The sequence below is a fragment of the Idiotropiscis lumnitzeri genome, chromosome 13 (genome assembly GCF_059441095.1).
Source record: "Idiotropiscis lumnitzeri isolate Australia: NSW breed Sydney's pygmy pipehorse chromosome 13, RoL_Ilum_1.0, whole genome shotgun sequence".
Classification (NCBI taxonomy): Eukaryota; Metazoa; Chordata; class Actinopteri; order Syngnathiformes; family Syngnathidae; genus Idiotropiscis; species Idiotropiscis lumnitzeri.
In genome coordinates this window covers 10,299,120-10,371,208 of record NC_142403.1, presented here as the reverse complement: position 1 = coordinate 10,371,208, position 72,089 = coordinate 10,299,120, and the positions used below count along the sequence as shown (strand labels likewise).

At 39.6% G+C, this 72,089-nt stretch overlaps 1 protein-coding gene across 1 annotated transcript; it reads right to left on the bottom strand.

The window, feature by feature from the left end:
* Positions 1 to 11,870: 11,870 nt before the first annotated feature.
* brinp3a.1 (BMP/retinoic acid inducible neural specific 3a, tandem duplicate 1) lies at positions 11,871 to 48,009 on the bottom strand. Its single transcript, XM_088313675.1, has 8 exons — positions 47,457 to 48,009; positions 46,674 to 46,981; positions 33,690 to 33,880; positions 30,821 to 31,005; positions 22,486 to 22,591; positions 21,828 to 22,064; positions 18,258 to 18,480; positions 11,871 to 13,699 (listed from the first exon to the last, which is right to left on the bottom strand). Exons 2-8 carry the CDS (start codon positions 46,925 to 46,927, stop codon positions 12,583 to 12,585), a joined length of 2,313 nt encoding a protein of 770 aa, XP_088169801.1. The 5' UTR covers positions 46,928 to 46,981; positions 47,457 to 48,009; the 3' UTR covers positions 11,871 to 12,582.
* Positions 48,010 to 72,089: the final 24,080 nt, after the last annotated feature.

Genomic DNA, 72,089 nt, shown 5'->3' with positions numbered 1-72,089 from the left:
ACGCCAGTGTCGATTTATTTTTTTTTTTTGCTGATTTATGGTGATGATTATGATAGACTAAATAAATGCTGCATATGCAAAGCACGAACCTTCATTGCAACTACTCCCATGTGACACGACTCATCAAATCATGTCCTCCCATTCATTTTGCAAGTCAGTGTGTTCAGCGGGCAAGCGGCTAGAGCCACATTCAGGGTTAGGAGATAATGTTGTGCTTTAAAACATTAAAAAAAAAGCTTTAAAAAAAACGTAGAAAGCTGTTTTTGATATTTATATAATCAGATCTAAAATATTTTTGCAAATGGAATACTTCCAAACCTTTTCTATTTTTTTCCATAATATTAAAATTCAACACAAATTGCAATATTTCATTCACGTTTGAGGTTGGCATTGAATGAAATTTCCTAAATTGGACCACTTTAACTTTTAATTTCAGAATTAAAATCGGAGTGAACATATTTGTCCAAACTGACACAGAAATGCATTGGTAATAGTATACAAAAAAAAAAAAAAACTTCGCAAGGTCGTGTTTTTCTGTTTGGGAAACTACTGAAAGGCTGATGTTCGCGTGAGTATGAGCCCAAACCAACATAGCACGAGACATTTAAGGCCCTGATAAATGAGCAGACGGTTAACAGTGCCAACATGTCAACATGACCCAGCATATGTGCTGCAGGGGACGTATTGAGGGTACTGCGGCTGTGTTTTGGAAGCAGACTAATGGGATACGATTTAGGCTTTGCCCAACATATAATTACAGTCCCCACCTCTCCCACTCAATGAGGCCAGGGGCCCCATGGGAAAAAGCTATTTCAGTCAGGTAATGGAGAGCCCCTGCCCAGGAGTGTGGGATCAAATTGTCTGCACCATTTTCCCCCCCTCCTGATTATCCCCAAAGACATAAAGAGCTGACCCAAGTATTTTTACCTCTCTATTAAAGACAAACTATCCAGCTGGCAAAATAATGGATTGGTCATGTTGACTCATGTGTGTGTGTTTTGTGGATCTATGGTTGTTTTGCAAGTTGTGAAAATGGTCGCCAAACATCATTGTAATATATGTGTTGTCGTATAACACATGCATGAATGCATGAAGTTGCTATGGAACACGATGAATATATACATATTCAATGCAACGTGGACAATGATAGATGATGGGTAGAAAGGGGATGGCCAAAAGGCATAGCATAACTAGCAAATTATAAACATCCGTTTAACCAATTTGGGAAAACATAAAATCGGACGGTACTTTTTGGATGCAGTAAATGTAATCGATGCATGCTGCAATATTGCTTTTGCATCCCTCAATTGTCCGCGCAAGTTCTTTTCTGTAGGGTGTTTTGAGGTTATCAACTGTGAGTGAGTGGCATCTTACACCCCAGACCAGAGGTGGGCAAACTTTTTGCTTGGCGGGCCACAATGGGTTCTAAAATTTGACAGAGGGGCCGAACCAGAACCAGATATATGAAGTGTTTTGGTAACCTCACCTTATCGGAGAAAAAAACATATGTTTAATTTTAAATTAAGGTGAACAAAAGCATTACAACATTATATATGTCTTATTATTATTAAGTATTTGGAAAATAAAACAATAACAAGGTATATTCATTTAATTTTTTTCAAGTTCGGGGGCCGGATTAAAACGTTTAACGGGCCGCTTGTGGCCCGCGGGCCATAGTTTGCCCACACCTGACCTATCAGGTCCTCCTTCAATCCCTTCTCCATTCTCCTCCATCTTGCCGGCCGTAGCTGTAAGCCTTTCTAGCTGGGCCGTTGCTGCCGCACTGCATGATTTCCACCGACACTTCCACTGCAGCATGCTCTATATAAGCCTAAACATCTCATTCACTCACCACCAATTTGTCCCATATACCACAGTTGGAAATTTGTGTCTGGCAGATTTAAAGAACTTGTTTCCTAATGTGCGCCATCTCCAAGCTCCTTTGGGAGGGCCTCCACATTCAAAATACACCAAAGGTAGAGCATTGTAGCGCTATATACATATACATATATCGCACAAAGTAATCTCAGTTCATGTGGGGAGTGTATTACCACAGGAATATATAACAGCTCAGATTCTATACCCGTGTGCACTATTCTTAAAATAATTTCAATTTAGAGTGTTCACTTAACCGACCGGTGATGTTTTTGGAGTATGGCAGGAAACCGGAATACCGGGACAAAACCCACCCTGGGAGATCATGTGAAGTGCACACAGAAAGGCTGGAGCCTGGATTTGAACCCCGGACCTCTGCACTGTGAGGTGCTTACCAGTCGTCCACCGTGCCGCCCGGCACATAAACACTAATCTCGAAATCTTTTCTTTGTAAATCTGTTGAAATGTCAATGTATGTTCATTTCGTAATTTTAATAAGTTTGAATTTCTTCAAGGCAGCTTTCAGTAGTGTGAAGCACATTGATTTGTCTTGTAAATAAAATGTGAAGAAAAAATAAATTAATTATTAAATATTGAGATCCCGCATGTTGTTGACATGGAGCTTCGTACTTCCTCGGAAGTCAGACATTTTCAACAAAATTACATCACTTTTACAAGAAAGCTGTGCTCCGACATTGCTTTTTGTTTTGCAACTTGGATCCTTGTGAGTTCTCTCTGAAATATTCAAAGGAAACTGTAAATATGTAATCAAGGCAAGGTGTCTTTCAAAACCTGACTTTGATGCTCAGAGGTGCAACTTCCCGCCTTATGTGAATGTGGGCCATCATCATAAAAGTGAATTTGACTGTTTCCCAACAAAAACATCCTCGGATGGAGAATTGAAGAGTGCGGACCATACTGAGCACAGCATCTGCCAGGATGAGTAATTTCAATCAGAAAAATGAGGATCTTTTTTTTTTCCCCACAGAGCAATTTGATGCCCCTCTAAGCAACATTTCAACATCCTCAACGGATTAGACAGAAAGCCTTTGACGCTCTGCTAAAACCAGTGTAAACATTTTTTTTTTGCTTTACCACTTTTTAAGTATGTGTAAAACGATTTCTTCCTCACAAGTTGCAATTTGTAATATAATCGGAACAATTGCCTGTATTTGTGTGAGTATTTTTATTTTTTTTTTTTACTTTCAGAAACCCTAAAATGCCACAAGATTGCAGCACCACTCCGACTCAATGGTCAAGTAGCACAGTACTTGGAGCAAGGAATGAGTGAAATCCTCAAACAAAATGAATAATGAATTTGTCAGTTTTTTTCTCTGTTCACGGCAGGCTTTGACCCCCAACCCCCCGCGAATAACAGGGGATTACTATAAATTCTACTTGTAGATGGTGTTAACTGATCATTGGCGATGTCGGCTACCGTTTATCAATATCTTATATCGTGATCCACCTTCGTCTGGTACCCAACAATCCCCCAGACCTTTCTGTTGTGTCCTTCAACAACTGGCCTCACATGATGAGTGATTTGTGATGTGGAGTGAGATTGTCTCCAGTCCCCATGGAAATTAATCTTACATTTGCTTCCTTCATTTGCTTTACTGGCCTTTTAATGAACCGATAAATGAAAGGCAATCTCACATAAATTGTTAATGCCGTTACATGGGGTTATCCTTGCAATCTTTTATTTTGGCATTGTGGTTGTGGAAGTGGGCCATCTGAGATATGAGGTCATGGCCGTAGAGCCAACTAAGAGGAGTTGTAATTGCTGTGCTGGTAAAACCACAACCACGAGTGCAGCAATGTCAGACATTTGGATTCTAGTGCTATTTAATTAATTATTAGTTACTAAGTCTCTCCAATAGTGTCCTGCTGAAAGACATGCAGGTATTTTTTTCTGTAGGCAGCACAAGTTCAATTTCCAACCAGTCTCCCAAAAACCCTTTCATTGCAGCCCTGCAGTGCAAATTCTTCAAGATAATCGTGAAAATGACATCATAATGGGTACCCTGCTGTTGGAAAGTGAACTGAAAATGAACTACAATCGTGTTAAGGTGAACTCCCACCTGGAGCGTCTGATACCTTGACCTTGAAAATTCACTCTGTCCACAGCCGTCAATTTGAAAAGTACAATGTTGGTTGCATAACATTGCTAATGTGAGTGTCGATCACTCCTTTACATTTTTACAATTGAAATACACCTAGGTGTGTAAATACAGAAATTCTAGTTTGTGACCTCTAGCTATCCTTACTGCGTATTTGAGTGGCTGCCATATTGGAAAAGTAGTGGCCCACTAAAAGCATTTCATCATAATCATATACCCTGTCCCGTGGGAACAGGCCTCACTTCTTCATGTGCCTTTGACACCTGAGGTTAGTGAGAGGTGAATGTCTCTTTATCTTCAACATATAGAAGAAGAGAGCCGCTTGTTTCCTTTCTAGCCCTAAGCGCTATCCATTTCAGGCATCTATACTGTGAAAATGTTCCATATCCTGGGTCCCCTTTCATTCATCATCGCCCTTATAATGTCTGGAAGAAATATGCTGCCGTGAGTGTCATCATTCATGGCTGACGCAGGATGAGCCTCACTGTTGCTGCACGGGCCAGAGTTCTTGGAATTTTGGCCTGCATGTACACATTAAGTTTACATATTTCAAGTTGATTTCAGAGAATTATTTTTGTTGAAACAACATGACGTGAAAGAGGATGGGGTTATGAACCCAACCATACTAGCCTACCTGTGATGTCAGGGCTTGGGCTTGTATGGCTCCTCCTGGGTCAACTTTATTTTTAACATTTATTGATATTACACCGAATGGAGCCAACAAATTGAACTTAGAAATCTATAGACACATTTAGACACCACGCAGCACCAAACTACCACAACAAAGTTTTCGGGAGCCCTGAAACGGAAGGTTTCGCACGGGCAAAGTCAATCAGCAGACCCAAAGTCTACCATGAATGGGAGGTAGCTTTCCCCTTTTCTGTGACCGTTCTAGTCTAGTCTAGTCTTTGTTGCAACCTGCTAATGACATGTTGTGGCACTCGTTAAGCTCAGTGTTAACTGCTTTCATGGTTTACTTTTGTGGCTAGCGCAATGTCTTTTATTTTACCTGCCGTGGGCTTTGCAATGGCATCAAAATTATGATACACAGTAAATATTTGCGCAAGGGCCAAAAACACTGCTTCGTGTTTGCAGTGTTGATTTTTTTTTATCTAGTTTTATCTTAAGTTAACATTTACTGTCTATGTTATAGTTTTTTTTAAAAAAAAACTTTGACATAGTGGTTCTCTTTTGAGTATTTGTTTTAATTATAATTAATAATTTAGGTGAATTACTGTATGTGGCCAGATATTTGTCAAGTTCAGAAACTGAAAAGTTATTTGCGCGACAAAGGAGGTGACTCTTATATTCAAGGTGAACCAAATGATCCTGACTGCCGGAGAGCGATAAAAAAAGAAGGAAGACCCATCTGTTCAATTACAACTACATCAATAACCGGCTATTGACGTAATTTATTTCTGCTGTTGTGAAGTATATAAGAAAACCGAGTGTAATCATTCTAATACAAATATCATAACTGAAGTAGACTTATTGTAATAAACGTCCTTCCTAGTAGCCTGGAAACCAACAAAATTGTGCATTGCGCATGTTATTTGTTAACGGTCAGATGCTGCGGTGCGGTGCCTATCATTTTGAGCAGCAATGAAGTGGATGTCCTTGATAAAATATGAAAGACTAATAACAAAAATAAATTACTTCATTTTCAGACCTGTCTTCATAAGAAGCTAAACACAACAAACAAGCAGACAATCACAAGTTTCATTTTTCTGTCATTTATGGCCGCCTTCCAGGAGCACTGGCGAAGCGTCGCCAATTAATGACTTGTTGGTCATTTCTGAGGCTCTGCCAAATGCATACAGCTCTGGGAATTCCAGATTGTTTCCTGTGTCTTTGCCTATTGCAAGTTATATGATACAATAAAAAGAAATATTATTAGTGACAGTGAGGTGAAGATTATATGTCACATATAATTTACATTTTGCTTGACGGTTGTTATGAGCTTCAGCCCTGGAGTCATTACTGCAAACACTTGTGTATATACACGCATATATATATATATATATATATATATATATATATATATATATATATATATATATATATATATATATATGTATATATACAAAAGCTGTTTCAAAAGCTATGATATCATTTTGATGTTGCCATTATGTTTTAAATCATCAGTTAGCCTGTCCCGTAAGATGCCGTGGAAGCCAAAGCTCACTCATTATCCTTTGTCTCATCAGCGCATTAAACTTAATCTTGACGTGAACAGAAGTGACATAACAGCATTAACAATTCTCGCCGACTCCACCAAGCTGTCTTCTGTTCTAATGGGTTTTACTGAATTTGAACACATTGGAACTTTTTAAAGCTGGCTTTTTTTGCCATGCGACTGGTTGTCGCCATTTCCGGGAAACTGGCCAAGCTGCAGGAATGTGTGTCATGCCCATGCCAGAAGTTAGTAAAAAGCAACCTTTGGTCGTCATTCGAGAAGTGCAGAAAAATTGTTGAATATTTTGGATACTCTAAATGCATGGCAATGAAGAGAAGTAAAAAGTCACTTTTCATTATTTGGTTTGGTCAAACGCAATAAAACCTGCATTGTTCATCTTATGTCTCGCAGGTATCATTTAACATCAAACAGAACTATTTTTAATCTCGAGCTAAAATGAACACAGTGGACTCACGGTTACAATACTTTTAGAGGAAGGGTGTACAACCAGTATGGCATGCTTTAGAGGTAAAAATGTTTAGAACAGGTTTTCATATGTGTGAAGAAAATTGCTGGGCTCCTCTTTCCATTACAAATCATCATATCAAACCCCGTCCTTATTTTGCAATACTTTAGTTATGACACAACACAAGTTTGCCAGGTGTTTTCAAATGAAAAAAAATATACTGCCATGTTCACAATTCACTTTTAGTGGCTAATCACTGGGGAAAACCCACGCAAGAATCAATGGAAACACAATCTAAATAAAAAGCAAAGAACAAAGCCCTCCAAACAAAAAACACAAAAACATCCCTAGGGAAACCTGACAGTTGTGTGGCATAGACTGAGATCAAATTCCAAGACAGGGTCATATCAAATTTGCAGTCAATTCCAGCTATTTTCTTTTCTGCATATGTGCTCTGATGTTGAGCTGAATTGATCTGCTGTAGTTTGTGCATGGGGTGTATGCGAAGCATGACAAACTCAAGAACACTCGCAATTCTGTATACGGATGAGGGTGCATCCCAACGCGCTACGGTGGAAAATGTCAGGTTTGCCCTGTGAATGCAAGCAAGATATGATATATTTGCTGTCCACCATGTCGAGTCAATAACCCCCCGGGGTAAATCAAAACCATAGCAAAGCATTGGCCAATTAAAAAGAAAAAAATAGACAGGATGCCCATTTTTATTTTATATATTTTTTTTTAAAAAGGACTGACAAACCAAGGACAGAAGTGGGCTTTTGGATATTTTATATCATTTTTTTTTTTCATCATTTATTAAGTCTAAACAAGTACAATAAGTGCCAATGTTCAAATAAAAAAGAAAAACTCCCTCCTTGAGACCACATTTTGTCCTGTCTTGAGGAAATCAAAGCTTGTCACTTCATTTCTTGAATTTCATTGAAAAGAAGACATAAATTAGGGTGTTCAGTCCCTGTGGCCATTCTTCGTTCAATCCTGTTGACCTTACCCCCCTTGGAATCTTATCTAAAGACTTGAATTTGGGCTTCAAATTGGACAATGATTTTTTTAAATTAGATCGGCAAATCAGTGCTGTTGTTCGATCCGATCCAGCTTCTTTCATCTTAGGCAGCAGCACTTAGAAACAGTCGTCCATGCCTTCCTTCCATCTAGGCTAGATGAAATGCACTTTATTTTGGAGTCAGCCAGTCCTCCTACAAATGTCTCCATTTGCTCCAAAAGGCTGCTGCTTGCCCGGTAACTGGAGCTTGGAAGAAGACGCTCATAACAGCAATTCAATGACCTTCCATTGAATGTGAGGCAAGCCCCCTCTCTGTCCACTTTTAAAACTCATTTGAAGACACTTTTTTATTCTTTAGCTTTTGACTCAACATGAGACTGTCGCTGTTCTGCTGTTCTTCTGACATCTAATGTAAATGTGTTTGAATTTGTGTTCTAATTTACTGCTAATTAATATTACACCATATGTAAAGTGCTTTGTTACAGCTCCAGCTGTAGTGAAATGCGCAATATAAATTAAGTTGTATTATATTGTATTGTATAGACCATTAGTAAACTTATTGGATTATCAATCAGCCCATTATAACATATAGTTATTATTTACTTCTGTGTTGTGTCAAGTGTGGGGCTAAGTAAATTCTTGTGAAGGGTAAAAAAAAAAAAAAATAAAGAATAAAGATATAGCCATGAAATCAGAATTGAAGACCTGCCGACATTTTCGGGTATGAAAGACTTGCGCATGCTCCTTTGTCTCAAATGGCCTATTCGCATTTGTATGAGACCATTCGTTTTGCTGCGCCCCTCTCATTACAGTGTTATCTCAGCTGAGACTCCCATCTCCAATCCTCCATTGCGTCCACCGTGATGTGCTCACTTCATGTTTCAATTTTCTTCTGCCTGGGAGTCGCCATTATCCATTTCTTTACTGCCACTGACATTGTCTTCATCGACGGTGTATAGTGTACTGTAGGTCGTCTTTGCTTTGCCCTCATAGTCTCTTTCACAGCATTTGACCTTTTTCGACCATCTTCATTTTTTTCATCCCAATTATAACATCACCACTGCATTGTGTGTATTTGTTCGCATCTCTATCATATCTTTGTCTCAATCTCTCCTTTCTTACTTTTCTCAGCAACCAACCCTCTTTTGTCCTCTGCCTCACTAACCAGAGCCCCGGCTATACTTCCCCACCTCTATCAGGGACTGCTCGACTGTCACCCCCAAGCTCTATTTAATCACTCAGGCAACCAGACAGTCCAGTAGCTGGCTGTCAAGTTCCTTAGCACGAAAAGAAAGAGCAATATACAAAAGGAGAGAAGAGGGTGGAGGAAGTGCGGAGGGGGCGTGTTCATTAGAAATCCGGGTACTTAAGGGAATGTAATGAAATTTTAGAGGTGGGGCAACCATCCCATTTATATTGCGCCACAAACTATTTTGAAAATGTTCAGACAGACAATATTTATTTTAACAAGCTCAAATTAATATAATACAGCATAATAAATGATATTTTGTTGCCTTGAACATATTCCGCCTACTGTGCTCTTAAAATCTGTTAATTTATTATCAGCAGGATATGTGATAGTTCTTCTACTAAAACAAAACAAAAGCATCTGTTGTTCGTGAGGGTGTGTACTTGTCAGCGTTGACATGGCTGCAATTTTCTTGGAGCATACTCAGGTGCAGTAGCTGGCAGTCTCTGGTGTTTACAAGAGAGCATCATTAGCTCGGCCATCTCGCAGCCTTGAAATTTCATAAATCCACAGTAATGAACTGAATCCCCAAACTTGCCTGCTGCGGCACCCACATTAATCCAAACACTCAAACTCTGCTACCAGAGTCCCTCCACTCATTAACCATGGCAGATATCAAGATAGGAATAATGAGGAAGCGCCCGCAAGTCAGGACATATATTAAAGTAGAAATAACAGGAGAGAAGGCAGGCAGAGAGAGAGAGAGAGAGAGAGTGCACGAGAGTTACCTGGACTCAAATGACTGCCACGTATATTATTCTGTATTTTGTATTGAGACGAACACTGGTGCTCCTCGAAACATAAATACAAAATGTGCTGTATAACTAATGTGCGTCCAGAGGGGGAACCAAAACAGTTTTATGCAGAGGAAGGTACTTAAAAAGATTGCTGTGAATGCTTTTGAATTTCCCGCTGTGGTTGTTGCGGCAGAAAATGCGTATTTGATCAAAAACAGTATTTCAATTCATGGTAATTATTCCCCTCAAAGATATTCTAACAGAAAGGCCAAATCCTTCAAAAATGGCTGCGGACTGAAAACATTTGGTTCGACTTGTCAAGAAAAGGCAAAACAAAAGTATTTCTACAGATTCACTTCAAAATGGACTCAAGTGAAACATTTGAAAAGCAATATTTAATTGCAAATTCTTTACTTGCATTGACAACATTCTGGCAAGATTTTGCAATGCTTTCACCGCTTCCACTTGTTTTTTTTTTTTGGTTTGTTTTTTTGGGCATTACTGGTGGCATAATTCATGTATGCAAAGTGATTAAGTCTGAAGATTGTCTTGGCACATCTAAAGTGCCTCCACTTTGTTCCCTTCCAAAATGGCATGGTTGCTTTGCCAGTGTTTGGTTTGGTGTTCACATTTTGCTGTTTGATGAATCTCTCAGATCTTCAAGGCAGTTTGTTTGCATCTTTCTTCTAATTGCCAGACCAAATGTATCTGTAGGCTTGTCAGTTCATTTTGCTGCCGCCAAGACAAGTTTCGAAATGTGCGGCTTACCCTGGCGAGTGCCACTCTCATCAATTTCGCAACAAGTCTTCCTTTTCTTTGTTTTTATGTCTGCCATCCGCAAAGTCGTACCATCGCAAAATGTTGTATCAAATAGGATGCGGACAATAATCAAGCGGAGATGGACAAAAGTGAAGGATTTAAATCCATGAATCTGATGATTTGGGTAAAGGAAGTTTTACTTTGCATGACACGCCCCAGCAGAACTTGGCAGAGTTGATTGAGCGACGCATTTGCATTTGGCCGGCCAAATCATTATTTTTATAGACCCTCTTTGCAAGTACGCATTCCCCCATGCTAATGGAACTTTCAGATGAAATTTGTTCTTTATGTGCGCTGATGCTCGTAGTCCATTAATTTCCTTTTTATGGCGGCCAAATTAGATCCGCTGACTCCTCCTGGTTAAGGATATTATGTGCTTTTGTTGTCAAAATATTCTGTTGAAGTACAACAGGAAGGCCAAGGGTGACTCTTTAGCCTGAGCTGGCCAGAAATCTCCTAAATTATTACATGCTTTTGATTTCAATATCGTGACCGTCCTGTGAAAAAAAATGAAAAATTTTCCAATTTTGTCATTTTTAAAACCCCATTCATGTAAAAATAAAAATAAATCCACATGACAGCGACGATATGTGCCCTTTGACCAATTCAGACGGGAGCAAAGATTCCATATATGGATTTCAATCGCTGTGAATTTTGTTGGTTAGAGTACAGTACACGTTGTCAAAATACAATTGTGCCAGTTTATCGTACAAAAATATTTTTCTCTGTCTTTTTCCTGCAAGAAAGAAGGCATATTATGGCAGGCAAAAGATTATAAATGCAATTTTCCCCTACCCTATTGTTCGGAGAGATATTGCCTTTAAGGTTTAATTGAATTTATTTTATATATGTATATATATATATATATATATATATATATATATATATATATATATATATATATATATATATATTCATAATAATTGAAGGAAATAATCTTCAAACAGGAGAACACCATTTGGTTGTTCGCTACAATATATGAAGGCTGTTTAAATGTGAGCTTGTGTCTTCTTGTGACGGAAAGCAACAATTGCTGTGCTCTAATACGATTCAAATTTTCCAGCTATTTAAGACCGCGCATGTCAGCCTCAAACAAACTGTCGAAAAATATGGTCAGACAAATGCACATGATTTTGTTCCTGTATTCTACCCCATGGATGAAATTGGATTACTATTCAGAATAATTATCTGAATCCAGGACATCATTTTGGTATTCAGTGTGTGATTTTTGTGAAGCCGAAAGGCATTAGCACATGTAAATTTCAGAGGTTAATCATTGCTGCACAGTCCCCACTCGCTTAATGAAAGAACAGATGTTCTATAAACTAACCCGAACCCTCATTTGGGAAAGGAATATTCTGAAAGACTATCAGTGTCCCCCCAACAAAATGCACAATCTACAGATCACACGTAGAAAGCTTTTTATTTTGTGTATTAACAAATTTTATATAATACCATTTTATACATAACATTTTCCCCCACAAACCACAATATTATAAAAAATAAACACACATGTAACATATTGTGATCATGGTGTATTTTGAACAATTCTAGTGGCGTATATGTTATTTCTCATATATATTCTGTTCATACAAATACAAGTAGGACTCGTCCCCATTTTTTAAATTATCATCACAGGAAACTCTGAAAACAGGGAGCTGCCAATAAAGTCACACGTTAAAATAAAAGGTCAGGATATATTGGCAACAAATATCGTTTGTCTTAACCGCAAAATACAGGCCGCAAAACAATACTACAAACTATAAAATATGCGGGTGTAAAAATATAGGTCAGAGCATTACACTGTTTGAACTTTTCTTTATGACTTATTGAAATTTGTGCACTTGTGTTGTGAACTTAGCCTCGATCACAAAGTTTGATGAGAATGTACGTAAGTATAAGTGCCAGTTCATGAAAAATATGAAAGAAAAACTGAATGAGGTACTGATGAAATTCTGGTGTGGTATATGACAGCTGAAAGTGCACTCTTGAGATTCATGATGACATTGAGAATGTCCCTCAAACATCCTTTGCACTGCTCCAGAAATGCTCTTAACCGTCATCAGGAGTGTGTGCGATAACCGTTTTCCATCTGTGCACCTGGCCTCCTGCCCACTTATTAGCTACATAATTTGGTTGTTTCGTATTCCATCGAGTTGGGCTGCTTGGCGCTGAACGTCTGCAGTGCAGCCTGGATCCTGGCAACGTCTGTGGTGGACAGTTTGAGCCGATGCCGCAGCAAACAAGAGAAGAGATCCAGAGGCTGAGCTCCGGGCGGGGAAAGCCTGTTTACCCGATCGCGGACCTCCAGCAGCTGCAGCAGGGCCGAGTCTTGAGATCCCTGAGTGTATGGGTAGTCCAGCTGCAAAATTAAGTCCTGGATGGCGTCTGGGTCAAAGTGCATGCTGTAGCCATACACATGTATGTTGTTTATTTTCATGTAGCCGAGATTTTGACCGGGCTCCAAGTACTCCAACGGTTCATAATATACAGTTCCATTTCCATGGCTTGAAGGGCCCTTGATCCGACTCCGTAAGTAAAAGTGAATTGTCTCAAAAAAGGTTTTCCACTTGTTGCCCAAAGTCAACGTCCAGTTGTAACAGTCATGGGGAAGATCTAATTTAGTCCTCTCCCAGTTAGGGTAGTTGTTTTGCTCAGTTGGCATGATCCAGCTCTCTGAGTGGCTTCCCCCAAATGGATTTATGTAGACAGACAGTATCGGGTCCAATGTGATGTTCTTGGTAAGGCAAATCTGAAGCGAAATCCCCAAAAGCATGTGAACATGGTTTGACTTGTATTTGTTGCTTTTCAGAGTCAGCAGCATCCTCTTTCTCCATGATGGGTCAAACCAGTTATTGAGCCTGACATCATTGCTGACGAAGATCCCGTGGATGCTGATGCGGTTGTCCCGTTTTTGCAGAAGATAGCGCAACTCCAAGTCCTGCAGGTCCGTCTCGAAACCAATGTAATGGTCAATGGAGTCCGGAACCTCTTTGCGACATGTGCCCTGACTAAGCATGTAACCCTGGTTGCACGTGGCACAGCGGGAGCGGTTCTCATAGGAACAGGAGCCGCAGGAGGTGCCTTCGCCCACCGTGCAGGGAATCACACTCTGACATCGCGGGTGCTCATAGGGGCACGAGCAACTGCGGGTCTCCTCCAAGTATGAGCCAATGTGATTGTTTTCACTGCAGTACATTATGGAGAGGATGTAGTTCAACCAGTAGGTCACCGGTCTGCAACAGAGACATATGAGAGGTGTTTCATTTTTTAGAAAGACAGACAAAATTAACTGACATTCATAATGCAGTAATGAATACTGTGACGCAATTTTCAAAAGGTGTGCGTAAGGAAACATCGTAAGGGAGCCAAGGAAGGATTGCACTAAAAAAAAGTATTTATTCTCAAAAGACCTAAGAGAAAAGTAATCGTCCACATTCGATAAAAAGAAAAAAAAAATACAAACTCAACTAAGTCCAAAATCCAGAATCAAAGTCAATACAACCTGACTTGATCTATGAATGTGACAACTGACAGCAAATCTAAACAGATGCAACGATCCAACAAAGAATGAACAGAAGCAGGGAACTTCATACAAGCAAACTAATGAGACGAAGAAACGAGGAACACCTGGACAACATAAAAGTGGCGAGGGAGTTGATTGGACAACACAAGGGTTTGACAAGAACAGGTGGACACAATAACCTAACGAGCTACATGAAAAAAAAAAATAAACAAGAAACAAGACAGTAAGAAACTAAACCAAATACACGGATAAAAAAACAAAACAAATAACAACAATTTCAATTTGACTGCTCAGGCCAGATAACAAAAAACAAATCACGCAATACAAATGCAATGTCTAATATTGTTTGATGACATATCTCACCTGGCCCTTTTAGTCAAGGAAGCTGACTCACAGGCAGATCATTCGCTTTTCATATGGTCAAATTTAATATACGGGGCCCAAAAAAAACCCCGCAATACCCGAAATCAAACATCAACTGATTTTAGATCCAATGCTTTCAGTCTCTTTCTTTACAATTGGTCTCCTATCTTTTTTCCGCCGCGGCCCGGTGCACACAAGCCCATAACTTTTGGGGACCGGCAAGCGCACAGCCGGGTAGGGGGCGTGGTTGTTGCCTGACTAATGAAACGCTGCAGCAATATTTCTATTTTTATGTCCCGTAATATGGTCACTATGTAAACGGAACAGACACCACAGAAAAAGCTATAACAAGCATGAACGTGCAACACAAAAACTCGAGCATTTTGTGGTTATTACAATAAACGTGAATTCGCATTTTTATGTTATTATGTTACAAGGCACTGTCCACATGAAATGTGCCAACATAAAGCACAACAGAAGAAGTGTATGAACATAAATAATTCACCGTAATGCTTTTGAACCGCTCGCCGCATATTGTGCAGAGCAGGCTTCATATATTGTCTATTTTTCACGCATTTTGCTCCCTTGTGGGTTTAATATTAGCATAATGCAAACGAGACAATTAGCATTTTGACATAACTCAAAAGTCCATCATGGATGTAACAGAGAGAAGCTGTCACTTTAAAATATTTTTCAACCTCAAATGACGAATAAATCGGAAATACTTTTTTTTTTTCCTTTCATCTGTCCCGGTCAAAACTGGCCCACGGAGCAGTACCAGGCCGCAACCCGGTGGTTGGGAACCACTGTTCACTGCATTCACTGCAGTTGCTCAGCACTCTGTTCTGAGTGCAAACGACAAGAGTGTAACAGAGATGCAACACCAGAAGCCCGACCAGAGTGTGAAGTTTAACGCCCGAGGCTTACTGTCGACGCCTTTTGTGTGTTTGTCTCGGTCGTCACACATGACCAGAGGTGGGCATTCGTCAGTGCTTTAGCCAGTTTGGGAGTTCTTGTCAGTATTTCAGGCCCACCTAGTTGCTCCGTGTCAAGCAAACAGCATTGACAACGGATTTATCGGTACCAAGTCACACGCAGGTGCCTCATGCCTGACATGCAGCCGAAATTTAAAAAAATAAAACAGTGAATATACACGTTTCTCTTCTGTGTGCGTGTGTCTGTGTGTGTGTGTCTTTTTTTTTTACTTTATATCTTTATTTGGCTGCGTGTCTGCTTCTGCGGTACGTTCATGTGACGTGGAACTGATCTCGAAGCCAAATGGCTGTCAACGGCAAGGAACGGATCATTGCATCGACCATAGCAATACAACTATTTGGAATATCCAAAAATATATGAAAAACAAAAACTGGTGCACTATGTAACAGATGTTGCACAAGCAAATAAAAGATTTGCAACTAAAGTCTTATTCACTTCAGCCTATTTTAAGTGTATTCCGATAAATTCCATATAGTTATACTCAGTGTGACAAAAAAAAACAAGGACGTGACGCTAATGTGTTCTAATTGTCCCTCACTGGGTTTTTTTTCTAGGATTTTCTGCAACACATCGCTGTCACGCTTGTCACTTAACTGAAGTTGGCACAAACATGGAGCAAAGACTCAGTTTGAAATTCTTGGTTAAGTTGGTGACGGTCCCAAGACGCTGTATCTTTCCAAGTCTCCACTCTTCTTGCGCAAGTCTAAATTTATCTACAGTTGATGCACTATGATGGTGTGCACCGACTACCAATTTGAGCTGAACTCCTCAAACCATCATCCCCGCCGTCAATCTGTCGTCATTCCGCCACCCAGCGAGTTGACTCTTTCAATGTTCTCTGCTGGGATTATCGTAAAAGCCCGTTCTGACTTGGAGTCATCCTCCACCTCCACTCAGCCACTCTTGCAGACATTTGAAAGTTTGAAAGTCTCAATTGGGCCCTTCCCCAACTTCAAGGCATTTCAAATTGAACGTAAGTAAGTTCTATGCTCATTCCACCAATAGTTGCGGGATAAAGTGTGAAAGCGTGAAAAAGTTGAACTGAGTAGGAAGTTAATATTGTAAACTAGTGGTGCAACACTGTAAAAACACAGCGACTACCCTGGGAAATGGGCAGCGCGTCATTAGCATGGCTGACATAGTCTGTATCTTAACACACTGTAAATTGTACTGGATCATTACTACTGTAGTGCAGGGATGCCCACACACTTTTTCAGAGTGCGAGCAACTTATAAAATTATTTCACTTCGAAGCAACGATTTGTTGAATCCATTATTATATATATATATATATTATATATATATATATATATATTAATGATTAATCCAAATCTTTTCAACTCAGTTAAATATTTTAACTCAGTTACTTCAAAAATAATTTGCAAACTGCAAATATTGTGCCATATTAGCTGTACATCTTTAGCACGTCTCAGAACAAAACACCGTGTTCAAGTTACCACTGGGCCTTGCAAACCAACACTGCTGGAGTGTGGCGGTTGTGGGCGGTTTTGAAAAATGTTTCGAAGAAAAATGGCTGTACAGATGCCTCCATTTAGACCGTATTCAAGAATCAAAGGAAGCTATTAAAACAGTCTTTGAATTCAATATAGATCATATTAAATATCTGTACAAGCTTCATAAAAAAATAGTAGTTGAAAAATGTGGTTAATCGCAATTAATCATGGAATTTTTGTGATTAATTAATTTTAAAAAATTAATCACTTCACATCGTCTTGCTTTATATTTGTCAAACAAAAAAATATATTCCAATTAATCTGATTATGTTGTCAGTCAGTGTCAGTGGGCGCAATGTTTTGATGTTTCTGATTTCCTATGAAAGTCATCTGCTTGTCATGCACATCTCATTGCAGTGGAGGCTGCGCACAGCAGGTGGGAGGAAGCTGTTCTGTCATCCGGATGCACACCGTGTCAGCGGGACATGTAAACTGCCATGGAGACACAGTTTGAACGACAGGCAGAGGAGAAACTGGCTTTTCATGATGCTATCTACTCCTCTTCCTCTAATAGTTCTTTTTACATTGATTTGATCACTGCTACGATTGAATTTCATGGAACACAATTATGAGTATAAATATGTTTTAATCTATTTAATTCAATTTGTCTTCCCGCCTAGCCCCCCAGGCAATAATGTAAAACAATGTAATTGAGAAATTAATGAGAGAAGTCACTTCAACAACAATGTTGGAGATTCTTGGCAAGAAAAGTGGAGGAACATATACGTAATATATGGTATAATAAAACATTAATTTCATCAGATACACAAAAATAAATGGTGGGTTATTTCATCTACCCAAGTATGGTGAGGACATATTCTATTCAAATGATGGAGATGAGTAAAAAAATAAAAAGCCTGAGGAAGCAACTGTACCTGTTAAAAATAACAGTGAATGATTATTTGGTTTCTCACAATGAATAAAAATGTGAAAAAAAAAACTAATGATGCAGAACATTTGCCTTTGTTAATTCATGTCTTTCCACTGGTATGTACTTTATTGCTTAAAATATCGCAGAATTTGATTGCAAAAGTACAGTCTTAATTTCCTTCAAGTCAGGCCGATATTCTAAAACTGCAGCCACATCATCAGATGTGAGACGATAGCCATCAGTGGCACCTTGAATATCAAAAGCCCAATAGATTGCGTGTCGGATTAGCATAATGCCGAGTTCAGGCCATTGCAAAAGTGCTGCGCGTAGAGCAGTCAGAAGAAAAGAAATGAGCTGTGCCATTTTCACACTGCTTGAAAGGACATGTGATGTGTGGCTGGAGGCTTGATAATTTGTGCTTATTTCTTCATACAGTGGTGCATGCTGGCACACGCACACACCCACACGCACGTCAAAAGCAAGGTCAGCAGGAATACTTCAACATTAGATAGCAGAGTTTCTCACCTCTCCCTCAGCATAATGATTTTGGGCTTGGTGTGGCACCTCGTGCTGAGGGTGAAGAGCTTGTTGATGATTCGCCCGGATTTGCTCTGAAGCTGCTGGGTGGCGAGCTCCAGCTGTTTGTAGCGTTGATGAATTGCCGGCTCCGTTTTCCAGAAGTACTCGATGGCAGATGTGTTCAAAGCATACAATGTGGGAAGCCTTCGAACAAAGTTCTGGAACTCGTCTGCAAGGCAGGGAAATAAATGTGACCGCTCTTCTTTTTTTATTATTTTCACCCACACACAAGCCCTCTCTGCTTTGCTCTAACTATATTTGGCTAATTTAATCAGACTAAATGAGAGAATCCCTTCACGCAGGCCACACGGGCAGCTCCCAGGCTAACTGGAAGTGAAATTGTTTGATGCGTATGATAATGAAAAACGGCAGAGCTAAATAAGGGCTTGGGGTATTTCTTTTTTTCCTTTTATGAACAGCCAAAAGCTTTTGCAGAGCTTATTTCTTTTTGGAGAGAAAATGGGTTTGACATAGAGCACAAGGGAGAGGAATTTACAGACTATCTAAGTTGCAGGGGACGTTAACGCCGACATTTTCTTTACAATAATTTGTTCTATGCAAGCCAACTTGTTGAAACATGGCATTATGATTTATATTATTATGTGGAATATTAGTTAAGCAGTGAAATTCACCCATTTTTAGCTATCTCAGGGGGTGGCCATTTTGTCGCTGATGCGACAACCAATCACGGCTCAGCTTCAGAAAACAGGTGAGCCGTAATTGGTCGTTACCTGAGCTCGAAGCAACTGTGATGTAATTTTCAAAATGGCCGCCCCCTGATATGGCTAAAAATGGATGGATTTCGCTGCTTAACCCACAAACACAATATTAATCAGAATGCCGTGTTTAGACTAATGAAGGTGCACAGAACATATACCAAAAAATGTTTTTGGAGGTTGACTTCCTCTTTAAAATGCACATATTACTTCCCATGGTAGTCATCAACTATTTATTTATTCTCACTGATGTGAAAGTCAGATGATAAAATGACTGCTTTGGAGCCCATCAATCAAACTAGTTTAAAGAGGCAAAATTTTATTAATAATTTAATAAAAATGCCTTCCCAAGTGGTCAATCCAGTTTAATATCACTGTAGATTTACTGTACAATTTAAAGACAAGGCATCTTTACATATATATTGCACAGTTCATACACAAGGTAACTCTTTGTTCTTAGCCACTATAAATAGGTTGAACTTCATAAGTTCCAATTTACATTACAAATAAACTAATGTTGTTTTCATTCAAATTAGTCAGGCTTGTTAACGATACTCTTCTCTGTGTCAAGTTTGAAGAGGAGTTTTGGTCCCTTTAAAGAGTCTTTAAGGTTTCACTTTTTCCCCGTGACAGCTAACAGTTGAAGTGTTCGCAATACCAACCGACTGCGCTTGACTTCTCTCTGTGCATTTGGGTCATTGCTATTCCACTGAATTCCTGTGGGTGACGACAGTGTTTCAAACAGTTACTGACTGTCAAAACTAATAAAGAAGAAGAAGGCCCGTGCAAGAAGCAACACTTCGGGAGCTGGAAATCACTTCCCGTACCTCCGGTATTCACTGCACCAGCGGATGACATTTAAGATTTGCCCCGATTTAAAAGTGACTTTGGAACCAGTGAACCTGTGAACCGCAATGTGTTGCCCAGATTCAGGCACATGCCACAATGTACATCCAGTACATTTTCAATGAAGCCTAAAAGCTTAAAATATTACAGTGAGGCTAGAAATATTGCCGGTTTAGTTACTTTAACGGGATTTGTTGACAAAAGGAATACACACAGAATGATTAGACATGTCCCTTGGAGTTTCATTGAAGAAATGCCTCACGAGGTGTTGCCTCAGCGGTCTAAGAACCATGCTTGACTGGATTTAAATTCAGCCAGGGACCTCTGTGCCATGTCGTTTTCCTCACATTTTATTTGACTTTTTACTTGCTCCAGTATTATCTTCCACACACATACCAGGATTATACTGAAATTTGCTGAAAAAGACACATTTTCCTTTGTGTCAATCACTCTGTGTTTTGTTGACAGAAATCTGCAAACAAGAGCTCTCACCAAAATAACGTTCGAAAGAGACCAAAGCCTAACAAAGTTTTTTGTGAACGAAAAAACAAAACAAGCCTTCTGTGTATTGTAATTAAATTCGGTATGTTTTGACCATTATAAAAAAAATGAGCTTGTTTATTGGTAATTTTCAAGTCTTCTACCATTGGCTCATTTCTTGCTTGGTGTTATAATCCCTAGCGCCTCTATCCATCCATTTTATCCCGCTTATCCTTGTGTTACGGGTGAGCAAACGTGAGATGCAGAGTAAACATTGGATTGGTTGCCAGTCAATTACAGGACAACTGCACTTCCAGGGGGACTATTTATTCCCATTGTCATCAGTCTGGGTTTGCCTGTTCATTGTTTTTGTTGTTACTCACGTTACAAAAGTACACAATATTCCCTATCAGCTCTTTTCACCAAAAGATTAAAAAAAAAAAACAATGCTGAGAACAAGCTCTAGCGTCTTCCATTGAACACTTCAGACTGAGCCAATAAATTGTTTCTACAGCACATTGGTGTTTTATGTGGCAGCCAACTCACTACTGTCATTCGAAATGAGACAATTTCATTTTTAAAAGTCCTCCAGAAAAAAAATGGTCTAAGTGTTTAATCATTTTTAATCACCGTTGTATTATGTTAATCCACAACGCTACAGGACAGCGTTAAGTAATGTATTGCCGCCTCCCGTTATTTATTTTAATTTTTCTCCACAAGGTATTTGACATGGTAGGTTTTCATTTTGTTGAAATTCTAAAAGCTATAACGATACACAACCCTTCAATTCATAGTTATGGGATGCCCTCGTCTATTGTTTTCAAGCCATTTTGCGTGCAAGGGTTGAGTCTCCAGCCAGTGGCAAAATTATTGGGTTCTAATTAGTGTTCAGGGACGAGTTCCAAATTCAGCCCGGTAATTTGAGATGGAGTGGGCCCTTGTTTGTGTGACTGATGGCCAAATATTTTTTTGTGTCTCCTGCTATGCGGTGAAGCCCCACTTGAGAAAATGACAGTGATTTGAGTTTTTTTGTGGTAGAATACAAAGAGTCTAATGATGATGTCGACCATCAAGACACTTTAGGATGTCATGTTGACACCTGCTCTTCTTAAACTTGGTACAAATATGACCATTGCACGCTCACTGAATCAGAACAAGACCTAGCCTAGCAGAAAGACATGCTCCAGCCTGCATCCTGTATGTGTTGTGCATGAGACAGACTCAGGCAAGTCACTCAGCCAGACGTGCGCCGCAGCACCGTGGCCGCTTGTTGTGGTTTTGACATTATACAGCCCAGGATGTCCTGTAGTGGAAGATAAGTTAACTTTGTTGTATACTAAGATGTATATACGGCTGACAGATTGGCCTGGAATAGACTGGCCATTCGGGAGTTCTCCGGAATTCCCCAACGGCCACCCTGTCCTGATGTGAGCAAAAGGTCACAGACACCGAATGTCAAGTTGAAAACACTGACCTGATTCCTCAAAGTCTTGGTTGGCCATGTTCCAAGAATCTCGAATTTGCAACAAACTGTCTTCCATGGATTTCAAATCCAACTCGGGGCAATTACACCGCGGGTAGTCTGCAGCACACTGACACCAGCAGTCATTGTTCCGGCATACAAATTGGCCCTCCTCATTACATCCGATGTAGCTCAGCGCTGCCTGCACAAACTTGTCCCGCAGATATTCTGGCAGGATGGCATGAAGGCCTGCGACATGCAAGACAACATTATGTCACATAGATAACGAGCCAATAGAGCAAATGTGGCTGAAATATGGTTTGATTGCAGTTGTATGGTCCATCTGTGGAGCTCAAGACAAATCACACTCATATTCTCTTGTGTTCTGACATACTTAACATGTTCTTAGCATAACGTGCAATATGCTGACTGAAAGTTTTATTTTTGCTTCACAATTGTGCCGCTTTTGTTCTCAGTCATTTCTGCCTTGTTTTACACTTCAAAGTCCTCCACATAAGTATTGTGTAAAAAAAAAAAAAAAAAAAAAAGAAAAGAAGACTGAAGCCACATTCAATCTGACACTCTTGTGCTTCAGTTATGAGTTTGCCATAAAAGAGACAGTGTGACAATTCAATGCGAAATTGTGCAAGTTCAATTATGAATGGCCAACCTTGCAAATGAATCTTGTTTTCAGGGCTCTGAACCAAAACGGAACTGACAGAGTCGAGGTTGTCATAGTTACTGCATCCAAGAGGGCCTGTCCTTGTTTCAGTCACCTAAAGTGGGGAAAACAGGGATGCATAACAATTAGACACAATTGAAAAGGAACAAACCCAAAATATTACAAAAAGTATTACAAGTAAAAAATAAAAAAGTAAGAGATCTCAAACTGAAATACCATGAACGTACCAGGTAATTCAATCTACACTATCAATTTTTAAGAATGTGTGTATTCAATTTGTCAAGCCCTTCTGCAAATCATATCAAGGCTAACGTTTTACGAGCATGTGGGCTGCAAATCAACTTCCGAGTTGAGCATAACGACGAACTTGAGCTGCTGCCACTCAAACACCACCTTGTATTTAAGTCCTTAGACTGCAAACCTCATAACATGCAAATCCAAATGTGATGCATGTTCCGTTCAATCGTAAACACACCTGACACCTAATTTTCATGAGTGTAAAATATAGTTTCAGGATTGCAGACACAAACATGAAGCACATTAGTCGTGCCATTCTAGTTGTGTAGTAGCATTAATACAGTATGTAGAATGCATGCAGAACATTTCGATTAGTCTTGCAATGTGTTGGAGACAGCTTCAGTGATTTACAAATGCGTGACGTGTGTTAATGTGTATTTAAAAAAAAAAAGAAAAAAGATCAATACTCCACATTGATGCCATTTTTAAAGGTACAATACAATACAGCTTTATTCATATAGCGCCTTTCGCGCAAGGTGAACTCGACCATAGAGCATTTTATAAACAAAAGTTAAAAGTACATTCCATTGAGTACATTTTACTGTAAAAAGACTATATTTGGGGCCAATGAACCGAGTGCTAGAGTTCTCAGCTGTCTTCGGGCAGTACAATCACACTTTGGGACAATTTAGAATGGACCATCAACCTATAAAGCATGTTTGTGGAATGTGGGAGGAAACCGGTGTACCCACAGAAAACCCACACAGGCACGGGGAGATCATGCATATTCCATACAGGAAGGTCAGAGCCCAGAATCGAACTTCTGACCTCAGGACTGTGAGGCGGACCAGGTAACCAGTCATCCATCAAGCCACCCAGAGTTAAATTTGGAGAGTAAATTATTCAGTGTAAAATTTACTTTGAGAATTTTATGCTGAATATCTTACTCTGCTTGCAGATGTAATCTTTATATTGTAAAATGTACTCAGGGAAATTGACTGTGCAGAGTAAATTGCGCAATTGGTGACATGTCTGTCGAGTGCGCTGGCCATGTAAGAAGTGGGATTGTATTGAAGTCGATAAACGATAAATGTTTACTGAAACCGATGTAGACAGCTTTCCAAACAAACATTGAGTGAAATGGGCCTTTTGTGTACAAAGTAAATATCTTCGATTTTGGAGTTCAGATTGAGGAATTGAAATAAAAACAAACAAGCAAAAGTGTCGCGTTTATAATTTGTTCAGTATAAGAAAACAGGTCGAGATAAACAGACTGTGGAGACAGTTTGTTTGCAAAAACTCAAAAGAAAGGTGATCATTTTCCTTTGTCACTCACTTGCTCAAGGCAACGCAGCCACCTTTCAAATGAAGATTTTTCAGTGTTTGTATGCATGGATAGATCCCGCCTCTCCACTTTTATCTATCACACGAGAAATAAGCAATTCCCCACCACAATGATGAACATGATTCATTTAGAACCATATTATGATCTGTTTTATTGCACCAGTGTGACCTGATATTTGACTTGGTTTAAGTGATTTGTTGATGTAGGATAAAAACAATCTGCACCACTTAATTGCAGACATAGCTCGTTGGTTCTGCTTACATTGGCATTCTGCTGAAAAAGTCGCAAGTAACGGAACGCTTGTATACATTTATGCCATTGAATGTACAAGTTCGGATATTGCACAAAAATTTCACATTTACAAAAAAAAAATAAATATATATATATATATATATATATATATATATATATCTCGATATATAGAGAGCAGAAATTAAAATGAATAGTTAATATTTTATCATTTATTGCTCATTTTTAGTCATGTCTGCCGCCTATCCTCAGTGTGAGCATATCACATATGCTGTTTACTATTTGCAATTACCTAAGCCTCACAAAAAAAAAGAAAAGCCACTATCAGCTGTATTTCTTGAATTAATGTCTGAATGTGGCGGTGTTCCTCTAAATGACATGCAATGTACACACTATTTTAAAATGTGATATTTAAATGGAATGTATGCAACGGCAGAGTGATTATTAACGTGCCATAATTGAGTACAAGATTGCGCTTGCCTAACTAACAGCTGCGTTTAATGGGATATTTAATTACGCCAAAAGGCTGTTTGATATGCCAGTATGAAAGTTTGTTATGCCATTGTGTGTTGTGCATTCAGACATTATTTTTTTTTTTATTTTCCTAAAATTCTAATTCTCTTAGAATGTCGCGAAACCTATTAAATCAATCATTTGCTGATTACAATAAATTACAGATGCATTCATTTAATTTTTTATTGTATTAGAAGGTGAATTGTGATTTATAAATATTGCCTAGCAAAAATCCAACCATTGGGTGCAATGAGCTGTATTTAGACAACATGGGAAGAAAATGTACATTTTCTTTTTCTACATCGAGTGCATGACTGGGACTTCGTTTTAGAGAGCAGATGCTATGACAGTATCATACCACCTGGATGGCGGTGGTTCACTCGAGTATGTCATTTGTTTTGCCCACTCGAAATTCTGAGAGTTTGGCTGAAATGCTTTACCGGTTACCAGAAAAAGTTTCAAGCGATTGTTCCTCCTGCATCTCTGTGTGGAAATGCATAATGGGATTTTTCATGTTTGTCAGACATGAAAAAAAAAAAACACTTTAAGGTTGCTATTGACTGAAAATGACATCACAGTTGGGTTGTGGTAACGACCAATCATGGCTCAGCTTCAGTAAACAAGTGAGCCGGCAACTCAATGTGATTGAGGTTGAACCCACAACCTCAACCTTGGGAGACGGCCACTCTCCACCTGGAGCCATGCCGCTGCCTCTGCGTATTACTATATGGTGGGTGTCTCCAAAAGGAGACAAAAAACGAAAATCCACCTTGGAACTTCCACTTTCCACGTTTCTTTCCAGTAAATATCACGCCCCTATTCAGTATTGCATCATACCTTGCCGAAGAGTACCCTCTGAGTCACTAGTGTAAGTACTTGGCATTGCCCCCCCCGCCCCGTAGTATTTAAACAGCTAACATGGTCCACTGAGACAGATTGCTCCGAGGCACATCCATTATTTAAAAGAAAAGAATTAGCCTACATATTATTATAAAACCAGTTACACAAGTGTGTTTTACTGATGAACATTACTCATACATACTCATGAATAATCCCACAAAAACAGCATAAAATGTCACTTACAAAGCTCCTGTTGTGAGATGGGCACACTATTAACATTTTGCTTACTGGAAGAAAAAGTGGAGAGGCTTTAATAGTTCATGAAAAGCGTCGCTTAGTTCAAAATTGCCTCTTTTCAACACCTTCAGATAGTGTCATTTGCCTAATCACTCAGGCATAGGAGATGCGCAAATCCACATTTGCATCTTGGATACAATTCAGCCTGTTTATACAGTCTTTCGGAATTTTAAGAGCACTGGCTTACACTCTAACGTCAAGCAAAGGGAAGAGAAGCTTTTCAACTACACACACAAATAAAACGAGGTAGGTAGCATCAGAATGAGATTATTGTGCATTCGCCAAAGAAAATAAGATACTCAAAGCCACGAGGGAGCAAATAAAGTCTTTTACGGAAAGATTGAAAAACATCACGTGGCAAATACATCTTATTCATTCATTCTCTTTCTGCTAGTCTATAAAATATTTGCTCGGGGATGCGATCATACCAAAATCTCTTGGCACAAACTCTCAATGGCTTTATGACCACGATACATTATTGTTGTGCTATTGTAACAATCATGCTAAAAATAATAATAATAATATTAATCAGAATAACTTGGGTTGGGGGCGAAAATTCCAAAGCGTGGAATAATTCAATAAACATTTAAGGAAAATGTGCAGCGTTAATCTCGTTACAGCATGATTCAAATGTCTAGGAAATTTGAAAATATGTACACGGTGCAATGGATTTTGTCAAGATAGAAGCTTGTCAGAACATCAAACTGGGCGAGAGCGAGCGAGAGATTCAATGCCAAAAACACGGAAGCGATTTGTGAGAAGAAGTAATTGAGAGCCAAAATGAGCATCTTAAGTTGCGTTTAATTTGAGCAAAGTGCTCAAGTGAAATAAATACAATGTGACTCTGGTCCAAGATCGTCTGTTAATTTGGCTCATGTGACAACAAGAATCTAAGAAATGGTCCGCGTCTCTCCCACAAGGTCAGCATGTACGGACACGTTCTTTCTTTTCTTTTTTTTTAAGCACAGGCAGAAAGACAAAATGCAGTGATGAAAGGTCTTCAAAAGGATGGAGGACAATTATTTTTAGGAATAAGGACGGAGGGGAAATGACGGAAGAATGCCCAGGTCGCAGATGAAGGACGGGCTGGAAAAATAAGATAAAGTGCCCATCTAAGATTAAAACACATTTCAAGCTCTACAAATGTCCTGAATATTGCCAAACTATGCTGATGTGACCCTCACTCTATAAGCAACACGCTAATTTTTTAAGTGAATGAATGAGGATGTTCTCGTATCAAATCGACAATAGTCCATGTCAGTATTAGGCACCAAGGCAGATTTGTTCTTTCCTTTGAACTTTGCTTGCCTCCGACCCACCAAGCTGCACCCATTTATTCGATTCCTGAACTTCAGTCCAACTTGTGTGCCTTGCTGTTCTGACAAATGAAGTGTACTACTGCATGACTGACTGAATACTCAAGGCACGCCGAGAAAATTGGGTCAGACATTTCTTATCGCTTCTCCTCCCCATCAACTAACCCCCCCTCCCCATCTTTACTTTAATGAATCTTCAATACAGTGGAAGGCTGGGCTGCAAATCAAAGGAATGAGCATTGATTGATGCCGCTTTTCCAGCGTACCTGATGTAATTCCATCGTGGGCTAAAGGCCTGTTAAATAGGGCGCATTTTGTCCTCATCTCCTCTCTCGTCAACTCAGTTTCATATGACACCTTAATACAAAGTACAAACTGTTTGACAAATGAAAGAGGTTCTCAACGGAAATTACAGAAAGTGAACTTTTGATTTATGCGCACTTGGCGAGTGTTTGGCACACCCGACTTACATTTCTGAGGATGTGCGTTCAAATCCGCGATTTGACTGTGTGCTTGCATGCTTTTCCTGCTGGTATTTCATTTTCAGCCATCATTCCAAAAACCATGATTGGTACATAAATTGGAGAAACCATGATTGGTACATAAATTGGTGACTTGATATATGGAATATGGATGGAGGATGAACTTCTGATTCGTCACACAAAGCTCAATCGACAATGCGACATCAGTCAGCAAGTCAACAAAAATAAGTCAATTAGATTTGTAACGGCAGCGACACAGCCAGTGAGAAGGAAACATGATGAAAACAAATCTTTCGCAAAAACATTTTGTAGGAAAATGCACAAAAGGTACCCTGCAATATTCAACTAACTGTTCTTTTTTTTTTTTTAGCTCTGTTTGCACCTGCAAAACTGTCACGGCACACTCAACAAAACAGGCAAATTCCCAGACAGAATGCCAAGCAAAGAAATTATTTGAGGACTATAACAACTGTTAGTGTTAATATATTGAGATACATATAAAATTATCTATATATACTACTATATATACCCATATATCAACAACAATTTAAATAAAGTTAAAATATTCTAAAAATTGACGACTGCATAGCGCCACAAACAACCCCGCCGACTTGACCTTTTCCATTTGCTCATCAGTTAAGTTACCCCGAAACATTTCTACCTCCTCCCGCCTTGCTCCTTTGTCATTTCCTCCCTCCTTGATGGAAGGTCTTGTGGAAAGTGCTAATATGTGAACAAAGAAGCTGGGAACTAGGAACGGGGAATAAAGGAATCAGATGGGTCCGCTTGAAGCAACCCGAGTGTATATTCACTCACGCGAGACCCTCGCATGCGTTTACCGTTAGAAAGCACCGAAATGGGAGTCCGTCAGTGACGGACTGAGAAGGGCTTTCAGAAGTGATGAGTCTGGTGACAGATATAATCCTGTTTAGTCCGTCATTTTTTGTTCGAGTTTCCCATCATTCATTAGTCACCAAAACGGGCTTCTGTCAGTCTTGAGGTCAACATTCAATTCCAAAGTGGCTACTGGAAGTGATAGCCTCACCCACTCCAGGTGAAATTCACCCACATTTCTCGGTTTAGCGGCAGCAAATCTCAGGCCCTGACCATGAACATAAAAAAATGGAGGGATGAAAAATGACTATAAAATGTAGCACCTGCAATGTAGCGCGCTCAAAGAAGTCTAACATTTATATTTTGTGTGTGATGTTTCTATGTTGTTTACAAGAAAAGAGCAAAAATACATGAAAGAAATGTGAGCAACCACAATGAGAAAAATATGCATTGCAAACGACGGACTAAGCCAATTTATTTCATTCGGCATGATAAGAACTGACAGAGTGATGAATGAACACAGCCTGAAGGTATTCAGCGGTAAAAGATGCACAGTGATATTTACATACACAAGCATATCTTGATATGCAAAGTTGGCTGTTTGCCTTCCAAGCCGGCGAATACACACATGAGAGATGAGCAAACAGTACTGCTCGCTTCATCTCTTTCTTGGTAGGTCTCTCTGCTTTTGCGGATGTCAACTCCAATGACACATCACATCATCGACTGTTAGCTGAGCTGGGAAAATATTTCCCCCTCTCATTTGCCTGAAGAGACCAAAGCAACATGATGGTTTTCAACAATATTGATCAAGATGTACTGTCAAATTTTAGAGCCATTTGCCAGCTGAGTTTTATTTTTTAAAAATCTGGAAAAAATGGTGCAACTGCAGTAAAATGATTTTTTGGGTGAATATAACTTATGCGCAACTTGTACAAACAATCCAACTTACTTCCTTGATGCCAATTGCAGTCCTGTTGTCTGATTTCTGACTTAAAATAATTTGTATCCACAATATTTTGTTCTTAGCCTTTAAATTTTCTCTTTACCTACAGTTGGAGGTCTGCTTCTGTCACCAGGCAACACATTTGACTCCGGAATGACTTATTTGTCTTGAGAATTGACAGTACCATGCACAAATTCAAGCCACGCCATGCTGCGCCGCATCTTCAGGTTTCAGGTGATCTCATCTGACCTCTCCTGGTCCCACTGTCATCAAGACGGCACACCCTGAGGCTTTTCGGGAAAAACAACATCTGCCAAAAGCTGCTCATGACCACGGAGATCATTTTGACATACTACATCACGGTGTGGTTGGCCCGCTTGCACTGAGGCAGAACGACAGCGGCTCCAGAGAGTGGTCAAGACAGTGCAGAGGATCATCGGCTGCCCACTGCGCTCCGTGAAGGAGAGCGTAACGTCCTGTTGCTTCAGAAGAGCCAAGGCGATCACAGGTGACAACAACCGCCATGCCCATCGCCTCTTTGACCTGCTGCCATCTGAAATGCGCTACCGATCCATCAGGACCAGAAGACTCGGAGATAGCCTCTTCCGACAAGCCGTCACTACACCGCTCTTACCAGCACGCACACACATGCATACATATTCCATATTTCTGCTCCAGTCAAACGTTCAGGACTCTGCTGTTACTGTATATTGTACAATTTCGCTGAATGTGAGCAAAATCCGTAAAATCCTGTGAATAACACGCGCCTGTGAATAATCCGTCCTTCCCCAATACCACCCTTAAATCTTTTTTTTCTCTGTATTGGTGTATTATTCAGTCCCCCCAAATTTGATTTGGTTTAATTTGCTTTTTGTCTGTCACTGCTTTGAAATGTTGCACTTTTTATTACAGTATGTGAAGCACCTTGAGTTGCTAAAATGTGCAATGAATAAGTCACTCTATAATTTATTTATTTATTTATTTTTAACAACCCCAAGGTACTGATTGACATCAAAATAATGTGAAACATTTTAATTTCTTGCGAAGCCCATCAATTTGTTTTTTTTTTGCTCCCCCCAAAATTATTTGCATTATATATATATATATAGAGAGAGAGAGAGAGACGGAGAGAAAGATTGAGAGAGAGAGCTTTGGCTCCCTTCAAAAAGTCAATATTTCCCTTAGGCCAATTCCATCCACAAAAATGCATTGATGCGTATCATCCACATTCTACATGTATATGTATAAACCAGCAGAATTTTACCTTAATGACAGTGGAGGAAATCTGTATGTGGTGCAGCTTGTGCAGGGTGCTCTCCCTGTCAATGAAGTAGGAGGCAGCCAGCTGGTGGAGAGCCTCCAGAGTCACAGCTGTACCATTAGTGTCACTCAACTCACTTGATCGACTCAACTTGCGCTTGTCCACAAAGATCATTAAAGACTCTTCTCCTGTGAATTGTAAAGACAGACATGAAAATCTCATCTAAGCAAACTGTTAAAAGCGACAACAACTCGAGGGTATTTTACAAATGAAAGTATCACTCATCCAAATAATGTTTCAATTGCCCGGGATCGACATGATTGCAATGCGATCTTCTCTGAATTTTGCGTCAGTTTGGAAAAAGAAAAATTCAATAAGAAAGAGAACTTCAAATACACTCAAACGAGTGTCTATGGACACGTTTTTTTCATTTTCACCAATTTCCTAAATGATTGTGTGGTTTCAGCTCATACGGTCTATCACATCATCCTAGTTCTTGCCCAATTGAACAGCCCTTACGGGACATTTTTTGAAGTGCAAATCTAAAGCTGTCAGAGCACTGACATGCAGTAGGAGTTAGCAATTGAAAAATCCTCCAGACAAAAATGAGTTTCGTTATTTTCAAGAGACCCTGAAGCTAACAGAGTGTGTTAAAGAGCAGAGGACAGTTCACATGTGAGGCTCTTGTTCACTAAAAGAAATAAAATACATTCAGTGAGCTGAAAGTGTGTGAACTACAAGTGCTAATTAATTGATTAATTGACAAATACTCCATTGTCAAATTAATCAATAATTTTTAATAATTAATTAATCGTTTACCGACCTAACACAATCACATTCAAAGTCATGTCAAAATTGTCCAAATCTTTGGCATTTCAGCCTCTCAATTGCAAAAAGTCTCAACTTTCTATAGTCCTCCATTTAGTCAGATATCTTCAAATACTCTGCGCTTGTCAAGTCAATCGGGAGATTGAAAACCGCTTAAGTCATGGGTTTAGTACCACATTGTGGGGGTATTTCAATGTACATCCGGCAAATTGTGAGCAAATGTAACAAGCCCTCGCTTGCACACACGGAAATATGCAGCTCATCCAATATTTACTCGGCCGTTTAATTCACACTTGATGGGTGGGCAAGCCCTCCAGAGATCAAACTGTTATTATAAAAGAATTTAAAAAGTCATTTTCATAACCGAAATATGTCACCTTTAACAGAATCTCAGTCTCTAGTTTTCTTATTCGTTTGTTTGAGGAAAGATAATAGCTGTGCTTCACCTCAACTGTTAATTTTCAATGATTTTTTTTTTGTGCTTAAGTCACTTGGCAGAAATTAATTTATCAGGAAAAAGTACACAGTATCTTATTCTTTGTGCAAACAACGTTAAAAGGCAGGTCAATTCATCCATTAATGTGACAACTGTAACTAAGAAATGAAGTTTTAACTTGATTAAGGTATGTCAAGAATTTGAGAATGAATAATGAATGCACGTACGTAAATTACTTAAAAGAAGCATCAACACAAATAAATCTAAAATGTCAATTAGGGCTGTTTAAGTACACAAAATGCATGGCCAGTGCCCAAGCGAGCTCGCACTGCCTGACAATTTCAGGAATAATCAAAAGGCTTACTTCAAAACAAGTTCCTGGACTCTGTGTGTCTGTGTGACCTTTTGGATGATTAAAAAACACAACAAATAATTGCCGCCATGTCTGGCCCATCGTGCATGTAGGAGATTTAATTAATCAAGTGCGTGGTATTGCTGAAGATATCTACGCAATCTAACAATTTAAAGAAACCACTCCATCACTTTGATTTACATTTGGGTATTTTTTCTTGCTTGTCTTTTACATTTGTATACATTTTTCCATCAGGTATTTTTTCCTCCACTCGAATTACTTCATAGGCTGTTTTAATGATTTAGGTAGACTTCTCTCTTGCTCATATTGTAAACCGTGTTGCATTAATTAACTCACAAAAACAAAGGAGAACAGCATAAGGTGAAACGTTTCTATCTTGGGTAGGCAAGGGAGAGGTGAGAGGAATGGAGGTGTTCAAAAAGGGGGTGTTTCTAGAACCCCTGCGGGCTCCAGGGAAGAAGGACCAATGATAAAAATAAATAAACACATGAATGCACAATCAGGGGTGGAAGGTGGTCTCCAAGTTCCCATCCATAGTGGCCAACTCTACATCATCTTGCAGCTGCTTTCACTGCAAATCTACTTTTGTGAACTCAATCTCCTGCAAGGACTCCAGCGAGTCCTTCCGGTGCGCACGCCTCACTCTGAGCTGAATTTAAAAGGGAATGAGCTGGGAGACGCGCTGATTGCCAAATTGATCAAATGCCCTCTTCCATCTTTTCTAATCCAGCCAGATACCAAAAGAAAGAAAACGCCAGCCATCGGCACAGTTAGAATATTATAAAGATCACTAAAATCAAAATTTAAACTCAGCACTTGATTAGTTTTAGTTGATGTTATGTTCTGTCTTCCTGTGTCCCTTTGTTCTTGTCTTGCGAGTCTCATCAACCCTCTTTCTTGTGTCTAACAATCAGCTCCCTCCAGCTCCTTGTTCCTTGTCCGTCCGTGTGCCTCGTCATTTTCCTACAACATGTTTGCTATGTCTGTTGTGTTACATCCCTTGTGTTTTTAACTACTTTGCATCTTGTTTTTTGTCTTTTGCTAATTCACTATATGCTAGATTTGCTACCCTGTACCGGTCTTTGCCATTTTTAAAAACAAAGGGCACTACTGTGATGAATATCCACCCAAATGTGACAGATTGTTGGGCAGCAAGCTAAGAGCATAACATTTCGCTACCAGACTCAAAGCAGGCTATTACTGCAACTGAACAAGATCCCATTGACTTTATTTACCTCCCAGCGTGGCAGAGAGGAGAAAGTGTGTTCCGTATTTCCTAATAATGTTGTCGGTGATGGCTCTAATACTGGGCCGCCTTCCAAGATGCCGAATGGTCTGAAGGAACTCTGGGTCCAGTGGAAAGGGCAAGCCATTGTTCACTTGCCTTTCCAAGGCTAAGCTGTTCACCTTCCATCGTCCAAACTCCCTGAAATGTCACAAACAGGAGAGAATACAAATCATGCATAAGGATTCACGTCTTTAAAAAAAGAAAAAAAGTGCAGATAGAAGCCACACATTATGGGAAAGAAAATATTCAAGGTCATCCAACGAAAAAAAGGTGCTCACGCTCTTGTGATCCTATTTTCTTACTTCTGACTGTGACAATGGCTTCGCACCAAAGCGGGAAAACATAGGGTTTCTCTCCAGGGGATTATTCATAAAAATTGCCCAATCTTTTCTCATCTGCACTTACCATGTGATATTTTTTCCCCTTCAATTCTTGGATAGACCCTTTTCTGCTCTGAGCACCTCTTTTGGTGCAGGCTTCATCTGAAAGCGTTTGATATTCAGCCTGGCCTTGGAGCATGCCAAGCTCGCTTTATCTTCCGAGAGCAGAACCAGATGCTTGATACATACATGCATACTACACAACTACCATATACAGTATATTCAATGTTTTATCCGATCAAAGGAAATGAGACACCTTCCATTCCCATAGGTACACAACATCTTGTATTGCATATTGGGATGTTGTTTTTTTTTTTCTTTTTACGCCAATAAGAGTATTAGTCGTGGGTCATTGTGTATTTTTTTTTTTATAACTACAAATAAAAAAATTAAGACAAATCTAGACCTGATGTCATAAGATCAACATAATGCCTGAATAACAATTTGTGCACACGACAAGCATATTATTTTCCGATTCTTTGCCAACTTGTCCAAAAGTTCTGGATTCAAATCATTTCCTTCAACATGTAAAATTCTCTCAAAAACACCCCCCCCCTAAAAGAGCTTGGTGATTCCATTCCAATTCTCAAACATATTTCCAAAGTTGTACATGCACATTTGCTTTCCTACGCATACAAAGTCCAAAACCGTGAGAGGTCACAGACTCCCCAATGAAAAGACAAATGCAGTCACAAATATTGCAGCAGCAAACAGTGAAACAAAGCTACCCTTGCTGAAAGTAATTTTCGATTGCCCGGAATATCATTCAGCCCCCACGGGTGCGGGGCCTGCTGCCAATCAATTTCCCACCAATAACAACGACCCCCTGGGAAATACACCAAACAGAAAACAGCTCATTAAACCCGCTTTCATGTCCGTCCCTCCCCATAAAGTCGCCGTTATCTATATTCGTACGTTATCCATGAGGGGCTACATTTGAGCCACATATGCACTCTGACACTCTTCAGTGCTACGAGAGCTCTGCCTGGAACTAGATATACACCCACAAATTATACTTGAAGACCTCAACCGTAATTTCACACCAATCACACCTACAAGATGGACTTTCCCGAAACACTGACTGATTTCTCGGTGAGATCCCGATGTCTTTTAATGGCCAATCGCAAACAACACATACACACCAAGACAGCGGCTTTAACAAAGACCTCGATGCACTTCTACCTGACAGCTCCCCTTTTCCGGCGGAGCTGGAACATAATATATCAGCAGGAGCCAGCTCCGGGGCTGAGATCAGAGTAAGGGGTAGAAACCTGTTAGCTGTCCATCAGAGCTCAGGTGTCTGCGATCCATCACAACACTGAAGCAGCCCGAGGGTGCAGCCCTGTGCTGAACATAGCAAACTGGGGAAGCAACCCCACGAATGGCTGATGCGAGAAAAAACACAACAACCACAACAATGAATGAGAATAGCCACTGATCCACCGCATCATTCAAAAGTGGAAACAAAATGTGCCTGTATTTGAAATAAACCAATCACATTCAGGCGTCGGCACACACCGACCCATCATTTAAAATCCAGCTGACTAACCGCAAATAAAGTGCTGCTAGTACTAGTACACTTTTCCTGTCATTTTGGATTTCACATCGTACATGAGAAGTCATGGGTCTCATTATGCAAGGTATCACTCAGGAGAAGAGGGCAAAAGCATTTCCAAGGCGTTGAATACACCGTGGAACACAGTGAAGACAATCACACTGACAAGAAGTGGACGTGACGTCCGTCCAAAATTGATGGAAAGCTGTGAAGAAAATTGGTCGGGGAGGAAGCCAAAAGGCTGATGACTGAGTTGCCTGAATGTCTTTGCATGTATTGGCTGTTTCGTACATGTGACAAAAGTCTCCCATCCTCTTTCGTCGTCTGGGAAAGTTGGAAGCTTTCTGGTGCAACGAAGAACATCAAAGTTCAGCTGTATTTTTTTATTTTTTTTAATGCTTGCCCTTAAATGAAGATTTAACGCAAGCCAGCTAAAACGGTGTTTCATATTTGCTGTGGAATGACAGCTGAAGTCAGCAAATGACAAACAAGGGAGGGCATGAGGGAGCAAGTCACGTAATTCAGACAACATCAGGGAAAGTGTGAACAGTGTGAAAGGTAAGAATCTCGTGAATTATTTGCAAAAACTAAGCCATTCTCCGTTATTTGTAGGTATTTTTTTATTTAAAAAAAAAGAGGCCCTAAATAATGAAAGTGTTTGCAGGTCATGATTATTATCAACAATTGGGACTGAGAAAAGCAGCACAACAAACACATTTGTTATCTACCGCTTATCGTGTTCAGGGTCGCACGGAAGTCGAAGTCGAAGACAAACTACAACCTGAGCGGGTCGTCAGTCAATATAAGGCCTCGTGCTGAGATCAACAAGCATTCACGCACACATTTAGACAGCCACTGGTTGCAAAATTGAGGAATATTTATTATTCTATATATTGCTATCGATTCAAATTGCAGTTATTTACCTGCTTTCCAGATGAGAAAAGCTTTTTAAAAATACGAACATCAAATTAATTATAATAGTCTGATGATATTAAGTTGAAATGTTATTCGTAAAAAAATTGGCTTCTGAGTAAATCATCTGAAAGATGGGCGTAAAAAGGAATTTTGCTTGAATACTCTTTGCTGTTTAATGTGACAAAACATCGATGATGTATGATGGGCTCCTGTTTTCATGACAGGTGGCCAAATATTTCTTCGTTTTTTTTTTTACCTCAGTCTTTGAGCTCAATCAAGCCATGACAAAAATGCAACGACAATGATTGTACATGCTGTGTCTCGATGATGTATGAGGCACATGAAAAATGACAGTGGCAGTGACCTACATATGTGATTGTTTGAATTAGCCTCAATGTCATTATTCGTTGTGGAAATACCTTCAGGTGAAAAAAGTCAGGACTTCGATAGCGTGAAATTATTAGCCCTTGTTAAGAAAAAGCCTGTAACCTTTTTATTTGCATCCCAGCGCTTGCAGTCATCAGAGTGTCAGTGACACTTTTAAGCCTTTCCAAGATTGGAGCGCGGTGGAGACAGCCAGACACTGCAAATGACCAGAGACAGCTCGATAGTGACTGAAACAAGTTGAATTGCCGAGCCGACGACAAATGCATATTTTCAGTTAGATAGACATAAGATCGTCGGGTGTTGGTCACAGTCGGAAACAGCCCGATTGTTTTTATGTGGGTACCTTGCTTAACACACTTTCCGAACTGCAGAAACCGTCGTAATGGCTTTTTCGATGTTATCCATTTCCTCAAAACGGGTATCCTCATTCACACGCGGAATAGAAAAAAAATCAAAAAGGATCCAGGTCAGGTAAGTCGTATGTTGCTCCAGCAAGGCGAAATTCTTCTTTGCCAGGAACTGTCAGATGCTCAGGGAATTGTGAGCAGGAGCCACAACGTTTTCCCATTGAACAAACATCCTCAAAATGTCATTGTAGACGTGCCGACAGGTTGGTTGTGGATTTAAGAAGTCGTAGTAGGCCGGGTTCTGTGGTCCAGACCTTTCCCAAACTGCAACTGCCGGTCTCGGTTCAAACTCCCAATTGAGGAGTGCACAGCTGATCTCCAATGGAGGTGAGCACATGATGGGGAGTGCTTACAACAGATACAAAGCCCACCTTGATCCGGAGCTGAGGGAAGGATGTTTGTTTTGTTCACAACCAGAAAGAAGCGAACATGTATTTCATCAGCCTTGCTTGATTATATGCCGACGGTTTTTCAGGGATTAGGAGCATTTATCATCTTTGGCTTTTTTAAAATTTGGACCCAAACGTGTCAAGAGAAAATGGGTCCACAATTCGGTTCTTTTTTAAGTTTGGGCTGAAAGAAGAAGACAAAATGAATGATAACTTTCCTTCTACAGTGGGATTTTGGGAGAGTACTGTGTGACTTATTCTGTTTTTGGTTTTGTGAGGATTCATAATACTGTATGTTGAAACGGCGTTGAATTGTTGAATAAAAGTGCTTTGCAATTCTTAAATCTCTTCTTTTTCTCAGTCTCAGACAATCTGGTGAACGCTCATTTGACAACAAAAAGCAAGCAACACCACAGCACACTAATCTAGATGACAAACTATAAAACTACAACATGGAACATGCATGCAACTGTTCAACTCCCAAAGAGCATGTTGCAAAATCCCTTTGCACAACTGAATCCCACTCCACTTGCCAAGGACATCCGAGTGAGCACACCTCACAATTCTCCAGTCAATAACAAGGCTGAATGCGAGGAAACAAATGAGATAATTCACATTCACAGTCAGAAACTAAACAAACATGGCTGCTTCCCGACGGAGCATCCCCGCAGACCCAAAGGGAAAACATAAAAAGCCAAGGTTAACACAAGCGATTCAATTCAAAACTTTGAAACTGCCGCTTTCCCAAAAATGCTAATGTGCGGTGACCTACACAGTGTATTCCCAACACAGCTAATCACTGGACTATTTAAATGTCACACAGAAGGAAAGCAAATTTAATTGGTAATTTCCATTGGTATTAAAACATGATTTCCTGCAACTTTGATCCACGATGGTCATTTCCAATATATATCGTGAGCAGGTCAACAGAGTACTCTAAACACGAATAAGCTTCAAGCTATGCTAATTGCATAGCTAACCTAAGATTGACATGGCTAGCATCAAGCTATGCTAATTGCATAGCTAACCTAAGATCGACATGGCTAGCATATTTAACACCGCAATTAAGTGCTTGGGGGATCGAGTACACTCCATAAATGTCTGGCTTGGAACTGTAATAACGCCTGTCTTTTCTGTAGAAGAGGTGTTAATAGAGGCTGAGTGTTACTAAAAAACGCCAAGTTCAATTTATTTATATAGCACTTAATCACAGCAAGGGGATATGACTTATTTACTTTGAAATGTAATCACTAACTCTGTTACTTTTAAAATAAAAACATCCATGGAGAAATTAAGGGTCAAGGTCACCGTGGCAACACTGCTGATCAATTGATGTCACCATTTCATGGACAAGATGCAAAGAAACGTTTGACCTTAAATGACCTTGACATCAACACTCAAGTATTGTATCTTCCCTGACTTCACAATTAATTACAGGCCATATGTTTATTTTGCGAATGTCTAGAATATTGTTTAAAGAGCTTCTGTTAATCATTTCAGGCTTAAACTGTAGAAAACACAATTTTGGGAAACGGGGAGATCAGGTATCCACGGATTTTCACTTTTCGTGGGTGGCAATTTTTGGAAAGTGACCCCTGTGAAAGATGGGGGATTACAATATTGAATATGCAGCAATTCAACGAGCATCAAGAATCAGAAATCGAACCGGATGTTTGCAGGAAGGATACAGTGAACAAATCTTTTGAAGGATTCTTTTTGAAGAACTGATTCTAATTATTCAGTTCACTTAAAAGAACTGTCATGCCCATCACGAGCCAACACCGCCCATTCGGCCGTCAATCAACCGGAGACACATGACAAACACATTTGCTTAGATTACTTATTTATTTATTTTTCCCACTTAACCCAAGCAATTATGTGTAGGCATATGGGTGAATTTTGTGAATTTTTTGGGAAGGAGGTTGTGTTGTGGGGTCTGGAATCAGTGGCCCTCAACCTTGCAGAGAAAACTGGTGATTTTTCATTTTTTATTTTGGAGAGCACAAAACAGCCGTTGTTGCCCTTCAATTCAAGCTTCTGCTGTCGTCCTTACAACTTATATTTAACTGCAGGTGAAAAATGACGATGGGCACGATAGTAAAAAAGTGACACGATAGACACTTTAATATCGTCTTGCTCAGCTCTCGCATACGCTGCTTCTAATGGTAATTTATCATATGTGTCCGTTTCATTATTACAGGGGTCACAAACAAGACGGGAATATCAGTAACTCAGATCTCATGAAACTTCTCCCAACGGCACATGTCACAATTTAAAGTAAAAAGCGCATAAAGCACTTTGACCGTTCTGGAGAATATTTGGTAGAAAATGCTTGAAAGTAGGCCTGGACGCTACGAGATAATTTGTTGTTGTTTTTCTTTTACACTACACTGAGGTAAAAACTTTCTGCAGTTTAATACAATCTTCAACATAAGTACTCTGTAATTGCCTTTGGAATTCGCTCAAAAATCCCATTTATTTTAACATTTTTTGACGGCTTAAAAAAGTATTGAAATGATTACCTTGCCTGGTCACTAATTACTGGTATGAAGGAATATTTTGGCTACCTTTTTGAAAAGTATTTACAAATTATGATGTAGCATTTTTCAAAGTCATTTGCCCCAAACTGCTTCGTAAATTGTAACTTTAAACTAATCTGCTGTAGTTGACTTGTGAGCTTCAACTGCATTCTTTTCCAAAGTGTGGCTGATCTGCAAGACAACAACCTACGCATCAGTGGTGTAAAATGTGTTGTGGCATTCATGTTATTTTCAAGACAGACAAAAATAAATACGATACCATAAAAATCTTATCGCTCCACCTTGTTTTATCTATTGTGGATTTATTATAACGAGCCAATTAAGTCATACTACACAGTTAAATCCCACAAAGCGTGACAATGCCACAGAACTGCAGGAAGAGCGTTTTATCCAACAAGGAAATTGCAGTATTGATTTGTTGCTTCCATGAATGCCACTGCACCTCTGACAATAGCAAACAATGCCAGTCAGCGAGAGAGCATGATTTGCAGAAGGGTGCGCTGACAGCCGACCTACTGATCCCTTTTGTATTGCAATTTGTCATCACACTTTTGACAAGTGATGTGTGTTCATGCACAAACAAGAAATGCGGTGACTTGGATGAGACATAATGAAGCGTGCACTTGTGTTGATACATAATGTGCAAACATCCAACAACATCACAAAACACAACCAACGCAAGAAAGAGGGACAATCAACAAACATAATGGTGCTCGTTATGATACAGCGGCTCTCTCTAGGGTATGCCGTATCGATTTTCAGCTGAAACTCTAGTATAATTTAAAATAACAATAAGATTGTGCAACGGTGTGCAAATATATACGAACATTAGAAGCTAGGCCATTTAATCAACTGTCTTGTAGTAGAAATGTGTAAAACATCCGTCATAGAACATTGACACATTTCTCCAGCGTTAAGCCGCTTCAGAAACGCTCATCTTTTCACTATCCAAGTGTATACACACATATAACGTTTGATGGTAGTGGAGGGGCTACTTTCATGAATCTCTAGCACGGATCGTTCCTCCATCACACACTTGTCACAAGTCATAACCTCCGTGCTGGCTGATGTCCTCGTCATTGGTATTGCTGCTGGTAATAGGGGGGAGGACTTTGCTCGCCGGTTTTCCCTGAAGACACAGACAACCTATGACTGGAGGATGAAAGACTGACTTGGTTCTCAACTGCAATGCCTTGCTGGAAAAGACATACGGGTATTCATGTGGACTAGGGCTGCGAAAGGAAGGCGACCAACTTGGTTGGGTCGACCATATAAATTGGGGGAAACCAAATGCATTAAAACTTTACATAACTTAACGTTTGGTTACGTTCGTGTTTCCACACAGCCATTTGTTGCTGATGGACGCAAGGTTACAGCCGTAACCTACAATTACATGTTGCCAAAGGTTTGTGACGGAAGAAAAATATAATCTTAAGTAGAACTGCAAAGCGGCAATGGCGGAGTTTGGACATTCTAAGAATGTGACCCAACAGAGTTCACAAATTTATTTTCAATATTTATTTCAATAAAAAAAAAAAAAACTACTTTTTTTTATCTTCTTTGTTTTCAGTTTTCTTTTTTTTATCTTCTTTGTTTTCAGTTTTCTTTTTGCAATACAGCCCATTCTTGTGGAAAAAGCATGCAAATGATTTATCCGCATTTCTTTTGTATATATTTTTTTAGGGTTTACAAGTAAAAATCCCCAACGCATTTCAAAGTGCGTCAATTTTACAAGTATTTTTACGATGTTGTAATATCAAATATCACCACTAGATGGTAGACATGGCTTAGTTGCACCGATGCTAGGTGTCAAGTTCTTGTTTGAGGTCTCACGGAGGAGGACCCCCATGCAGGGAAGCAGGGCTGCAGTCACATAAAGGATATTTTTAATTAAAGAAACAAAAAGCAAACGAGGTATTTGGAATAAATAAAAAAAAAAAAAACAGTACAAAACAACAAGGACCAACTTAACAAGCAAACCACAAAAGGAGGACCAGGACTTGCATGGACAAAAGGCAGTGAAATAACACAACAGGAGAAGACTATCATAACCACTGAACAGACAAGAACTGAAAGCAAACAGGGGACTAAATACAAACAAATTAATGAGCCAACGAGCAACACCTGGACAAAACACAAAGGGTTGGAAGGAGCTGATCGGTTAACACTTGGACTTGGGTAAACGAACACAGGTGGTCATGATAAGCATGACGAGACAGAAGACAGGAACTCAAGGCAAAACATAAAACTAAAGTCAAAATCCGAAACCAACAAAACGGATCATGACGCTGGGTTTAGACTGTCTTGAATTACAATGTGAGTAGGCCGAATATTTGCTGGCAGATTTTGAATAACCTGCAGGACCAACATAGTCCCACAGTAAGATTAAATAAATGCGCAAAAAATGCACAAAAATATTTGACACTTAATGTTGTTTTGCTTTCCAACAGTTTGATTTTATCCTTGAATGGTCATTTTTAGACAGAGAGACCTTTGCCCTGTATTATTATTAGTATTATGATTATCATAGTGTTTTATGTTCGGTCATATGTGGAGCAATATTTACCACTGTAGTTAAAAAAAAAAAAATACAATCACAAGTGCACCATAAATTTAGTTGCATTTAACTGGGAAAATTAAGTAAGCCATATTTCAATCACAATTGCCGGACGTAATGACAATATCAAGTAATGGTGCTTTGAATTCAAAGATAGTCTCGAAAACGTGATGCTGTGCATCCCTGAGACTGGAACAATTATAAGAGTTGCTTTCATGAAACATAGCTGTGAGGAAAGAAAATAAATGAGAGGATCAAGCATGGCAGATGAGGCGTGATACCAAAGTTATGGTCCATGAAGAGGATAAAGGGAGCTGCCATTTTGACTAATATGAGCACTCCTGATAGTACACTACGTGAGCCACAAAGTTTTTCTCAACATTGCAAACATGCATTTTGCTCATCTTTCCTCCAATTCCCACGTCTGATGCAAAAAAAAAAATAAAAATCATGCCAAACTCATTCTGTCAGTGTGAGAAGCCAGAGTAGTCGTGATGGACTGATGTTAATTGCCTGACATTTTCTGCATGCGTAGCAGTGAAATTGCGTCCGGCAAGTGCGTTTCATATCTTCCTCTTTAACCAGTCTAGGCAGCAAATTAGAGCTTACAAAATGTAAGCTATTTTACATCACTCTCTCACATTATCCATTATTTTCCACATGCCGTAAAACTGCCGGGTGTCATATTTGACATTTTATGGATCAATGTTGAGCTATTTGAGAAAGACTGAGCCTGAAATGTAGTCCATTCAAATGAAAGCGGAAGAACTTTCTGTAAATTGTTCTTGTGGGGGGGCCAAAGTGAGTCACCAGCAGGGGGGGGTATCGAGTTGGTTCCCTGCAAGCTCCAGCCAACCTCCTCTGCCTTTCATCTCATCCCTGACTCCCATGCCCCAGTGACGGCAGAGGCCAGAAAAGGAGATTAGTTTGACATCATTTGACAGGGGGAGCATCGGAAAGTGGGTAAGGACTTCAATGGAAAACAAATAGTGCCTGTTTGAGCGGTTGTTGACCACTCTTGTAGATTTAGATTTTCAAATGATCTCCATCTGTCTTTGTTTTTGCTCTTTCATAAGCCATGTAATGATAACATTTATGGACAATTTAAAATCCAAGATGTCTTAACATGTCGTAGTCAAAACACCAAAGCGGTAGGTTCTGTCTCGTTAAAATAAGCCGCCTGCTCCCCCTCTGTGGGATGTGCCAACACAAGAAGACATTTGCAAGGGCGGAGTTGCTTTCAACCTGACGTTTCGAGTCAATTGACTTCCAAGTGTGCTTTGCACCAGAGCCGTCATACGGAAAGTTAAAACATAAATTGTATTTCACTCGTGGCTGCAGCATTTCATCACCCAGTCACTGTATCGCACTTGTAAATTAGCGTGAGGATATATGCGCAAACACAATTGTGACTGTAAATATGATACATCAATGGATTTCATTTTAATAATCTGAAAGGCTGGCTTCTTTTAAAATTGACAAAAAATGCGCAGTATACAAATAATATCAGTGGCTGCGCAATTTCACACTTTAAATGCAGGCACTCCCGAGACCCAACTGTTTGTATCCAAGCAATGAAATGGTCAGTTGTCTATAATAAGCTTCCTTTAAAAATACGCAACGGACTAAAATCACCAAGAGAGCTTTCCGCTGAGGATATTTTCGTAAGTTGTGAGATGTCATAGAAACCAATTTGACCTTTCATGACACAGTGGAGACAATGCAACAAGCAGAATAAAACCAAAGATTACTCCGCCTTGGTTTGTCTCCATTTCTGTACTGAAACGATTGTCAGTCTGAGCAGCCGTATTACTACTTTCTTATTTGTGGCATCTCCAAATGCTACTTAATTGGTTCATACCACTTCGCTAACCGATGAGATCCCAATGTTATTATTTCAGCCATTTTTTTTCTTAAACCCACCAAAAATGTGCATGTTCTAATGTTACTGCAGCACTCGTATTTGATGTAGTGCCTATTACGGACAAGCACCTTTGAGTGCTTTTAATATCACATTTCAAGCACCAATCAACTGTAGGAAAATGGCATGCTTGTCAGTGATGTTGATTATCCTTGTGTTGCTGCTTGTTCCTAATAGGTGGCATGTTTATGATCGGAGTAGAACAACGAGGCCTAACTGGATGCTAATTGCAACCAATCCCGACCCTGTCCTCAGCTCAGTCACCACACGAGGACGACACCTTTGTTATTGCTGATTGCTGGGGTGCGTCCTGTCTCGCTCCTGTGTGTGTGTTTTTTTTTTCCCATCGACCTTTCAATGTATTGCGGTTTTCTACTTGAGTTAGTTTGACATCACCCTGGCTTACCTTTTTGCACCACTTATTTCTTGTTGTAAGATGCATTTTTACCCCCTTGTCCTCACCTTTTGGTGCACTGCATTTTTGCTTTTCACCTGGCACTTTTATTTTTTGTATATGGTAATCATAACTCATACGTGTTTTCCTACCGATTAATAGCATTTTTGTTCTAATTAAGGTTTTAGCTTATTCGCCAGTAAAACTTTGTGTTGAACATGTTTTTATGTAATTGTTGGAAGAAAGCCTTTTATTTATATGAGTCTGTTATCGTAAGTCAGACTAATTACTAAAATCATTTTAATTTAACTCACTGAAATATATTTGTTTTGACAAAATGTGATATTTTAATTTGACAATGATTTTATATATATATATATATATATATATATATATAATTTATTTATTTATTTATTTTTGCTATATATAATATATAACATTTCATGTAGAGTTTCCTCTTCTTTTGCAATTTACCATTTGAAATAATTGTTTTGGATGAAATTGGTCCTACTTCTGGATGTTGTAACAGCATTTCGTCACGTGCGCTTTGGTTATTAGACACCAGCAGTGGTTCATATTCTATCCCTACCTGGCATTTTTGTCACCTCTGTCATTCAAACATTTGGGTCCAAACTATTTCCAAAAAGCATCACTACCATAAAGCATACCAGGCAACTCTTGGGCAGGTTTTATTCAAATTTAAAAATGTATCTACCTGTAAAGAAATACTCATATACTCTGTGTAAACGCGCTGTTCCAATCCACCTTTTACAAGACAACACGTTTTAATTAACGATGTGCGCTTTGCGATACCTGCATTTTATCACTAATGATATTGTTTCCGCCTTCCAGCGCCATGTGCCCATTTTCAGATGAAATGTTATTACGAAGAATTTGACTTTCAAAAACAGACTCACACTGTGCAGACCAATTCATGTGTATCATGGTGTGCATTCATGTAAGGAGGATTTTTAAAACGCAGATTTTTTTTTAGCTCTGATATTCATCTCTCTCTATCCTGCAGACATAGCAGAAAGTCGCTTTCCAACAATAGCCTGTGGCTTCTCTATGCACTCACCCACTGTGCTTCATAACACACACCTCTGAAGCCATTCGGTATGGTCGGTCACACATCAGCTGGCTCAGTCAGATATCTCCTTTGTTCAAAAGTGGCTGTAATATCTCCACTTTTTTTACTGATATGGAGCCTTAATGAATTATACCCCCCTTACCAGTAATTAACGCAACGGATGAGCACATCAAAAAGGGGCTTAGATAAAGCACACAGCCATAGCTTTTGCAGAACAATAAACCCAATACTTAGCCTTGTTTTCAGATGACTTTAAGAGTATTTTTTATAGTCTAGTAAAAAGTACAGAAAAGAAATGTAATTGAAAAAAATAAATCATTCAGAAATGTTCAGCAAAATTAAACAGTTAGAATTCCTCTTTAAGTATGTTCGCAAACAAGAGTTGTGAAGTCTTACCTATAAATTTTATACTTGGTCGTGAATCCTTGCTGGTAGCGCTCAGTGAAATCAATAAACTCCTGTGAGTGGTGGAAAGGACCCTTGGCTGTCAGGAGCCAGCCCAGGGGCCCCGCAGAGCCAGTGAAGCCAGCCGGTGCAGGCTCAGCCGCCTTGGCCCCGACCAACATCCAGCTCAGTAGCAGGCTTGGTGTTATCCACTTCCATAGAAACATGAGGGCCGTCAGTCTAATAGTGATACAGGGGCCACTCATGCTGCTTCCACCGTCCCCGGTGACTCCTCATTCTCCTTGCACTTCCGATGAGTCCTCAAGGGAATCGAGAGGAGAGACGATGAGTCGAGAGAAACATGACAGAGACACTTTAAAGGTTTCACAAGTGAGTGGGGAAACAAATGATTGAGCTGCCTTTTTTTTTTTTTTTAACTGACCTCAACAATGAGTAATGAGTATTTTGACGTATGCTCAATTTACTGTATTTTTTTTTGCATGTATGGCTAATGAGGCTGGATGTGGTACTAAGGATTTTTACAGTGACACATTTGAGACTGACCATGGACCAAAATAATGTTTAGACTGATAAAACACCAAATTTCCTCTTGGGAGTCCACAATCTATCATTAGATAAATAAAACAAATTCCCAAAGGGAACTTAGTGGAGTCGTTTTTGTTCGCTGAAATGACTCCAAATACTTTCAATGAATATTAATGCAAAAATTGTATATATGAAACAAATTCCGTTCTACATATTTGTCATTTATTGTTTTGAATTGCTCTCTGTTACCTTCTTTGGAAGTGCGTCGGTCCTTAACTTGACGAAATTGGTCTCCATAAAATCCTCGAAGTTGTGGATGGTTCAACGCACAGACAAGGCAGCATTAGAGAAATACTTTTTTAGCGCTGTTGTATCGTCACCATTTCAACAAACGCGCCTTTGAAAGTGTTCAACAAAAGGCTGCCCGACCTCGTCGTTGCATTTCTGCTCTTTCTTCTTCCGTTGCTCTTCTTGTATGTATATTTTTTAATCCAGTTTAAACGATGTGGTGATGGGCATCGTGGAGTCAATCCCACAGAACGAGCCGCGGATGATCCAGGAGCGCACAAAACTCGCACATTCCAAATCGATTTAATAGCGCACCGACTGCAACTCTTTTGCTGGCTTTTGGGTAAAATGTCAAGAGGAAGTTACAAGAAGCTCTCTCCTCCACCAAGTCGGATCGAAACACCTTGAGGCGCAAACGCAATGCTGACCTGGCCGCGCACTGCCTGCGAGTGCGCGCGCGTGTGTGCGTACGTGTGTGGATAGCTTCAACTGCGCCCTCTCCCTCACGTCTTTAACGCACAGCCTCATTTTTTAATTTATTCGAGCAGCGAGAGCACTCCCGGTTGGCTGAAACGTGTAATGGTAAGAGTGGGAGGTTTTTCACAAGTAGGCGGTGGTCAGAGGATGCAGGAGTGGTGGAGTCAATCTTATTTTCAAATTTTGAGGCTCAGTAAGCACCTAATTGAATAAATCAAGACAGATTTCTACTCAGGTTTTCTCGTTTTATAGTTTGTGGTTACCTTACATTAAATAATGTACATACAAAGATCTGCATATCCAGAATACTCGGCACTAAAGTCGAGTCTACATCTTTACTGCAGGGGTGAGGCTGACCACGACTCCAGGTGTGAAGGGCTACTTCTTTCATACACACTTGTGAAATAACACATTTGCTCAACCTACATTTTCTCACATTATTATTATCCATCCATCCATTATTTGAGCCCCTTATCCTCACGAGGGTCGTGGGCCTATCCTAGCTGTCTACACCCTGAACTTGTTGCCAGCCAATCGCAGAGCACACAAAGACGGACAACCACTTGTATTCACTTTCACTCCTAGGGCTAATTTAGATAATCCCATTACCCTACCATTAATGTCCTTGGAATGTGGGAGGAAACCAGAGTACCCATAGAAAACCCACACAGACATGGGGAAAACTGCCTAACTCCAGACAGGAAGGCCGCAGCCCGGAATCAAAGCCTGTACCACTGCTGGCCACCATGCCGCCGGCATTATTATTACTCCATCCATTTTCCGATCCGCTTCTGCTCACCAGGGTCGTGGCCGTGCTTGAGCCTATCCCAGCTGTCTTCGGGCAGTAGGCGGAGTACACCCTGGACTTGTTTCCAGCCAATCACAGGTCACATTATTCTTATTATTATTTTAATATTATTATTATCAGTAGTAGTAGTAGTGTCATTGTGGTGTCCTATCACTGCCAGTACAAAATATCAGGCGGCACTGGTTGAAGATGTACTGGGCTAAACTCATGCTGATAACCTCTCACGTGCAACAAGATGCTCAGCCCATCCTGCCCCCAAGCTACGCAAGCCCCCAGGGTACTAATCTAAGAAACTATCGTGATTCCAGCACTGAGAAACTTTCGGGAGCCTAGGAAACTGCCCAACCTGGCGCCACCACAGCTCACAGGAAATTCGCTCCTCAGCCAAGCTCATTTGGAGACTCCCATACACGCACACGCTACACAATCGACTATAAAGTGGCAAAGTAGTATTTGCGCACTTGCAAACAAGCGAACTGCAGTAGAAACATTTTCTCTCTGTGCAAATCAATACTACTCTGTCATGATTAAATCTTCTAATTGTACATTTCGAGTGGATAATATCATTAAACTAAATCAATCCGAAACAAGTTTGATAATTTGGGGAAGGCCAGTTTCTCGTGATCCTGATGACGAGCATGACGAGGGACCCGTATCGAGTCGTCATCTTTGCCTTCTTCTTGCGACTCATTCTTCCAGCACAATAGTCATCACTCTCGCCATAAGTGAAGTTAATTAGATCTGTTTCATCGCAGCTTGATTCCGGCGCTCGCGCCTCGGACACCGCGTGCGGATCAGAGCGGCGGAGCAGACGGGAGGAGGGAGGGAGATGTGCTGTCTTTCAGCCTTTCTGTAGATGTTCAAAGGAAGGTTTTATACAGAGATTGGATTATAGAAATGAACACCACTGAGCCGTGAGATTCTCTGACTCCCAAACTCAAAGAGAAGCCGCAATCCCATCGCACAGCCACTCGCAGGAAGGGGAGTGAGAGAAAGAGGTGATTTGTCACAGTTTCATCATCGTGTCTTGGGATTGGGTGGCTTTGCTTTTGCCCCTCTGCATCCACCATGACTTGTGAAGGACATGTACACTAACGACCCACTTTCCCTAACCAGCACAATCGATTCCATTCAAAACTTTACTCGTTACATCACCATTGTTGCTCCATCCCAAGTTTTTGCGCTAAAGTCATCCGGTTAACTCAACCAATTTGCATTTCAGAGGTCATGGGTTTTTGTATTTGGGCTTCCTGGATGGAGTTTGTGTGTTCTCACAAGTACTTTGGCTCCGTACACATTCCAAAAACATGCTTGATATGTTAATTGAAGGCTCTATTGTCCTTATGTGTCTATAAATGCGTGTTTGTTGTAAACTGTATGTTGCATATTTAACATTTCAATCGGTATTAACATTTAGATTTAAAATGTATTTTTATTGTATTTTATTTCATTATTTTTTATTTTTATTTTAGCAATTTAGAATTTCCTTGTAACTTGTTTAAAAGATAATTTGGGGTGGAAATGAGCAGGATGCCATTTTTCCAAGCTCTTTTTGTTGGTTAGAAATGATTCTCATTAATATAAAAAAATATAAATTCAATATGTAAATAAGCTATGCTCCAATTGACTCTCTGTTCTCATTAATTTGACAGGAAAAAAACTCGTTATATGAGCATCTTGTGGCCACTGTCTATTTTCATTGTGCTGGCGCCATTGAAATTTAGCTGGCTATCATCACATCTTGAGATGCACCTGGTGCATATATGTGCATATAATCACCAGACCAGATGCGTTTCGACAAACACTTGAAGATTGTTCCAATTTATCGTGTGTCTGACCTCAAGAGAAGCAAAACTACAAAATATTTTTAGTCATAAAATAATGTCGCTGCAAATAAGGAGGACTAAAGTGTCTCATCCTGTCGTTGACAAATAACATTGCTACGTGCCTCGGATGCCCCCGCTCGACTATAATCATTACACACAGCAAAATAATAAAGGGCAAAAAATGATCGAGTCTCAGCGAACAGCTGGTACGCAGAACCCAGGTTGAGGTATTTGGCCAGTGTGAGACGAGTCAGCGAGTGGCAGAGAGGACTTTGGCAGTTGCATTTACTCAGCACTGAGGCAGATCGTCATTAAGGGAAGTCAACATTCACTTAAGCCTGCGCGTGCTCATTGATGCCACTCATGGGTCTCTGCGAGGAGTGATCAGGGAGCTGAGTGTTTAAGCTAAGGGTTTTAATTAGCTTGAAAACCTGTCAGCCTTTCTCGGCGCTTTGACACGGCAGTGTTTGTTGGTGGCACCTCTTTGTGATCTCCACTCCTTGCTTTACTCTGTCAAGACGTGTTTATTTCTGTGATGACCTTCATTTTGTTCCCGTGAGAAGCACTTGGGCGTATTAATGCAAGTGAACTGTCTGCATCTCTAAAAAAAAAAAAAATGCCGCCAATTAGCATTACGAGTAAAACCACACGCAAAAATGTGTTCATAGATGGACATCACATGACATTTGAAGCATACATGAAGTGGTGATTAAAAATCCAAGAGCCAAACTAAAGGTCTAACCAGTAGCTACTTAATGTTAATCAACAGGATGACTTTTTAATGATGTAGGGGGACATCTATAATAAATGTGCGTGCAAATAATTCAGTAAATCAACTGAAATGGAAATATCATCATGCTTCTATTTTCCTTGTTATCTTGGTTTATTTGCAGGGATCAGTTGGTTAAAAGGTGGCATCATCAGTGATCGTGAACTAAACCTTAATAGGATTGTATTATATATTTATATATATTTTTTTAACCTCTAAATCAGGGGTGGGCAAACTTTTTGATTGGTGGGCCACAATGGGTTCTAAAATCTGACATAGGGGCCGGACCAGGAGCAGATGGATGGAGTGTTTTGGTAACCTAACTTCATTGGAGAAAAAAAATACATTTAATTTTAAAATGAAAATGAACAAAAACATTACTAAAAAATATCTGTCTTTGACACACCAAAGTATTGAGAAAATAAAACATTAACACGGTTTGGCGGGCCGGATTAAAACGTTTAACGGGCCGCATGTGGCCCCCAGGCCGTAGTTTGCCCACGCCTGCTCTAAATAGAAACGTGTAAATGAAGTAACGCAGTTCTACTTATCGAGGCACAATCTATGCATATCCGTCCCAAGATGCTTGTCACTGCATGTTCTCTCCCTTCTCATTGAATATTTTTGACACGCAATCCGTATTCTGTGGAGTCTAAAAAGAGACACACACTCCTCATTTGAGCGCAACTGATATGATCATGTATCACTTTGAACCTAATATACACTACGATACGACACTATATTTACGTGACCAAGCCAGTCAAAAACAAAAACATAATTTTTAGGAATGGTAAGGAACACTTTATTGCGTTGTCTTGATTTAAGAGTGAATATGTTGCGATAACAAACAGAGTGGTTGCTATTTCAGTAATGTTGCAAGTATGCCAAGTGCTAAGGTACTAAATGTATCATTTTTGTTATCTATCAACAGCCGTAACTCCGGGAAACTAATTTGTGATGTTGTTGCATGAAAGTGCTGATGCTGCTGGAAAAATTCTCCAGACATGTCCTCTTTTAGCACTCTCTCATATATATATATATATATATATATATATATATATATATATGGGCTTGCGATCAGTAAATGTAGTGTACTCTAGTTTTGTCGTTTTGCTGATCGTCAATTGGGAATTCAGAAACAAAAAAATGGTGGGATGGAAAATACAGCAGCAGAGTCAAAAACAACAATGGTGTTAAGTAAAGGGAAGAACATAATTAGATCAGCATTTGACGAGTCGACTACTAATAATTGTATTGTGATTATATGCTCACTGTGTGACTCTATTGGATCCCAAATTACTTTGTAATGAGTCACCATTGCGATGGGGAGAAGACGCACTGCTAACGTGTTAATGGCATGCAAATTTCATCCATGCAGAGAGGTTAAATTTAATTTTGGGGTAAGCCAGTTGAATGAACCTCCAAAGCTATTAAATTAACCTTGACCAATTTTTCTTCAGAGCATGAAGATGCTGGTATATGCGGAGGGTAAAGTGGTAAAAGTTAGCTATTATTACAAAACTTTTAATTCATGAAGTTCCAGACGTATAAGAAGTCAAGTAATCAGCTCTTAGGATGTTCAACTATTACCGATGAATAAGCAACACATCTTTTCAGAGGAGCTCTTAATTAGAATTCCTCTTTGTGGACGCTGTTACAGCACTGTTTTCTTTTATATTGCCTAGCTTCCGTTAAATTTTCCTCTGTTCCTAGTTTGATCTCATTTAATGCTGCACTGTTCCTCTTTGAGGTCCTTTGGTTAATGCAAACTGTGTTATAAATACATTTTGTTATTATTGTTAATAAACACTGATGGTGGAAGTCATTCTGATAAGTGGACGGTCCATTAGAACGAATGAGATGTGACGTTTTTGTGAAAGAAATAATAATACCGCGGACATATTGGAGAAGTGCAAGAAAGGTTGGAGTGAGCTCGAACGAATGCTGGTTAGTAAACATGGCCAATGTATGAATCATAGAATCAAAACCTCAGCATGCATTTATGTATGATATCACATGTCATATGGGAAAAGAAAAAAATACATTTTATGTCTCAATATTTTAGTTCAATTCTACAAGCCTATGATTAGTAGCATTTTGACATACATGTATTCATTATGCATGGAGTACAGTGTATCATATGGAGCAGATTGGAGCGGTCAAAGCAAGCAATCCCTCCGGCTGCTCCTCACTTTAGTCTTGTTAAGGTCCCAATAGACTTACACCCATGGGGTGTCAAAGTGGCAGCTTTGCGCCAGAATTTCTCTTCAGAGTTGTGTACAGTGATTTTTAAAGACCCTGTAAAGCAAAATTAAACATGCCTTGATAATGTGAAACACCACAGAGAAGATCCGATTTTTTTACCCTGCCAAGTTGGAATGATAACATCATCACTGTCCAAGTACGGTCCAATTTTTTCCAAAACTGATTCAAATGGTCCGTCCGTCCCTTATTCTTCTGTAATTTTTACGCAATTTTCGCCTTTTTAACACAGTGCAAATGGCAAATACGCATAATAAAATAAAAACACAGTTTTATGGCCGCTCTTGAACACAACTTATGTTTGAGTTCCTGCGGAAGCCGTGTGGTGTATTGGCCGCCTCTATTTACCGGCTGAGTGTTTTTATTTATTTATTTTCTTTAGACCATAACAAATGAATATAGTAGAGTTCGCTTGATTAAGTTGGTTTGTTTGTTTCATATGAATCGATGAGATGCTTCGTTGCAGAAGCACCCTCAAGATGCTAATGTATGTTTTAAGCGATTGTATGTTTTACCATGCCTGCGCCCAATAATACTGTACATCGCATGTCTGTTTCAAATACAGAAATAGCAACCGTAACGGAGACTGCGCCTTTTAATGCGGTGCGACTTATGGTCATGAAAATACGGTAAGTCTTCGTTTCATTTTAATATCCATTTTATAGACGCAGTTAGTTGGCTCATTGTTTTATTCATTTATCACTCATGGCTTTAAAACTCTAAACCTGCCGGCTTCATTTTTGTATTCCTTTTATCAATGTCAGCGTTAAATTAGAGATTGAATGTATTTTTTAGTGAGTAAATGGACGTGAGTCTGCAATCGCAATATAATGTTATAATGTATTATACAACTTGAATGAAGCAGTGCCTGGGAATCAAACAAGCTGCTGTTTATTTATATTATATATATAACAGGTGAGTCATGACTGGATTTTGTTGCCTGTTGAAATTAAAGCCAAGGGAAAATCGGGATGGGGTATGAATGCAAGTATTTCTGTATGAGTGCATGCATGCGTGTGCTTTTGTGCTGTGTACATGTGTGTGCGTTCTTGGCTATAAGCAGTGCCAGATGCTGTTTTGGGGGACATACTCATGGGGGAATAGAAGGCTTGGCTTTGCAAGCCCTCAATGCTGCCATCATAATGGCTGGGATAGTGGAGAGAAAAGCTTACCGTATCACAAACGCTGACTAAATAATGTAATTTTGGGATAAGAGGATGCAGCTCAAAAAGGAAGAGCTGGTGCCGGGATGTCAATTTAGGACAGAGAGAACAAAACAAATTGAGAAATTTGTTCAGATGGATTAATCATTACAACATCGTTATAATATCGTAAATAATCCGGAATAAAATCGCTAAATTCTTAGTGTAACTCTATTACCAAACGTTTTAAACAAATCACACTGAAGCACATTTATTCTTGTTCTCATTTTGAGATTCACTTTTGCTTTCTTAATTTTGTGACCCAGATTTCCTGCATTGAGATTACTGTCATTGCTAGCTTCATCCTTACCGTTAAAGGTTTTATAATAAAATTTTTAGACTTCGCCTTATTCCACTAAAAGTCTTTCAATATGACTCACCAATGTACTGGATAACCCGTCCAGCACGCAAACAGAGATATCCAGTTCATGAACAACTCATCTAATTGTCTCCTCAAAAAACTTAATGGTGGTCTGCATGCAACGTATGTCAAAGACACATTTCGAATGTTCAAGCCAAAAGTAAGAACTTGGCAAAACTTTGTAAGAAGCGCATGCACAGAGCTGTCTTTAGAACCATCATGCCATTTTATATATATTTTTTTTATAGGCACAAGAATGAAGAAGGTGGATTCGACTACTATTCTCAGTGAAAACAGACGGTGCAGCATTAACACCATAATTATTGAGTCTGCATCTCAGAAGAAATCCCTCCGTGTGCAAAATCATTGTCGTCTACTGTGTAAAAAATACATTTAAAGCCGATTTTATTTAGCTCTGCATTTCATTATTCAGGAGCCCATCCTATGCATTCAGTCACCCTTAACATCGAAAAAAGATACAGGCCATTCACTGTATGATTGTTTACGAAATTAACAAAAAATCTCCCACTCCATAAGTGTCAGGCAATGATTTCCCTAATTACACTTTAATTCAATTTGGCACAATATTGACACCCTTCAGTACCTCTCAGACTCGTAGATGTCTGCCACTATTATTCTCTTCTCCCTAAAGAGCCTTCAAACAGCTCAGCCCTGAGGTCTTCTCCAAGTCGGTTTGCGGCTGCTACAGACGTAAGCTAACGCCTCTGGCTCCATTAGGCGAAGCGTACATCCACAAATACAATAAATTATTAATGAGCATGAATTGAGAATAAGTCTGAATGTATGCACATTATTTAGTGTGCGCGGTACGCTGTCACACCTGAAAATAATGGATTTTGTGATATATTATATTATATTAATATCGCTCGCCTTTTAAGGAAATTTATACACCTGTGAAATGGAAAAAGCAATTATGTAACCCCTGAACACGTATAGTATTGCAAAATCCGTGTCTAAGAACAACATCCTGGTGTATGTTCTCCCTCTTTGCAATAATGAAAGATTTACAGATCCTGAAGTAGAAACGGAGCATTTTGGATTATGAGCAACAGCCTTTATTTACCAAGTAACAAATAAACAAGCACTATGAAAGTATAAGGCGTGGAGGAAAAAAAACAAAACAAAGTAATAGTAATCCGAAGGGAGAGCGCATCTGACAAGTAGAAATATGAGTGTGCTATAATTGTGGTCAACAAACAAAAATGAACAGAAAACTATGGTGCTTGGTTACTGCAGTGCACAGCAAAGTGCAAGAGAAAATGGCGATGGATAGTACACGAGGAGTAAAACTGAAAGATGCCACACAAGGACAAAAATCGAAGGCAAAAAGATAGCGACCACACACGCATAGCCGATTAAAAACGAGGATTAAGATAGATTGCAATATAGCAAAGGGCAGTCATGACGGAATGATCTGGCATCTCTCCGGTGTGGACGCTGAGCTGAAGAAAAGGCCCGTTTGTGGATAGTATCCAGGTGCGCCTCGTTGAAACACCCTCCACTGATAACCAGGCCGCCTCGAGGAGATACGAGAAAACACGGGACCACAGAACAAAGATCAGGCACTCCTCTTCTGTTGTTGAGCTTGATCTGTCTTTTGTTGCCACAAAAGCCAAACGCATGCTTGAGCTACTGAGGTTGTGCAAGATTAGCTGATGACACACACAATGGCAATGTCACCTACGATAGATGTCCGACCTCCAGTGTTTTGGATCATTTCCCCAAACCTTTAGTAATCCTAAATGTAATCCGATTTTTGCCCAATGCTCTCCCAACTTTAACCTTAACCCTGTGCGATGCAAATCCACCTATTAGAGTAACTCCTCCGAACCCACAACCAGAAGTTCCCACTCTCCACTTGGAACTTTCAGCCATGACAATCCCTCAATACAAAGTGCCTTGATGAATATCTCCAACTGCTGAGAAAAAAAATAAAATCACAATTTTCAAAATCGTCAGTTCGATTTGAGTTTAGATTTTAGTCACGATTCGATTCTCTCTGGTTTTATTCTTTGAATTTTGTACGGTAAATCTTGTTTCAAAATATAGGCAATTTGTGATGCAATTTCCATTATTCTGGTGTAATTTATTACTATGTATATGTATATATATATATATATATATAAATATACAAGATGCTTTTACTCACAACGGTTGCAGGCGTGCTGGAGCCTATCCCATCCGTCATATAATATTAATGCTTCAAAGAATAAATCACTCACAATATTATTTACTCAGTAGTGACATTTTGCACTCGCATAAACATGCACACATATATTTTTAACTAAAGACTGGACCCCAAACATAGAACAGCACGCAATAAAGTCGTTGTTGTCGACAGCTATGTGCATTAGTGGCCTTAATAATTTGCAGACGTTTTGTTGGACTCATTTTACGGTTGCCATCAGCGCAATTTCTCCTGCTCCTGGCCCAAGAAAAGTTGACAATGGTAAACATGCTTCTGTAGCAGCATTGTGCAGGTATCAAAAAAAAAAAAAGAATGAATATTGACCAGAAAAAAAAGCGTTTGAAAATAAATAGCTTGTCTTTGAAGTGTGTTAAACTAAATCTAGGTTAAAAAAGGATTTGCAAATGCTTTTATGTACGTTCTATACAACATCCCATCTTCATTCGAATTAGTTTGTATTTAGAATGTTCAAAAACAGTGGCAACATCAGCGTCTCCACATCCGTCACAGAAGAGACTGCAGTACTTGTCCACAAAAGAGAGCCGGGTCCGTGTGAGGGGACTACTAAGTCAACTGGCTGGGCGACTTGGCAGGAGACGGCAATTTTCAGTAACAGTAAAGGCTTCTTTCTACTCACGCGGGCAGTGACCGCGCGGACCTCTCTGCGGCAATGCAGCACGCTTTTTGCCTTTTTACACGCACGCAACCCACACTCATTGTTTTGAAAAAGTGTTGGAGTTCCACTCCAGAGGGTGTCGCCACGCCGGATAATGGCCCGGACACCTCAGGGTGGAATTTCCTCTGACTTTCCTGGCCAAGTCGTGGTGTGTGGTGACTAATTCCCTTACAAGATAAGTACGTCATCATAGAATGTGACGAAACGGACCAATCATTAGAGAGAATGTGTGCTGCAACAATTGCTGACGTGACGTTCCTCGCGGCACAATGTGTCATGTAATTCTGTTGACGCCCGCGCGTACGCGGGAGTTTAAAGAGGCCTTAATGCACACACACGCTCGCAGGTAAAGGTTCGCCACGTGTGACATTTGAAAAATATGGAATGCACTATATGATGTAATTATTTATGTAATAAAATAAAAAACAAGGGCGGTTACTATAATGCACCTTTTTGGGAATTATAGATCGTGGAACACTACCAGTCTTTGTTTTATGTCCAAGTACGATAAAAGTCCATCTATTTATTTTCCGTAGCGCTTGAACTCATTAGAATGGCCGGTGAGCTGATGCCGGGATACGCCTTGGAATGGTTGCCAGCCAATCACAGTGTCATAAATGTAACAAGTAGAAATAACATTCCAATAATATATTATCAGTCAATAGCGCATCACTGGTGTAAGGCCAAAATGAAATAACCTCAATTAAATCAAATGCAGAGTGACGAATGTACCGAAAGTTGGCGTAGGGAAAACTGATCCATCATTAATTAATTTGTGCTACAATTCTGAGATATTAGATTAGCATAACTGGTTTCAGGTTCACAATTGATCCATTTCGGTCATCAAAAACAACTTCAACAATTAGTCTGAATTTTTAGCTGGCAACCAGGTCAGGGTGTGACCAGCTTTTTGTCCATAGAAAGCCGTGATCAGCTATATCAAAATAAAAGGAACCATGACGCATTTTCACTTACAATGATTTTGGTTTTGGATCATGGGAGTTATGCGCAACCAAGTCTGCGCTCCATAGAAAAATCACACCTGTGAAAAAAGATAAAAGAATAAAAAATTATAAATCGCACATAGTCAATTTACATTCCCCACCCATCTATCATCTACCGATCTATTTAAATGTGGTTGTAAACTCAGCTGTCAGTCACAGGACACAACAGTCATGCTTGGCGCTCTTAATTGAAACTCCGATTCTCACCACTTCAAACTGACAGACTGACACTAACTTGTGCGTGGCCGTACGACAACATTTCACGAATGAACGATACATAAATACCGCCTTCTGCAAACAGACAATGCGCATCCACAGTCAACATTGCAGTGCATGCAAAATTCTGAATCCACAATATTGTCCGTTTTTTTTTTTTTTTTTTCAAATTGTTGTTATTTTGGTTACATCATTTAGAGGCAGGCTGTTCAATTGATTGTCAACCAAACTGATGGGATCAGACTGTGCAGGATTAAGAGGCCTGCAAAATGTGTTTAATACTTACTGTGTAATAACACAAATTGAGGCAAAATGAGAGTAACACATCTGAATGTATTTGTTGCATGCAATTGTTTGTATGTTTTTGAGAAAAAAGATATACATGCACAATGTAGCACAGTTAAATTAACATTTAAAGTTTCAAACGTAGTATCGAGTCTCAGTTTGTTTGTAATGCTTGAAACTGTGACTTCATTTCATTTAATCCTTTACATCACCTTCTACCTAGTCTCATAATTTATTTTTAATCCAGCTTTGCTAGCATGGAGACATTTTACATCCAACTTTAATGTCATTATCTCAAGTGTTATTTGGCTAAAAACCACGGGGAGAGAATAAATGGCCGTCTCTGAGCTTTCAGCATCCCATAAGTAGGCAGGGGAGAGAAAATCCCTCCTTGACATTCGGCGAATAATCTACTCTTCCTGAACAGGACGTCCTTGCTTGATGACAAAATGCTGAGAAAATGACCGTCCAGCAGAGCACAACAGGCGAACGGCCAACACAGCACACGCTTTCCATCAGCATTGCTATCAAGCGACGGCTCCCTGCTTGGCTTTAGAACGATATGCCAACTTGTGTGTCTTTGAAGGCTCTGGGAAAGTGAAGGAAGGGGAAGGAAATGGAATGCATGGACACAGTTTAAGCCTCTGCATAATGAAAAAGTCATTTGTGCAGTATGTGACACTCTGTGAATACGGCGCACGGTGCATAACAGAACTGCGTAATATGGTGGAGTGTGTTTCCTGAATGATTTTTTTTTTTTTATCCTCATTGTCGTCTGTCAGTGTTTTAAAGAAAAATATGGATAATAGAATTTGACAGAAATATATTTATTTTTTTTAATTTTTAGTGATACACTTACATGCGTCCATTTTCACCACTGACTATGTTCACGTAAAATAAAATATTCCACTTCCCGTCATCTTGAGATGAGATTTACTAACGAGATACACACTCGCTTTGAATTTCATGCGGCTGCATTTAATCCCTAACATTTGAGAAGAACAATGTTAATGAGCTCTTTGTGTGTTACGTCTCATGTGATGCCTTATTTTTTGCTTTAGGTGCAGATTCTGCAGGCATTCTGAAATAAAAAAAACAAAAAAACACACAGCACAATCCCCGGAGCACAATGAGCTGTGTTTGTTTTCTAAATGGAATTTCTGTGTACTCTCACAATGAAAACACACTCATTATTCATGGTTATTTATTTTTTTCCGAGGCTGTTAATGCCATATCAGTGTAGGGTGGTAAATAATGAGGGTAAACTCGTGATAAACTCAGGGAAAATAACCAACAGTGAAGCAATAGCCCTGTAACTTGTATTATTCCCAGATTTAAGCGATGCACGCTGGAGATGCCGCCTGTGGCCGTAACTTAGCATAAGTGATACGGATGGATGGATGCAATTATTACTCAGTTAATATATCAGTCAATATATTTTGGGTTATATTTGTGAGCTTTGCTTCTTTCATCAGAGCAACTCCCTGCAAAAGTTGAGAACACCTTGAGTTTTTTTCTATACTCTACTACGCCCATGACTCAAATCATTTTTTTCCTTTGAAATGAATGCAAATGCCAAAAATTCATTGCAGACCACCCTAAAACACTTGAACGTGCTTTTAATAGGACAGATGAGTAATAATAATATATAATTAGACATTTTGCATCATAATAATTAATTAATTAAAAAAAAAATTAATCAATTAATCCAATGGCCTAGTGCTGCTTCTTCTGGCGTGTGTGCCTGTGACTATAAAAGTCATAGTGGTGGTTTCACGTTACATGTTAGTATTAAACAAACAGACCTAAGTTTTGCGGTAAGTTAAATACACAGCTTGCAATTGTCTATAATTGACAAACATCTTGAAGCAAGCACACTTGACCTCTTTACTTAGCACAAGGCAACAGGGAGAAAACCCAAACAAGCGTGGGGTGTAGAAGATGTGAATAAAACACAGAAGCCAGCGATGTGATTGGAACTGAAATCCTTTTGATCGTGAGGCAGGTGCGCTAACCTCCAAATCGCCTTTTTCATGATTTCCTCAGTTTAATTGATTATTATTAACACAGTGTATTCCCCTAATCATCAGATATACGTACTTGTCGTATGCATCTCAAGTCCCACTTGCTATGCACTTACACTGCTTGTTTTTCTTTTCTCTCAGCTGAAATGCGAGCTTGTTACATTTGCAGCTTCCTATTAGTGTGCATTATTTCCACTACATTTTTTTTCCATCTGAACTAAAAAAATCTCATCACTTTATAATGCAGCATATCAACAAGGCAGCAAGCCAGACTGCAGACTAACCCAAACATTGGCATATGTAATATAATAATGCAAATAATAATGATTTGACTGTTGTGCTCCATGGTAATAGTGTTTAGAAGAAAAGGTGTTGAGATAGGCGGGAACTGATACAAGGCTCTCTGTGTTTCTTTACCTCCTTGCACAACACCGGGAAATGCTAGTTGCTTGAAATTGTCTTGAATGGTTGTTTAACTGCACATGCGCTGCAACCCAGTCCCGGGTGTACCCTGCCTCTCAACCCAAGTCAACTGGGATAGGCATCTACTCAAACCGTGACCTCATTGAGTATAAGCACAATACAAGTTGGAGAGATGGTTAGATTTTGCTACAATATGTTCTACTAACAGATCACATTTGGTTGTATGGATTAGAAATTGCTAAGGAACGCTACTTTCGTTTGCAGCTAAATTCCCACTACCACCACAAACACTTTTGACCTCGCATGCTTCCGCTCCACAAGCAAGAAACTATTGGAGACTCCCCCATAATACAAAATCCTCCCGTGGTTTGACATTCTCAACACCAGCGCTCCAAAATAAATTGCTCTACAAACATGGTCCTCTGTCTCAGCGGCTATTGCACGGTACCTCAAGATTTTACTGAATACAAATACTATTTTATGCCGCACACAGCTTATTCCTTACATTTATGAGTCCTTGACTGTTTTATGAAAGTTCTTTTTTAGCGTTTCAATGAAATTATAGCAATAAATGGAGCATGGATTTTTGCACCCCTCCACTCTCCGCCAATGAGTACCATATTTGTCTCTCTAAACGTCTCTCTCTCTCGCTCTTTGTTACTGCTTTATTAAATGGAAATAGAGTGTCATGTCTTTTTGCCACTGCCGTTGCCGCGTTGACTCCTAAAATACAATTTAAAAAAAATTATCTCTGAATGCTCACTTTTTATACACCTACTTGGGTTCACTAGTTCCAGAATCTATTTACTTTTACCATATTTCCAAAAGATGTGATTAAATACAAAAGCCTACACAAACGTATTCTTCATAATTTCTGAGGCAGGAACATTTCATGATCGAGCATTCATTTTAAAATCGAAACTGACAGAAGGTGAAGGTCCAGGCTCAGGGCCACATGGGCATTTGGTGTAATCTACAAGTCGGCATCTTTTAAAGAGCTAAACGATAGCACAGCATGAGACTCGTGCATATCCTTGCTGCTGCCGTTTTTAAAGGCTTCCACAGGGTCTCTCTGGAGGCAAGTCTTGAGTCAAATGATCTCTCTCTGTGTGTCTGATTTCCAACACAAATCGAGCACAGATTTTTAAATGTTTCACCCTTGCCATCTTCAGCCAAATCCATTTCATCCTCTCAGCAAGCTCAGTTGCAGACACACAGATCCTTTGCATCCCCCAAAGTGATGCCCTACACTTCAGTGAAACAGCGTGACAGACAAAAGCTTTGGGGGAAGCCTGTGGCCAGCCCAGAGTCGCATCTCCGATCCATAATCTAGCCTGGCTCTGCCACTGTAGATTACCTCCATGGAAACCGGCGGCGTTTGGCTTGTGTCGACCAGCTGCTGGCAACATTGGCAGCAGCATATGTAATGACAGCGTCTTTCTCACACTGACGGGGTGAAGATAAACATTTGCCTTTTCTTAGGCTACATATTAAGATGTCTGCTGGCTGGTGACTGTGATGCTAAGAATCAAAGATATGTCTTGGAAGACTTTTATTCCACCCAGGACTTCACCACTAAGGAAAAAAGGATTAGCGGCAATGAAATAATTCTCAATAAATGATTTAAAACAGAACGCTATTAATGCCACCATATGCACTGAAATCCACAGCAACTAAAGGAAAGAACTGAACGATGAACCCAATCCCCTATCAAATGACTTTCTCTGCATATTCCTGGGATCATTTTGAGTATATGTAGCAATCTCTCTAACCTCGTTGCACACTGAGTACGATGACAATAAAGGGCATTCTGATTCGGATTCTGCAAATTTGAGCAAGATCCCTTTTTCCTTGGTAAAGTTACTAGGGGATACAAAAGTGTTAGCCAAACAAACGTTATGACGTTTTCATTCATATGGTAACGTATTTAAAATAAAAGAGTGCTATACACTACTTCAAAAATTTTGGGGGGTTTGTCTATAAGAATAAAATGAATAAATAAATGAATATGCAATGCGATTAATCACGATTAATCACAAAGACCTCACCTCAACCGATTGATTGCAATTAAAATAATTTAAACGTTGCCCAGCCCTAATATATATATATAAATATATATATATATATTTTTTTTTTTTTTAACTAATTAATCACAAAAAATAAAAATGCATGATTAATTGTGATTAACAATAGCAGATATTTACTTGAATAATACCTTGGAATGAATGCAAAATCATCAAATATGAAGCATATTTATTTCAAAGACTGTTCTCATAGATTTCTTTGATTCTTGTATACAAGCTAAATGGAGTTTTACAGGCAACATTTCTCAAAACTGCCCACAAGCACAGTGGCAACTTGAGCAGGGTGCTTTGTTTTGAGATGATGTGCTAAAGATGAACAGATAGCATGGCACAATATTTTCCAAAGCATGTAAATCAAACTGAGTTAAAATATTTAACTGAGTTAAAAAAAAAAAACTTGATTAATCTCCAGAGTTAACGCTTTCATTATATATATATATATATATATATATATATATATATATATATATATATATATATATATATATGTGTGTGTGTGTGTGCGTGCATGTGTGTGTGCGTGCGTGCGTGCACACATTACAGATATTGATTCTGCTGTGCAGTTACTAACTTTTTAATTCTTGGTCAGGTTGCATGTAGTGTTGAGCCATTTAATCCTCATCACTTTATTATTCTTTCATTGTTATGATGAGTTATGATCGGAATGTACTATTAACCACAATCACAATGCTTTCTGTATGGCCACGTTTCACTCTTTGAAAAGGCTAAGACTACGAAAGGTTTGTAATAAGATTACCCTGTGAGCAGGACTTACTCCCACTTGACTCAGAGGCCTTAAAGATTAACTGGTATTGTTTACCTTTGGGCAAATTCCGCTTACAAACAACATTTATTTTGTCTGGGCTTGCCTATTATCTCATGGCCTGTGGGTTAAAGGGCTAATTAAAATGACAAAACGGGCCTCTATGAAATCCAAAAGGTTGCCACTGTTTGCTTTGTAATCACCCAGAGTATTTTGGAATCATTTAGTTGGAAGAGAAGTCACCGATGTAGCTTTTGTCGAGTGGGTGGAAATTGCTTATTGTGGAAGAAAGCCTACCGCGGTAAACCTTTCAAAAGGGTCGTAGATTAGGTAATGCCCTTCTTTTTCTCCCCATGTATTGCTCTCATTATTCCAAATTGTCCAAATCTCGACTATATAACAAACCATTCAGCTGTACAATAATATGTAGATATTAAAAACCTTTACTAGCCAGCCCTTCCTCTGTAACACCTAACCGTCGAGTAATTAGTTTGTTTCTGAAAGTTACTTATAACAAAGAAAGACTGCAGCTATCTCATCCCTACTTTCTTTCTCCCCTCAGACAAAAAAGAAAGCTAGCAGGTTTCCAAGCGGATAATGATGAATTCCAAAGGGAGTGAATGACCTTTGAAAGCACACAGCTCATAGAATGGTGACACTGGCTTCCAGCAACAAACACTTATTCACATTACATAGCAAAAATGGCGGTGACCATCTGGGGGAACAAGCGGAAGGAGTCCTTATATTACATTGTATATATCTGCTTGTGCTCGCGAGAAAAGCAAACTCTGTTGACCATTTCTGATCATTAGTGCCGATCACGGCATGGGAAAGCATACGTTCTGGTAACAAACAGTGGTGAATACTCACTCTCGCTCTCTCACTCTCGCTCTCTCTCTCACTCTCACTCTCACTCTCTCATTGAAATAAGGATAATATGGACCCTCCAAAGCCAATTCCACCCATGCTTTCAGCTGGAAATTCACCCTGAAACTCCCGTGAAAACATAAACAACAACCCGTCATCGTATGTGACTGACAAGATGTCATCATATCTCACAAGGCTTCCGGTGGACTGCACTGACTTGAGGTGTCTTTGAATCTTCAATTGGCAGCCTGTACAAATACACTGACACTGTAACATCATGTATCAGTTTCTCTGAGGACGTGTGTCCCAACAAAGACCAGACTTTCTGCAATAACAAGCCATAGTTGACTGCGAAACTAAGCCGAGTAAGAAAAACGATAAAGGCCACCTTTAGCGGAGACAGGGCTCGATACAAATGGGCCCGAAACCAGCTGACAAAAGAAATTGACATTGCAAAGAGAAGCTATGCAGAAAAGCTGAAGAAACATTTTTCTGCTACCAACTGCGTCTGTGTTGAATGGCCTGCAATCAGTTATGAAGTACCAGAGACCATCCCCTCATGCAGTGAAGAACAAGAGAGTGGCTGATGATCTAAACAGCCTTCAACAGATCCCCGGAGCTGTGTGAGGTCCCATCCTGCTTCAAACAGTCCACCATCATCTCAGTCCCCAAGAATCCTGTCACTGTCGCTCTGACAACTGAAGTCATGACGTCCTTCAAACGCCTTGTACTGGACTGCCGAAAGACGCCAGACCCCTGCTGGGACCCGTGCAGTTAACCTTCCGGGGAAACAGGTTGGTGGATGACGCAATCGACATGGGGCTGCGCTACATCCTGGAGCACCTCGGCACAGGGACCTACGCGAGAATTCTGTTTGTTGTCTTGAGCTCTAGGTTCAATACCATCATGCTAGAACTCCTTTTCTCCAAGCTTCTCCTGCTCAGTGTGTCTCCCGCCATCTGCCAGTGGATTCACAGCTTCCTGACAGCAGGACACGACAGGTGAGGCTGGTGGGAGACAAAATCATCAACACACACCGCCAGCACTGGGGCCCCTCAAGGATGCGCCCGCTGTCCACTGCTCTTCTCTACCGGAGACCATCCCCTCAAGCAGTGAACAATAAGAGACAGGCTGACGCTGTAATTATTTTACACTGCAGATTTTGAAATTACATTGTTTTAGATGCCTCCCTCCTCCAGAGAAGCTGAATTAAGTGATCAGCTCAACATCAATATATTCATTTGCTTCATTTGACTTTCTTTACGTTTTGAACACAATAACAAAATAATACCAAAATGTTTTGCAGCTATTGCCCATGACTCAGGTAGATATAATCACGTCGATGAATAATGTGCACGACACATCAATCAAATGTTGCTAAATTTAGCAACTGAGTGCAGCTCATTAAAAAAATCTTTGCATTCAAGCCGGATCCACAGAAAGCAAATCTGTTTGATGGTGCGCATAACTGCACGAACTCATGCATAAATAGTATTTGCACTCAGGAAAAATAATTGAATATGCATTGTAGTTGTTGTTAATGCATTCCACAATATGCAAATCATGTTGTCATTTAAACCAGTCTTTCTTTAATGAGCGTGGAAAGGATATAACACCGGTGAAAGAAAACATAATTGTTGTTTTTATTGTTTGTTTTTTTAAATCGTTTCGTCGTTTTCCAAAACAGGCAACAACGAGTGCATTTTTTCCTCGTGATGCAAGCTCTTCATTTACAACCTGAGAAATTACACTCATCAATTAGCGCATGTGGCGCATGGAGCAGGCAAATCGGCAATCACAAAAATCCCCATCACAACTTTGCTCATTATGTGACTCTGTGCTGCTTCGCGGAAGCGACTCCCAAAGACGTTGTTAGCTAACACTAACGTTTGCACCCAAAAGAACTCAATCTTCCTTTGCTTACATCGTGACATCGTTTTTACAGTGTAGGTTAGCCGTTGTTTTAAAGTGGGACATTTTTCTCCCCAACCACTCTTTATAATGCTGTTTGGAAATATACACAACGAAGCAATACATTCCACAAATGAGACCAGATTTCTTCCTTAATCACAACAGGAGAAACAAATTGCAGATTGCTTAGTGTGCAGAACTGGGGAAGTTGGTCACTAAGTTGAGATTCATCTAGCTGCCTTCTATATGAATGATTTCAACTACAAACATACAAACGCATTGGAAGCAAAGCAAATGAGAGGGATGCATTGAATTTGAAAGTGTGTATGACTGAAATGTTTCCGTCTGACGAGTAAAGTAGTAGAACACTTCGACACTCGCTTCATACCAGGCGCTGCAGACAGATGTTTATGAGTAACACACAATTGTGAAACGTGCCTGCTGGCTCCAAACGAAAACCCAAGAATAATAACTGACATTCAAAAGAAGCTCAGCGCATAAACAAACAAAACACCATTGCAACATGTACAATCATTGTCTAAATTATTCAGAGTCCTTCAGCAACCCAATGAATTTAAAACATGCATCATATCTTTCTAGCTTCGCTCATAGCCTAGTAAGCAGTCAACTCAATCCTAGATTAATGTAGCCATGTCTGATTTTTAAGGGACATACATACAGTATACACTGGAAAACAAAAAAATAGGCTGACCCGTCACCAGTGCCCAGCCTTAAAGGTGGCACATGAAATGCTAATTATTTTTAATACCTGACAGACAGCCCTTACTTAGCTCCTTAATACAGAATCATTGCTTTTAATTGTATAATGTTATTCTAGTACAAAATCAAAGTGTTAACTCTGGGCCTTGCAAACCAACACCGCGGCAGTGTGGCGCTTGTGAGCGCAACTAAATGTACTGTATACGATATGAGAATTGTTTCTAAGAAAAGTGATCAAGACTCCGTCAAGATGACTCCATTTAGATTGGATTCAAGGATCAAAGAAATCTATTGGAACAGTCTTTGAATTTAATATACGTGATATTTGGTGATTTTACATTCACCCCAAAATATTATTCAAGTAAATATCTGTTAGATCAGGGGTGGGCACACTTTTTGATTGGCGGGCCAAAATGGGTTCTAAAATTTGTCAGAGGGGTTGGATGGATGGGAGTGTTTTGGTAACCTCAGCTCATCTGAGAAAAAAAAATACATTTAATTTTAAATGAAAGCGAACAAAAGCATTCCAACAAAATCTATGTCTTTGAAAAACCACAGGATTTAGAAAATATAACATTAATAAGGTTTATTCATTTCATTTTTTTCAAGTTCGGCAGGCCGGATTAAAATGTCTAACGGGCCGCATGTGGCCCCCAGGCCGTAGTTTGCCCACACCTGTGTGAGATTGTTCCCCAAAAATCGTAGTTGAAAAATGTGATTAATAGCAAATAATTACAGAAATACTTTTTGAGATTAATTAGTTGAAAAATGTAATCCCTTGACAGCACTAATATATATATACATGTGGTTATATGACCAAAATGAACCGCATGCTAACAGTGACCACAACTAAGTCTTGGTTTCTGCAATACAGATGACCTTCTCACATTCTTATCAAGATTTCTATTAGATTGTTGAAGTAAACCGCATCCACGGAGGAGCAAAGGGATTCTGCATGCAGATATCTGCAGTGCATTATGAGGATCGCAGCCCATTTCACCTGAGCCTTTCATATATTAAAAAAACAAAAAAAAAACTAATTGACTTGGGCTCAGCCTGTAAAATAACTGATGACTTTGAAGACATCTGTTGAAGGACTCTACAGATCTAGCGGAGAGATCTCTTTAATAACTTCAGTAGACATCTTTCAATAACATGTTTTTGCACACTGTAATTTCCAGAACGGTTTGATAAGACACAAAAGAAGACTTAAAAGGTATAGCGGCCCTACCACTGCACACTCTTGCACTATATATCAAACATTTTCTGTAACGCTTGTCCTTCTAATGCAACACTTACACTATATTCCTGTCAGATGGGAACAACGGCAAGGCGGATTAGAACTACAATTGCTTCCCAACAAATCCATGTTTCACCTCAGATCGAGATTTTTAGTTTTTAGACACTCCAATAAAATGGATCTAATTATTAATCTGATGTGCTCAGAGAAATTAACATATTCACCATGCACACTCAAACATCAAACATTTTCCTCATAATGTTGATCTGCAAAGTAGCAATGAATTAAAGTGTTTTTGCCGATGTCCAACAAATGGGTCAGCTTTTTTTTTTTTTTTGTCATTGCTTGATTCTGTAGAAGTTGGTGTGTGCCTCATATCTTATCTCCATCACCCCAACTGCTTTAACCTCTTCAAGTCAAGTTTGCTCAAAATATCAGCTACTTTCTTGGGACACATAGAAATGATATAGTAGTAACTGCTTCTATTTGAGGTGCCTGTTTTAATGAAGAGCTGTTGACTCATTATCCTGGGTTGGGCCCATGGAGAGTTTTTTTTTTTTCGAAGTGCTGCGTTTCTCTGACCTGCAAGGATATTGTTTCCGGGAAAATTAAAAGCTATGCATACCAAATGTCTCTGTGGCTTACGTGTCATGCACCTAATAGAATTATATATATATGGAAAAATTAATTCAACAAAGTCAACTTTTCCTGTAATAATAATAAGAATAAAATATTTTATTTGTTACACATTCAAAACAATGTAACACCAAGGATACATCATTTAAATTGTGAAAAGAAGAGTCATAGCCTAAAAAAAGAATGTAAAATTTTAGTTACACGTTTGCTTGTTACAAACCCCGGCGAAAACAAAGATTTGCTGCGTTCGCTCCTATTTGCCACTCTATGATAAACAGGTTTAACTCGTGACGACTTTAACGCTGATAGAGCCAGACATTTAACCAAGAAAAATTCTTGACGCCGTCTCAAACGCTCTTCACATCTGACCAATGAAACTGTCCGACTTCCCTCATTCTGATTGCATGAGTGATGAGCATCCACTGCATCACCCCAACATTATCAAACTGGTATCTAAAGGCGAATTGGCCTCGTGTGACAAAAATGACTATGGAAGTGTTTAAGGTGAATATGTTTTTTAAAAATCCATCTGTGACCTCATCCCGCATAATATTTTGCCAGTGCGTCCCCCATCTGCCATCCTTTTAAAGAGCTACCGTTATGATATTTCACTAGTCCGTCTCCCTCGCACCAAAAAAAAAAAAGAAAAAGGTGCCCGTGCATGACGAGAGGCTAATGAAAGAGGTTTCATCATTCATGAACAATATTTAAAATGTGTTATTCACATCCACTTTCTGCAATTTCCAGACTACAATATTCAATTAAAAGCCACAATAGCTAAATTAATCGATAAAAACACATTCGTAAATAAATTAGACACTTCGGACGAATAGCCAGTGGTCTCCACGTTATAGGAATTACCTATATTCTAAACACCAGAGACGCTTTTTACACCCCAAAACATCGCTGAACATAGAGCGTCTTGGAACCTTTCTCAGACTCTTCTTGTCAGACGAGGCAAATTGACAGATGAGCTTGGACCGGAATTGCACTGCAGAGGTGGCTTTATTTATTGCACTTCATCCCTTTGCTCAGATTAAGTGCAAATTAATATTCTTATTTTGGCTCTCAATTACTTCTTCCCTCCTAAAGTATCTCTCTCTCTGTTTTTATATACACACAAACACACGCACACACACAGGAAGCTGATAATTGTTAATCTTGGACAATGATGGGGTCATCATACCTGTCATAATAATATACTGTGCGTAAACACCAACAAAAAGAAAAGTACTGTCCTCATAGATTGTGGCCATGTTACCCAGATGGACAGTAATAGTGTAGACGCAATGCAGGGATTAAAGAAAAAGGAACTTTACAATCTGCGGGTCTCTGCTTAATCCTCTTAAGTAAATACATGACACACAATTTCCAGCAAGGCCACATCAGGCTGCCACGCTTGTCAGCACAATGGGTTAGCTCCATTTGCTGAAGGACAGCGGGGTTATGGGGTGGCCATGGCCTCCTCCATGTCCCTCATTTTCACTCTTGAGCTCAGTACTGCTCAGAGTGCACTGCCGATCCGAGATAAATGCTGTAAATTGTGCTGAAAATGACATTGGATGCCATATTAAAATCGGATTCACGACTTACCTTCTTAAAGAAATGATGGCTTCTTACATATAAAACCTTCGAGAGCTGATGCTGTATAGAAGTAGTTCAAAATGTGTATATTTTTCTTCTTTTTGCAATGGTGCAGTTGTTTCTAAATGCTTGTCGACGTCTGAGGCACGGTAACTGCTTCAATTGCTCATTTGTTGCACGGCAATCGCAACTCTTCACACCATGTGTGCCGTTTCAAAGTACAATCCACAAACATCCCGAGACCAAC

What these genes read in the sequence shown, in the direction of transcription:
- brinp3a.1 (XM_088313675.1), bottom strand. Translation starts at nt 46,927, where the DNA reads ATGAGTGGCCCCTGTATCACTATTAGACTGACGGCCCTCATGTTTCTA. An exon ending in ACCAAGTATAAAATTTATAG is followed by an intron (nt 33,881 to 46,673) that starts GTAAGACTTCAC and finishes GTGACATTTCAG; the next exon opens with GGAGTTTGGACGATGGAAGG. An exon ending in AAACAAGATTCATTTGCAAG is followed by an intron (nt 22,065 to 22,485) that starts GTTGGCCATTCA and finishes TGCATGTCGCAG; the next exon opens with GCCTTCATGCCATCCTGCCA.